The sequence below is a fragment of the Artibeus jamaicensis genome, unplaced genomic scaffold, assembly GCF_021234435.1.
Source record: "Artibeus jamaicensis isolate MK-2021 breed Jamaican fruit bat unplaced genomic scaffold, CSHL_Jam_final contig_415, whole genome shotgun sequence".
Classification (NCBI taxonomy): domain Eukaryota; kingdom Metazoa; phylum Chordata; class Mammalia; order Chiroptera; family Phyllostomidae; genus Artibeus; species Artibeus jamaicensis.
Genome location: NW_026521823.1, coordinates 37,175,189 through 37,246,178, shown reverse-complemented (window position 1 = coordinate 37,246,178; position 70,990 = coordinate 37,175,189). Strand labels below are relative to the sequence as shown.

Genomic DNA, 70,990 nt, shown 5'->3' with positions numbered 1-70,990 from the left:
TAAACTGGAAAGACTGGGATGGTTGGTCACCCTGAGGGAGAGTGAATTCCCAAACAAGTAGCCATATTCTGACTAAAGGAATTCTGGGATGGGAAGGGCTATTTGTCTGTAGGTCAGAATACAGTACCTGCCCAGTCAGTGACTTTGCCTGTTATGTCTCCTTCCTTTACACGTGGTATCTGGGCCTGTGATGGAAGGGAATAAAAAGGAGCAATCCCTTCTTCTCCCATATATTCTCAGGGTCCCTGCCTCTTTCCTATGGCCAGATCAGTTACTAGCAGGCAGACACAGCCAATCAAGTTCTCGGTCAATGACAATTACATCTACCTTAACAGTCAGATTGGCATTTCTGAGAGGCTTTCAGATTGTTCCCCCAGTCCAGTGGGGAAAGGATCATCTGGGAACTTGTTAGACACGCAAATCATCAGACCTTGCCCATGTCCTTGACAGACTGATTCAGAAACCCGAGGGGGGCCGCCCAGCTTGGTTCTAGTAAGTCTTCTGGGGTATTTGGGGCCACCTTGCTCTGCAGACTTATCTAAAAAAATCAGACAGTCTTGGTGTATACTGATGTACCTGTCACAGGGGAAAATGAAGTTAGAGTGCAGGACATGAGTTTAAAGAACTTCTATTACAAACAGAACAAAGGCTAAATAAACATCCAAAAGAATTCAATCAGATGCCACCTTCTCCCCTCCTGTGTCCCTTTGAACACCCTCATCCTCCTCACTCCCACCCTTTCCTCCCACTAGGATGGGAGAATCTGACCCTGGGGGGAGAGAAGGCCCCTTCAGCGCTGACCCCATTAGGTCAGCAACAGGTCTCCTGAAGGCCTGCTGGTCTCTGCCCTTCTGGGTACACCCCACTCAGGGTTGCCCAGCAGCCTGGCTTCCTGGCCTTCAGGAACATGATGGATTAGCTCAGAACCATTGCGGGGGTGAGGGCTACTGAGCTCAGGTGCTGCAGAAATGGCAGGTGGTTGGAGCTGACTTGACAGCAATTAAATGTACAAATCTTTGATTAGGCTCCCGGGAACGGAGTCATTAGCAACCCAGAACGGACCAGCTTGCTTTTCCACTGCCTCATTAGCCGCTCTGCCGATGTTATTTTAAAAAGCCGAGGGGAGAAGAAAAAAAAACCCTCTCCAACGTGGAATTAGGTGAGTTGAGTGACAAAGCAGGGAGGGAGGGGAAGAGGCCAGTGTAAGCATTCCTAGCTGAGCAAACAGGTCCCCTGCTTTTCTGCGCCGCAGTTGCTGACGGGAACGTGCGTGGTTGCTGGGCCGTGAAATAGCCCCTTACCTACCTGATTACCGTACTCTGTCCCAAAGGGCTCTGTTTCTTTTTTTAATCTGATTTTTCAAAGTCCTCGGTTGACTCATCCTGGGCACAGCCTCCACGTGGTGGGAGCCCTCCTCCGGGGCTCAGAGCCCAGGTGCACCAGGTCTGACGCAGGGGTGGGTCTTGGGTCCGCAGCCACCCTGTGGGGCCACAGAGCCTTCTCCGTGGCCAGATTCTGCTCCTGCTGCACGCCCCTGCCTCCTTCTGTGATCCGGGTTGACTCTAACTTCCCCCGCATTACTAGAAAGCTAGGGGCTGGCTAAAACCAACCTTGCATATTAAATAACCTTCCCAATCAGAAGCTTCAGAACAAAAGAGGAATCATCCCCGAACCTTAAGGTAAAATCTTGTGTAACCGTGTGTTTGATACAAGCCTAACTCATTTCACAATCTATATTTGCATTGTTCTCAATCCGCCAATCACCGCGTTACTATTTCCAAAGCATGCTCCACCAATACTTGCTGGCCAGCTGTTAAAAACCTCATGTTATTTGCTGTGGGAAAACTATGGGTAACATGGTGGCCCATCTTTGACTCCAGAATCTTCTAGAAAGAAGCATCCTATACATTTCCTGTCATTTTTTTCATTTATTTATTCAGCAATCATGCTTAGTTTAAACATTGCTCTTGTCAAGAAAAATTCGAAGGGCAATAAAATACAGTACAGTCGACCCTTCAACAAAGTGAGGCTGGACTGCATGGGACCACTTACAGATGATTTTTCTTTCAGTAAATATACCAGTAAGATGTTTGGAGATGTCCTTACTACAGTGAATCTATCATATCACATTGGTTGCATAAGGCAAGCATAAAGCAATAATAATATTGTTGCTTCCTCATTATCACTGCATGAATTGTTAAAGCTATAAACAAATGTGAATTGTTTCATATTATCTCCTCATTTTTTATGTCTAGTGTTACTAAGTGTACAATATCTACACTGTTTGGTATCATATAAGGCAGTGTAGATGTAGGTACTGACAGACGGTTTCATCTTGCAAACAGACTCTATAAGCTTGTGTAGTATCATAAATGCATTTTCTCTTCCTTATGATTTCCTAATAAAGTTTTTTCTCTACCTTACTTTGTTCTGAGAATACAGGATACAATACATATAACATTATAAAATTTGTGTTACTTGACAGTTTATATTATCTGTAAACCTCCCTGCCAGCAATGGGTTATGAGTAGTTAAGTTTTGGGGGTGTCAGAAGTTACATGAGAATTTCTGACTGTTCAGTGGGTCGGAAGCTCTAATCACTGTGTTTTCCAAATGCTTCTCAGATTGCTTACTGCCTGATAAGCATTTTACACGTTTTAGCTCGTTCAGTCCTCACAGCGGCTCTGTGAGGTCAGCACTATTATTTCCGGCATCTTGGAGGGGAAGTGACTGGCCCAAGGTCGTGCTGCTGGTAAACGACAAAGCTGGTATTTAAACCCAGGCAGTTTGGCTGCTTGACCTCTATGCTATCAGTTTCCCTGCCTTGCTTACAGCTTAATAGAAAAGATAAACATCAGAAACAACCATTTTCAATACAATGGGATAAGCACATCTGTGTTAAATATAGAAAAAGTATATAAATGTATATAAAAAGGGAGGGGGAAAGAATTCACAGCAGAAATAGTGCTTGATCTAGGTTTTAAATTAAAAAGAGAAAAGCCACAGCTCTCAAGAAGTTATCATCTAATTTTGACACCATTCATTAGGTAGAAGAAAAAGGGACTTTATGAAAAGTAGCCTCACAGCGTGATCTGAATGTAGTCACGCTCCAGGCCTGTAACTTCTTCAGTGAAAGGGTTATCTTTGCCCCGAGCAAGCCCTGTCTACTGGTTTTACTCATCTAGGGGACACACCTTTGAAATAGGCGTAACCACCCTGAAGAGAGAACATAATCACTATCCTGTCATCTAATCCACCCCTTGCTTTCTCCACCTTCATGGAATCTTCCTTCTGTTCCCTCCCAAATTTCAAATGCCTGACAGATGCATTCAAACTTTCTCTAGGTACATCCATGCTGTCACAAAGGGTAAAATTTTCTCCTTTTTTAAAAATAATCTTTTTACCTCTCTTGCTGTACTCGTATGGGTATATTTTTTGGAGAAGGGTGGGAAACCAGGTTCACTTTTCCCCACGTGTTTCAGATGCTCGTTTGTTAAGTGACTTCCCAGTCTTTCTTCTGTCATTTCTGTCTGGAGCTGGATGGTCTCCCATCAGCCGGTCTTGGGGAATGTCCCCTCCTTCTTTGTTAACAGTAAATAGTGACCATGCTACCCCAGGTTGCCAGGGAAATGCCTGACACTATGAAAGGCCATCCAATGATTATGGAGCTTCCAAAATGTTAAGCTGATCACGACCCCAGGACAAGGTCAAGGAGACATTGAAAGTCAAGTGTGATTGTGAATTGGAGCAAATATAAAAATGCAACCTCATCTGTTAAATAATGATTGTAAGACATGCACGATTTCTTCTGAGAATATTTCTTTCCCCTGAGATTCACTGGGATGAGCAAGGAGACAGAGTCATCGTTTGCTTCCTGAGCTTGTTTCTGGGGAGGTTCTTAGACACTCCCGACGCGCCTGCACCCCCAGCTGCCTTGCGTCCCTTCCTGGACTTGTGCTATGCTTAAGCGGCAAAGCTTCAACCCTGCATGAATACTGCAGTCTGCCTTTCCCTTCCGATACTCCACTCCTCAAACATCTTCCAGTGGTTTCACTGGGTGCTGACATGAATCCGTGGTCTTCCTCAGCTGGTTTTCAGAACTGCAGCTTGTCTTTGCTCAGCCCCCCTTAGGTAGCATTTTCACTGCTTCACAACCCTCCAGAAAGGTTTAACGTTTTCCTCTACCCCTCACTGTGTGGCCTCCATTTCTACACGTTTTAAAAACCTGGGACTATTCGGTGCAAGCTTTCAGCTTGTTTCCACCTACAAAAACTTTCATGCGCTCACCTGCTTGCCTACAGTCTCACAAAAGATGGAAAAGATGAGCTTTTTGTTTGCTTCTTTTGCTGTTCTAGACCAAGCTGTTCCTCTTGAACTCTTGGTATCTAGTCCACATGTCTCCTTTTTGGACTTGGACCCATCAAATATCTGCTTTCTCTCCTGCTGTTACAACTTCTTCCTCTCCATAAGTTCTTTCTTATAAGACAGAAACTTTTTCTAAATCTTTCCCACTCAAAGAAGAAGGAATGAAGTTTCCTCTCTGTTGTCCCTTCCTACACATGACTACTTCACTTTGTTTCTTAATGAAATATTCACAGCCAACATGTTCTGTCCCTATTTCCCATTTGCCACTCTTCCCCCCCCCTTGCCCTCCCACTTGCCAAGCCAACTGGCCTTTACTCTGTCCCACCTGGTGGACCACCACATTGCATGAAAGACGGTTGATCTCTCCCTTCTTCAAGTCACATTTTGGGGCTTCCCTAATGTTCTCCCTTCTGCCTGGAATGTCCTCTCCCTCCGCGCCTTGCCTTTTTACCTGCCATCTCCCGCTTGTCCTTAATCACTTGGCTTAGAAAACAGTAGCTGTAGGAAAGCCACCCCCCAACTCTGGTGCTGGATCAGGTTCCTGACTCTGTACCCCCCTCACCCACACATTCGGCAATCTTTGCATTTATACATTGTGCTGGGATTATCTCCTAATTATGTGTCTCCCCCACCAGAATGTGTCTGATCTACCTGTGCCCCCCCCAGGGCCTCGTGCGGCGCCTGCCACACACCAGTCCGTGGTAAAGGTGTAAGGGGTGAAAGCCGGCCCATTGGGGGTCTCTTCCTCACTCTGAAAAACAAAGTGACATATTCAAGCGGCAAAAGAATTCTGACTAATCATCTCTGAGAGCCATGGTCTGAAGGACTCGTCCCTGGAGCATCACTGTGCTGAACCATTCATGGTCCTGCACCGTAAATGCCCTGAGCACCCTCCACTTCTGCCCTGCAAGTGACTGTTGGAACACGGAATCAGAGGCAACGGAGAGCAGTCCCATGACCAGTGGGAAACTCAATATACGTCTATGTTGTTACAAAAAAATTCGTTATTTCATGCAATGAACTCCCCAGCCCGTGGTCCAGGCCCTTTCCGTGGTCCCCCTTTCCAGCCTTCCATGCAGGTCATCACTTCCCAGGACTCCAGCTTCCAGCACGGCCCGGCCTCTGGCCTGTTCCCCTCCACACTGTCATTTGCACTGTCTTGCGTGTCTTCTCCACGTTTGCGATTCCTGCCAAAGCTGTGAAAGCAGCTCAGGTTGTACTTTTTATTTAATCTTCTGCCTCCCTTCGGCCGAAGTGAACTTCTAATAGTTCATCTTTATATAATCCATTTGGAAAGTTACTGTACACCAAGTAAATGCTGCACTGTCATGAAACATCCTTCTTCGTGGCCTGAACTGACCTTCAGATCAGTCATTTGTCTCCAGGTTTGTGCGTATCTGTGTCTTGTCTTTCTCCAAGGAAAATGTAGGTTCTCTGCAAGCAGGAGCATGTTCTACACCTCTGTCCCGTAGCACAGTGCTCAATAAACAGGGGACTAATGGTTTTCCTCTCCTTAAACCCCCGATTCTTCCCAACTCTCCCACTCCAACGGTCTCCTCTGATTCCAGCCTCAAAGAGGGCACTTCTTTCACTTCTGACCTTACCCCAGACCCAGGCTGTTGCCAAATCTACCTGCTCCTTTCCTCTTACATCTGACTGACCTACTTCATCTGCAGCCTTGCAACCCTGCACCAGCCCTTTTGCATGAATCCAGTGCTACACGGAGTGTATCAAACAGGAGCATCCAGACGGCTTCCCCTTTACATTCTCCAGTCCCCAAACCGCCTGTGTGATGCCATGTGGCTGCTGGTTAAGCAAAGACCCGAGTCTTGTGTCCCTTGTATTCTCCTGGCAGCGCTACAAGGGGAGGAGGTATCAGCCAACTCATTTACCAAATGCCCATGACTCTGAGATCATCGGAAAAACCCCAAAGCAACGGGAGATGTAAATAGTACCTGCCTTGACTAAAACCCTAGTGTAATTTTTGATCTAGAAGCAAATCACATGGAACAATTCAAGCACCCTCACAAGGTGTGATAAAACCAGCTTGTTTGTGGTTTAATTTTCCACCCAATATGCTGTTCCCTTTTATGGGCCATATAACTTTGCGGAGCAGTTATGGCTAACAAGCAGGAGGCAGGCAGCTGGGAGTTGGTTTCAAAAGACTTCCACACGGATGGGTCCCCTGTGTGGAGAAGTCGGGAGATATGAGATTCATGTAGAAGGGGTAGCTGGGGAAGCGTCTTGGATGAGGAGCTGGTGACGAAACTGGCATTTGAATACACTTATTTGACAACTGTCTGATATGCGATAAATGAATGTGATCATTTGGGAGCTGGTCATTTTAACTCGTTTAGATTTCTCAGCACTCCCCTGATACAATTCTCATCCACTTTATACAAATGAGGAAATGGAAGCTGAGGGGGGTTGAGTTTCTAGCCGAAGGTCGGAAACAAGCCCCAGCACCAGGATTTGGACGCTGGTGGCCTGACTCAACCCCGTGGCGCTCCTCCCTGGTACTGACTGACTACTTGTAGGTTCTTTCCAGGTTCTGAGTACTGTCTTCAGAGTTTTGTAGACCCCTAAGCAACAGCCCCATGAAACAAGAACTAGTTTCGTCCCCAGTATACAGACAAGGAGACAAGCCCAGGCAGATTACGTGACTTACCCACGGCCACCTGGCTCAGAGGGAAAGCAGGCCTTCTTCTGGTCCTGGAGCAACACCCCTGAGCACTGTGTTGTAAGACCCCACTCACCTGCCCCAGGTGACAAAGGAAGGGCCACCTCTCAGGGCCACCGCAAATAATGGGTATAAGGCATCGGCACAGAGCTGGCCCCAGGGTGTGCCCCACCCCACACCGGCACCCTCATTTCCTCTGAAGACTGTCTGTCTCACCACCTTTTCTCTCGCTCCCTCTTCTTTGCCGAAAGGCATCCTGGTACCTTCGCTCAGGCCACGCTCCTGGGGCGGGCTGGTTGGCAGCCCTCCGGCTTCCTGTGGCCGGTTTTGTCTCCACACCCGTGAAAGCCGAACTGTTAAACCATCACGTGGTTCCGGCGTGTGGTTCTGTTAGAAAGGGACTCGGCAGGGCTGAAGTCCTGGTGTGTCCTGTCCCTTTGTCGGCATGGCTCAGCAGCCAGCCCTGCCTGGGCTAGTGCTCCCCCCCATTCTCCCTTATAGTCTGTTCACGTCACCCCGTTTTTTTGGCCTGGCACCTCCAACTGTTTTCTTGTCAGCCCGTGTGTCTTCAGTTAATAATACGGAATTGATTTGGCAGCTTCACAAACATGGAGAGTCTGAATTCGGTGTCAGAACTTGGAGGGGGTGGGAAGCTGGAGGGGGGGTGGGGGGGCCCCAGATGCCTTGCTTCTGCATGTGGCCCAGGGAAAGCTTCACAGAAAAGTAGTTGGGAGAAGGGTGAGCAACGTTTGGCCTAAATGCTCAAAGCCTGTCCCCCTGTTCTTCGGGGTGAACATCGCAGAATTTGCAAATGATAATCCCAGGTGATTGGCACTTGATGTAAGAAAGAAGACTAGGCCATCATAACACTGTAAAGGAACAGAAGATGGGAACCGTGGTGCTTTCAGATCACGCATTTGGTCAGGAAAAGAATTGAAGGAGGCACACGCAGAGTGTCCAGTGTGCCCCTGGAGGCTGGTCCCCTGGGCTCCTGCCCCACCTCTATCCCCAACCCTGAGCTATGTGCCCTGGGGCAAGAAATTAACGTCTCTATTTTCTGGCACCCACCTCTGCAAAATGGGCCAGCCTGTGGGAGGGGAGCAGGGCTGGGGGGGTAACACCAGTTATTAAAGCACCAAGCCTGCCTGCCGCAGAGTCGCTCTCAGGAAGGGTCAGTGGTCACTGTTACCCATGAAGGACCCGGTAGGTAGCCCCACAGGTGTCGTGAAGAAGGAATTGGTGCAAGTTTCCGCAGAGAATATAAGCTTCGCTCCCTAGGTTCTTACGCACTGCCTGGTGGTTAACCTGCGTTTACCTGGGAACCCTCAAGAACTGCTGTGAGAACAGTTTGCAATACTAGTCTTTAAGCGTTTTTGTAATAAAATGTCATGAACATGCTAGGATTTTTGTTACGGGTTAGTATTTGTTTGAAATGTGTTATCTTCTTTTTAGAAATGACTTTTTAACTCATGTATTAAAGTTGATAAACTAGGAAGAGCGGAAGAGAACAGGATAGAGAGGACAGTGCCCCAGGGAGCCCTGCCTTGCGGAACCTTTTTAGAGCTAGGCCAGCCTGGGCTCAGGTCCGCGTCTGTGCGCAGTTCGCTCGCTCTCGCGTATGGTTTCTTCTTTCCATGGAGCAGCGTGAACACAGCCTGCTGCCGGGATCACATAGCCTTCCACCAGATGCCACCTGTTGTCCCCGCAACGAGCCACACGGCAGGCCCCCATAAACGTTCCAGTGTCCTTTCCTGCAATTGTGAAGTAGAGATAAAGGGACCAAGCTGGGTGGGAGCAGGGGTCAGGGGTCCGGAGAGTGAGTTCTGTGGATTCGATGACAAGCTGGTTTGGACTCCCTGTTGAATTGCCTTCGAAGCAGAATTGTAAGAGGCCTCAGCGGTCTGGGCTGCTTTCTTCGGGCCCTTTCTAACCGGAGGACTGCAGAGGGGAGAACGAGACTGATTTATTCCCAGGAACGAACCAATGACAGGTTTTACGTAGAATGACTTGGGAGAAAATTCACATTTCAACTTCTGAAAAGCCTTAAATTGAGGGAACAAAATGCCCACTGCGGAGTTTCAGCAGGTCGTGTGGAGGGGAGATTCCATTTTTGCTTTTATTGGTGTGTGAGGGAAGCAGAGGAAAGGCTTTTTTTGCCGCTTTTGAAACGTGCCACATTCATAGAAACTTTATTCCAGCAAAACGTGCTGAGTGAAGGAAGGAGAAAATGACCAGGTCCCTTTGGGCGCTACTCAGTCTCAGATGTTGACTCGTGTGGACAGTGGGGCGCTGGGAAAGGTCCCAGACCCTCAAGGAACAGCGCGGAGCCTCCACCCGATCTCCAGGCCCAGGTGCTGTGTCGGGAAGGACGGTGCCATCGGGGGCCCAAGGACAAGCGTGAGGAGGAAGGAGAGGGTCTAAATGAGCCAGGTCACCCAGGAGCTCTCAGGTACCTTCTCTCACCTCGCCCTCACAGCGGTAAGCGGAAGATGCTATCAGCCGAGTGCACAGGTAGAGAAGGCTCCAAGTAGGCCCGGCAACAGGCCCAGTGTTACGTAGATGCAGATCAGCTGAGCCAGGATCTGAAGTCCAGATGACCGGCTCCATGAGAACCAAATCCACCACATAGGACGCAATAAGCCTGCTGGTGCCCAGTGGGACCCCCGCCCTGTGACCACAGGCATCCCCTGTTGCAGCTCCGCTGGCTCTGTGCTCTCCCTGGTCCCTGTGTCTGGGGAGCTGAGAGCGCGGGGCCAGCACGGCTACTCCTGTGGCCATGCTTCCTTTATAATCCTGCGTCCAGATGGCTTGGCTTCCACTGCCTCCGCAGGCCCGTCTCCGTGGGAGGCCACGTTCCGGCCTGGCCCCACCCGAGTTCTGCAGGAAGGCGAGGTTTCCTGTCCTTCCTGCCCGCTCTCTCTGCCCACCCACCCCCCCAGTGGAGCCTGGGGCCCAGCTCGTCTGCTCTCCCCTCCTCTCCTGCTGTGCCTGCTGGTTTGTGTTCCATATCCCTCTGGAGAGCTTGCTTTGCTCTCTGGGTAAAAACACAGAAGATGGCTTCTTGCAGGCACTTGTAGGCCACTGTTCCTGGGTGATTGTGGAGGAAAAGGAGTAGGAGGAGAATGATGATGACGATGAAGAAGAAGAAGAAGAAGAAGAAGAAGAAGAGGTAAGCCCAAACCAATCAGTCCACCACAACCCTTGGGAAAATGTACCAATGAGCAACTATTTTTTTTGTCGGGGCTTTGAGATAACATCCCGCTGTCGTTTGTCCTGAGATGTAGATAATCTAAATCAAATGTGATTGGGACAGGAGGGAAGTGCCACTTCCCCATCGGGGTTGGGAGGGTCAGGAAGCAGCAATACCACCTGAACTTTCTTTTTCTCCCCAGGGGACGTGGCAGCTGCCTCAGCAGTTTGACAGCCTCCAACTGCACTGTGGGGACAGGCTCCTGAGACCACACCAAGTGTATGCTAATGAAGCGACTCACGGCCGGCCACTAGATCATTCCAGAATGAGGGCTGGCCGTGCCAGAAAAACCAGCCATGTCACTTGAGAGTTGGAGCTTTTAGCCATGTGGTCTCCTCCCAAAGACCTCCTCCCTTGAAGGTCTCCGGACCTTCAAGAAGAAGCAGGAGGCTGGAGACTGAGCTCAGGCCCGTGGCCCGTGATTCAGTCACTCAAACCTACGTAATGGAACCCCGAGAAAAGCTCTGGAACCCCAGGCTCCAGTGAACATCTTAGCTGATGAGTACATCAACGTGCAGGGAAGACAATGCACCTGGTGCCTGAGGAGAGGAAATGGAAGCTCCGTGTGTGGGATCCTGCCAGCCCGCTCCCCACAGGTCTCTTCCTGTGGCTGGTCCTGATTTCCTTTTTTTTTAAAAAATTTTATTTATTTATTTTTAGAGAGAGGGGAAGAGAGGAAGAAAGGGAGAGAGACATCAGTATGAGAGAGAAATGGCGATTGGTTGCCTCTTGCACACCCCCGACTAGGGGGTACTGAAGCCACAAACCAGGCAAGAGCCCTGACCAGAAATCTAGCTGGTGACCCTTCCTTCTGTGGGACAACACCCAACCCACTGAGCCACACCAGTCAGGGCCTGGCTTGCACTTGTTATAGGAAAACTGTAAGTTCATGTTTTCCTGAGTTCTGTGAGCCATTCTAGTGAATTATAAACTTTGAGGGCATTGTGGGAATCTCCAAATGTGCAGACATTGTTGAAAAGTATGGGTGGCCGGGGACCCCAGGACACGTGGCTGGTGTTGCCTTCGGGGGCGGGCATGCCCTTTGCCGGTGAGGTCTCTGCTAACTTTGAGTGATCGGCATCAGATGGGTGACAGAGCACGTTTTTGAAGGAACTGATGAGTCTCCTACAGCCCCGTGAGGGAGGGACAGCGAACTGCAGTCCCTGTCCTGGTCGCCTTTGGAGACAAGAGGATGCCATGAGTCAGCACTGCTGTCAGCTCTCCCGCTGGGTGAAGCGACAGACTCCAATTCCTGCTGCAGAGCCCATTCTCACAGAAAGCCTGAGAGTGTCTTTACAGGCTGCCACCGAACTGACACATTTGGAGTCGAATCAGCAATTTCGGCTGATGCGACATGCTAGTGCTGGGGAGTGAAAGGACTGATGAATAATCCAGCTCATTTGTCGTTTTTAAAGTAGAGCTAATTTCACAGAGTTCAGACGCAGCCCGATTATTTTGTTAGGAGACGGGAATTGGCTTGGCCCTCTGCAATTCAATCAGCTGCCTGGCAGTCTACGTGCCAACAGTTCGAGCCTCTCCACTTTCTCTCTGTGATTTTAACTGTAGCATTGGAATAAAAGGACAGTCGGCCCATCTGCTCTCTTGGATTTTTCAGGCTTAATTTTAAGAGATAATTTTTTGTTTAATGTGTTTGCTTGTTTTCCTTCCCAAACTAAAGAAATCCAACTATTATTTTTCATACCTTTTATTTCTTTTCTTCCACCTTGCATCCCGAGTCTCCTCCAGTATCTTTTACTTTTCCTTTCCCCCCTTTTTCACTAAAAAAATCTGGAAAGAAAACTAAGTGTAGTATGGATTTAGCCGACCAGCGTTCAGACAAGCATGGCCGTGAGCAGAGCATGGCCTGTGTGCAGACAGATGTGTGAGGCGAGAGTTGCTTTGCTCAAACTTGCCAGAGACTTTCAGATGCTCCATTCTTTTATGAACAGTGAGACAAAGAGACATTTTTACTTCATGGTTAAGATAGACATGCTGGGTGGGGGGAGAAATGGTGCCCCGATCACTTTCAGGTCAGATTTCTGCGCACTGTTTTAAAGAGCCAATGAGATAACAAACTTACTTGCATAACCAAAAATGTTTGTGTACTCACTCCAAACAGGCAAACGGGGCCCTTGTCTTCATAGAACTTACAGTCGACAGGAAGTCAGCATCTCATCATGTCACCAAAACACAGAGACACGTTTAGAAGTGTGCACGGCTGCTTTGAAGAAACAGCATCTGGTACCACGAGAATAATAATAAAGAGAAGTCACCTGCCCCGGAGGTGGGTGGGTGGCCAGGAAAGGCTCCCACGGAGAGACCTTCGCGCTGAGATCTGAAGGTGCAATGGGGAGAGAGGGCTCGGGCAGAGGGAGTGGAGTGTGTAAAGTTTCCGGGCTGGAAAGGAACACGGCGTCGCAAAGAGCACAAAGGAAACCGTTTGTGTGGGATGGTGTCTGAGCAGTGGGAACTGACCAGCTCAGCAGGCAGCAAAATGCCCCCTTTCCACGCCGAAACCCGTGGGGAAATCCAGCCAGAGGAGAAACGGCAACCCACAGGGACTTGAACTTGTTCATGCAGGCCAGCATTCAAGAAACAACAAGGAAGAGGAAAGAGTTACAAAACAAAGAGAGGGGCTCTGGTAAGAGAAGGAAAGGATTTCTGGAAAGGCTGGCCACGGAGACCCACAGCACCAACTGTGCCGTGACGCCGACTAGGGTGAGACTTGAACAGTCCGGGATCTAAAGACAGGGTCCCCACCGGTCATCTCCTTGAAACCATCTCCAGGGACTGGGTGGGGTGAGGCCTGAGGTCACTGAAGAAACTGCAGCAGCTGTTCTGCAGAGAAGAGAGATAAGGCGCTAACTGGAGGGACAAGCAAAGTCAGAGGCCTTGCTTTTAGATTCTTGTAAAGTGCTTAGCAGTTTGGGGCCCACTCAAATATTCAATTAGATAACTTCTTTTCTTCTTTTTTTTTCCTTTTCTTTTGTTTTCCCCCCTCCCCTCCCCCCTCCCCTCCCCCTCCCCCTCCCCTCCCCCCTCCCCTCCCCTCCCCTCCCCATCCCTTCCCTTCCCTTTAAAATTTCCTGACAGGTAGGAACAGAAGAAAGCTCTGTCCAAAGGCATCTTGGTTTCTTGCTGCCAGGAGAGCCAAACAGCAGCTCTAGCCTTTGACCGATCTGCTAGGTCGCTCATTCAGCAAAACTGGGCTCAGTTTCTAACCCTTGACGCCCCTCCACACTGCCGACACTGACCTCAAGGGGTACTTCCTGAGCTGTGATGTGCTAGCACAGGATATGTGCCGAAGGCCTAACAAGGAATCACACACAGCGTTTGAATTTAAGGAGCTCACACCAGGCCAGGAAACAGACCTGAAAACAAATATTTACAAAATAATGCTGTAAGTGTATAATAAAAATATAACTAGCCCTTGAGCGAGGGTGACTCCCAGACTGGAGAGCAGACGGCGGGTGGGGATATCTGCACCCGGTTAGGGGATCTGTTGCCGCCTGAGTCTTTTGCAATTTTCCCAGCACCTGGAAGCTCTTCCTTGGGGTGTCCCCAGACGGTTTGGTGATAGTGCCACCAGTTTCCTCCTTGCTCCTAGGGGGCAGGCGACTCCTGGGTCTGAATCATGAAGCAGTTGTCAACACCCCAAGGTCCCAGGTTCAGAGCTTACAAGGATCCACCTCCTCTTCTGCCCTCAGACGTGCTCTTGTTTACTGCGGTATGTCACATGCCATCCCGACACGGCGATGCTCTGAAGTTGTCCGAGTGCCATGGTTTCTGGCCATCAGAATCCCCTGGAAATCCTCTTCAAATCCAGATTCCTGGCCCCCACTCCCAGAGTCAGCGGTTCAGGAGAACAGAAGGATTTGCTTCCCTGCATGTTCCCAGCGATGCTGATGCTGCTGGTCTGGGGACCCCACTTGGAGAAGCTCAGTCCTGGGCCCACTGGAAGGCCGTGCACAATCCGTACAGGTGCCCGTTTGTGTGGTTTTGTCCTAGTGTGAACGTCATTATTTTCATCAGAATCTCCAAGTGAGTTAAACCACAAACAAACAAAAGCCAGTCACTTGAAGAACAGTTACCAAGGCACAATGTCCAAGGGAGTGCTGACCTCAAAGACCAGAGAACTCCCTGTGGCGTGGAAGGCAGAAACTCGCTGGACAGGACAAGGCGACTTCCACAGGAGGTGCTTGGGGTTGCTGGTTAGAGCTGGGTGATGGTCGATGGGCACAAACAAAAAGATTTGAATAGGAATTAATATTCTCACCCAATAGAAATTTCTCTTTAATTATAGATAATTGTGCTGGATTGCAACAAGATGATTGGAAGCATTACGCTAGTTCGGGAGTAATAAAGCATGAATCGCTGATGCAATCTCTAGAAATGTCACATCGATCAATCAACACTGGAACAACAATAGACAAAGGCCAGAATCTGGCATTATCAGTTGATGGTATCATAGTTAAAACTGGCCTTTAACTTACTCTTGAAGAGCCCCTACAGGGCGATGAGAGGCTCCATGCAGAGCCAAAGGAAGGCCTGCGTCCTTGCAGGCTGCCCTCCCCACCCCTGCTCTCAGAACCCTTCGCTCCTTAGAGGCAGCGGAACACAGTCGACACAGCACAGGCTTGTGTCCACTCAGACCTTGGCCCAAGCCCCAGCTTTGACCTTTGCTAGTTACAGGCCTTGAGCAAGTTTCTTCTGCCTCTTTGAGCCTCAGCTGCCTCATCTGTAAAATGGGAATGAGATGTCAAGCACCCCATGCTTTTCTGATGATTAAGTGATGTGGTCCATCAAATCTCTGACACAGTGAAAATTTGGCGTGTGGTCATATAGATCACGTCTTGCCCCGATGTTGCTGGTAGAGTCGCAGTTGGCTGTTAGGCTTAGAAACGAGCACCTGGCCTTCCAGGGAGCCCGTCCAGACTCGGGTTTGTTTTCTAGGACAGAGTTGTCTGCCTAGTTTTCGTATGACTAACATTTCTTGAGGGTTGTGGCTTAGTTTAAGAACGGCTCTCCAGCTTGCAGACCAAGTAAGACGCTTTAGTCACGGCTGGAAGAAAGTGCTGGGCATGCTGACTAAACGTCTGCCGCGTGTATATTCTCTCTCCTGAAGCTACAAGACCACAGACTGAAGAAGACAAGGAGGGGGATGGGGAAATGGAGGGAAGGGGGAGATGACAAAAGTCTCCCACATAGCGACTGCTAATTTCTAGAGCAGAAAAGGTGATGACTAGCTCAAAGCAAAAATATTTCATGAGGAAGGAGGAAGAAACAGTATTAAGGACCATTTTTGTGTGTTATTATACAATACCTTTTTATAGGAAAAAAAAACAGAAAAATACTACCCAAATTTATAGAGCCAGAGATTGGCGGGGTTGGGATTAAAATGTTCAGACCTGTCTTACTCTAAATGTCACATGCTTTTAGTTAAGCCATGCTGTCTTTACCAGAATACCTGACTGCTACTTCATAGCCTTGCTGTTTTAAGCAGAAGAAAATGTAGATAGATGGTGGCTCTATGGGGGAGAAACACCATAATGTACCCACAGTAGTTACAAGTAGGTCAAGAAAAAAGCACATCTCCACACATAACCAGAATGAAAATTAATGCTCAAACACACAAAATCGCTTGACAAAATAGAAGCTCAACCTCAGACTGCGAGACCTTTTCCTCGCCTGGAACACGGAGAGCCAGTCAAAGGGCAGAGGCAGTGAGCCCATGGGCCTGCTGAGGGCAGCAGAGAGTTGGAACTTGAGCACTTTTTCTGGGCTGACATGGAGGCCAACAAATAAAGTCGCCTGGTGAGATTGCATTGACTTTTGAGAGCGGGGCTCTGTGTGAAAGGTAGACAGAGGTTAGGGTGGATCTGAAGGCAGGTCTTGGCCCTTTTGTCCAGCCACGCATTTGCGTGTGGGCCAAGGTGGCAAAAGGGTCTCAACCAGAGAACAAACTGCCATACCTGTGAGTTAGGGGAACCAGAAGAGCTGATGGAGGTAGAGCCTCAGTGTTGCACCCTGTCGGGGTGAACATGCTCGGCCCTGCTGGCTCTGAGCTGGGCAGACAGGCGTGGCTTCGTGGCAAGAACATGGGCGGACAGTCTTCCTTTGTTACTTGCCTGGCCCCAGAAAGCACATGAGTGTTGGACTATTGGTTTTCAATGGGAGATGACTTTTGAACCTGACAACACCCACTGCAGATGTCATAGACATTTGTGGAATTCAGAGCCTACACAATGGAATGGGCCAATGGAGGAAATGGGACACATAGTTCCATTTCTGGTTCCTAGAGCCAAGAATGAATAGTGTCCACGTTCTCATTTAGACCTTAAATTTAAGGAGCACCCATCATGGGTCAGATCCTGTGCTAATGGATACAAAGCTACATACGGCATGGTCTCCCAAAGACTGTGTAGTAGTGTCACTGGGGAGATGGGACCGGTACATAAGAGGGTCTATAATACTGTGTTGGCATCCATCGAAGGCCAAGGGAGAGTGTAAACAATGAGGGGTAGAGGTGTTTCGAAGTTCACGGTGGCCTGAGATGGTTTCAGTTGGCTTCCCGGGGATGGTAGAACATTAACTGGATCTCGGATAGAGGCTAGGCTCAGACAGTGGAACAGCAGAGAGGACGACATTCCAAGATCGGAAAGTTGCGTGAACTAGAGAGAGACGGTGCAAAGTTACAGGGCAAGGCTCAGGGTGATGAGTAGGTCAGTCTGACCAAGGTGGTGAATTCATGTGGGAAAAATACACCAAGGAATTTAAAGAATAATCTCACATTCAGATTTATGAAACCATATACGTATGGGCCCCTCTCTTTAATTTGGTAAAATATGGTCATCATCTGTCCCACCCATTAATTCTTGAAGCCAACAAAGTAAGTCCTGTTTATGATCCTGTCACTGTGTCCCCAACCTTCGTGTTTGCCACTTGGTAGGCTAAATGAATCGATACAATCTGTTCTCTATACTTTGAGAGATGTACTCCTAATGAATAGTTGGCTATCGAAAATCTCATTAGGGCCTTAAGGGCTAAATTTTGAGATCTTCAATTACAAAACTATATTTTTCCTTTTGAAATGTAAAACAGATTATAAGAGCATAGCTTAAAAAAGCCAAACATCATTGAGCAAATTCACCCAATCCAGCTTAAGTGGGGCATTTCCTCTCCCCTTCCCATTACAGGGCAGATTTCTTTTTAAAAAATTTAATTTAATTTTTAAATTTTTATTGTCCACTGATAATGAGCCAAGTAAATCACAGGGCTTCTCCAAGCAGCTGTGTGGCATGGGCGTGAGCATTTTTTTTCCTTAAGGAGGTATGCCGACTGGATGGTTTTAGAAGATAAATGATTGCAACTATTAACAGCAGATGTGACCCATTGTTTTCAGCGAATCAATCCCATCATCTGTGATCCTTGTTATGAACGCTCTGCTGTAGAAGAAATGCTTGTCTTTGTGACTGAGCCCCCAGTGAAGACAGAACAAGTGAGTTTGTGCAGGCGGACTGTCGGGGACCACACTCAAGGCGATTCTCAGCATCTAGGCAATGGAGCCCCTGCATCAACATCAGAGTGCTGAGTTTAAATGCTTGCTTCTTAAAGATAAGACTTGGAACCCTGCATTTTAACAGGCTCCTGGGCAATTCTCACAGCTCTAAATGCTGTACCACCTGCTGTGGAGCAGGACAGGAGAAGACTTGGGGAGACAAGGAAGCCAAGCTGAAAAGAGTCTATAGTGGACACTGATCGTAGGACTGGGAGAGGCCAGGAGACAGAGCCTCGGCTAGTTTCTAGAGGCTCCTGCAGACAGAAGGGACCTGAAAGTAAGCTAGCTGTGAAGAGGTGATGTGCACAACAAGGGGTTGATAAGAAATAGAGAACAGAGTTAGGTCGGATGGTCAGACTTGCCTCCTAGGAACCAAACGACCGCAGCACAGAGGACAACTGCTCCCAGAACAACATGGCTGCCTTCTGTCTGCTGTGGCTCTTTGCAACCTTCCAGCCACACACCAGCACCAGCTGCTGGGGTGTACGAAGCTCCTGGAAGCAAGGAAAAACCCCATGAGGGCAGGCCATAGCAGCCAAGGACCGGATCCTTCGGGAAGAATGCATGGCTTTAATAAGTTGTTTCTGGACCTCCATCTCTAGGTAACGAGGATCACAGCACATTAGGTTTTTAAGATAAGGGCTGATGTATCCAACAGGGCCCTTGAGACAATGCATTCAAGGAACATGTGCCAACTGGATTGGAGAGGGCAGAAATCATAGGCAGGGCATCCTGTTAGGAGACCACTACTAGGGTCTACCTACTATAGTCTGCCCGTTCTTTCATCAGTTTTCCCATTTCCTGCCAGCTCAGATTGTTCCCAGCTCTCTAAAGGTGTGGAGACTGTGTCTTATCAGTCTCCGTGTTTGCTCCTCGGTACAAACAGAATCAGGCAATCTCAGTCTATCATCTCCTAGTAATGAAAATACATTTTATTTTTAATTCAAGGCATAAATTTAATTTATCATCTTTTTAATGTTTTTATTCAATGAAAGAAATATTTATCGGACACATATTTTGGGCTAAACACTAGACTAAACCCCAGGAATAGAATGATGAGCAAAAGAGACACGTGGTACCTGCCACGCTGGGGAACATGGTCCACAGGGAGAAAGACCCAAAAGGCAGCATATGAAAAGTGTGTTTCATGCAGAACAGTAATACCAGCAAAAGAGCAGAGGGCACAGAGAACTGTGTCCCCCATGTAGGTAAAGGAAGGGTCACGTGAGGTGGAGCAGTGGGTGTGGGTGAAGAACACGGCCCGAATGCCCCAGAAGGAGTTGGACGTTTAACCAACAGGTGGTAGGGAGCCCTTAAAAGCTTTCCAGCTGGGGAGCTGATCGTCCTGATAGGGACTTTAGAAAACCGAAGAGGCCAAAAGGGCCACGTAGAAGATAAAATCAACCCAGTTTGTCACTGGCTGAAAGAGAAAGAGATTAAAGCTAGGGGGTAGGGTTGAAAGTCTCTCTGTCCTGATGATCACATGGATAAGAGAAAGTCATTAATTAACAATGCCACAAGAGGAAGAGTGTATGTAAAGCAGGCTGACCTTCGGTTCTAACTCATCCCTAACACTACAGTTAAACATCCCGTTAAACTCACTGACTTGGCCTCAGCCTTCAGCTGCTCTGAGCTCCCCAGGGGACTACCATTAGTTAACCTCATTAAAGACAAACTCATTACCTCCTAATCCAACTGATATTTGTTGGATGGCTGCTTTGTTAAAGTCATTTCAGGGAGAAGTGGATGAAATGCTGAATTAAGATGCACCTCCTACCTTTATCAAGCTTACAAGATACGAGTCATCCATCTGTCCCTGAACCAGATCATGTGCTTGTGACCATAGACAGTCAGGGAGCATCGGGGAGTCTCCCCCACTGGCCACAATGGCACCAGCGGAGGTTCTTACACTGAGCACATCAAAAGCTAGAAAGTGGATGGACTGGGCCTGAGAATGCCAAACGCTAGCAGCAAATAATGGGATAGAAAAAAAAACCACCCAACTCTTCCCTTCTTCTTCCTATAGAAGCTGAAGGCTTGCACGGGAGAGAGAGGGGATGATCTTAGAGAAAGGGGTTCACCGTCCTCCCAGGTTTTGGCACCTGAATAAACCTCTTTCCTTTTGCACCAGCCCCTGACTCATGAATTCGGCTTTCTTTGCAGTAGGCAGTCAACCTGCATTTTCAGTTTTTGGCAACTCAGCTAGGATGGGGTGAGGGCCCAGACTGGCATCCCTGCTGCCTGTGGCAGGCCGACCCCAGGAATGGGTCTGTGGGGCCTTCCCAGTGGCTGCCAAGACCTTTCCTTGGGGAATCTCCCTGCTCTTCTCCAAGAGTCAGCCACCTGAAGCACCAGGCTGGGGAAAAGAAACTAGTTTGGGGGAAGCAGACAGACTCCAAGGCTAGGTCCGTCAGACTGGCATGCACACTGGGGGGCTTGTATCCCTGCCACTTGGGCTTCCTGCCCCCATCTGGTTAGGACCATTTGCAGTACCAGTTGGTGGGCCATCCCAGGCCATCTGAGCTGCCTGAGCTTCATGTCACTTCAGCTTCATGCCAGGTGGGACCAGACGGGACCACTGGCGGTGTCAGCTGCCAGGAGATAAGACAGTAGGACTTGCCTGTGAGCACACATTTGAATTATGGATCCAGATTTTGTTCGTGTGTTCCCACTTTGTCTAGAGTCACACTTTTTCTGGGCTTGTACTTCTCTGCCATCAGGGGTGGTTCTGTTTCAACTCCTAAAGGGAGCCCAGCAGTTTGAATTTGAGCAGATTGGTCTGTGTACAGTTGTGGTCCAATGACTAAGAAGGAAATGGGTGTCTATTGTAACACTGCTTGGCCTGAGTCTACTTTGGGTTACGAGGAAAATGGTCCCTAAATAGTTCCCTAAATGACTACACCATCATAGAGTTGAAATTGTTTTGCTGATGGTCAGGGAAATGAAACGAAATCCCTTATCTCCAGGAGTTTCTATCTTTAAACAATAAGGGTTTGTCAAGGAAAGGGAAGACAATGAAGATACAGAGAAGGGAATTAGTTTTAAACTCCCACCCCCCGATACTGAGACACAGGACAAAAAGGAAAGTGAGGGGATGAGTCTCCTTCATGCTTTGAACCCGGGGGACCAGGATTAGGAGCAGAAAGATTGGCTTCACCGCCATCCCTGCTGCTAGATACCCCAAAATGGGGCTCAGAGAGGTGACAGCCCCACTCCTGTGTGATGAAGGGAGGGTCTTCCCCTCAGAGACCTGGCAGGGCATCCAGTTTGGCCAGGGGACACCCTTATCTGGAGAGGGGTAGTTCCCTACTTTACAGGCAAAACAAAACAGGAAGGGCAGCCCGCTGGCCATTACCAGGCCTGCACCCTGTTTTCCACTTGAGATTTACGGAACTGGAAAAATTCCAACCCCTCACACAGGGAGAATCCTCAGAAAATGGCGGATCTTGCCACCTCCATTTTTGCCATTCACCATTCACACTGGGAAGACCTCAGGCTCTCGTTAACATCCTGCTAACAGCAGAAGAAAGGCAGCTCGTTATACATAAGACTAATGAAGAGGCTCATTGCCTCCACCAGGAGTACCCCAATAGGACCCCCAACCAGCTGGGGGGCCACTCTCCTGATACAGCCCCCCTGAGACCTGAATAGCAGGGACCTAGTTTTCCTAGAACGTTACAAAAGGTGCATATTGGAGGGGCTTAGGAGAGGGCTGAGTAAACAAAAGAGCCTGAGGATGCTATGTACCACTCAACAGAATGCAGAATCTAGACCTTTAGAAGGGGTCTATCAGGCCTACCTAAGGCACGCTGATGCTTACCCACAAGCAACAGAAAAATGTCTGGATGGTAGACATGACTTTTGTTGGGCAAAGTGCCCCAGACATCAGAGGGAAGCTCCAGCGTTGAGAGGGGGCACTGGCAATCAATCCCTTCCAGCCGGGAGACCCAGCCTGTAAAGTTTACCATGCCCAGGACACAAGGAAATTAAAGCAGGCCACGGTTTTCTTAGAGTGTGGGGAGACCAGAAGGAGAGGCAGGGCCCAAAAGGAAAGGGGAAAGACCCACTAGGCACCAATCAACGAGCTTATTGCAGGGTGGAATAAGCAGGAAGGACTGCCCGGAACTCAAAAAGAAAAATAAAAAGGATAGAAACCCTCACTGGAAATGTTAGGAGGGAATGATGAACGTGATGACAAATGAGGAGGCCCAGGAGCTTCCCTAGACACCTGCTGACCTACTACTACTTTCCCACAGGAGGCCCGAGTACAAGGACGGTGGGGGTGAGCTCACTGACTTCCTTGTAGATGCAGGATGTATGTGCTCAGGGCTAAATAAAAAACTAACCAAGGAAAGTTCAGCTGCGGTGTCAGTTACCGAAGCGAGCAGACAGTGACAAAAACAGGTGTTCCCTCGACCTCTAGAATGCTAGCTTCAGAATCAAAACCTTACGCATAATTTTCTCTACACGTCAGACTCCCCCCTTCTATTGTCGGGCTGAGATTTACTTGGTCAGTTGCCTGCACAAATAACCTTTCCCCCTGGGAAGCAGCAGTTATGTTTAGGAGTCCCACCAGGACGTGCTCTCCAGCCCAGGTATTTCCGACTTTTCTGGAAGGACCCAGAGGTAAACTCTTCTCACCTGAGTTCTACGAACAAGTTGAATGAGCTATTTGGGCTGACAGAACCCCAGGTAGGGTGGCTAACATGCAACCTATCAAAATTAACCTAAAAGAAAAGGTGCAGATCTCATGGAAGAAACCATGATCCCTTAAAAAGGAAGCTTTCAAGGGAATTCAGCCAGTATTGCCAAACTTCTTAAAATCAGGATTAATTTGGCCACACCAGTATCCCTCTAACCCTACCATACTGCCAGTCGAACAGCCTCACTCTGATGAATATCAATTTATACAGGACCTTAGAGCCATAAGTGACGCTGTTCAGGACATTCATCCTATGGTTCCCAACCCTTACACTTTGTTGACCATGGTGCCCAGGGATAGCGAATGGTTTTTAGTCCTAGAATTGAGGGATTCTTATTTCTGCGTCCTAATAGATGAATAGGCTCAACTATTATTTCCCTTTGAATAGCAGGACCCAATAACTAAAGCCACACTCCAATACTGTTGGACTGTGTTTCCACAAGGATTTAAGAATACCCTGACCACATCTGGGGAAATATCAGCAACAGATTTTAGGGACATTCCATTGAAATGGAGAATTCTTCTACAATATGTAGACGGCTTACGAGTAGTTAGCAATACGTACAAAGACGGTTCGCTTAACACCATCACGATCCTGAATCACTTGGCAAAATGAAGATATAAACGATCGCCTTGCAGGGCCCAGATTTGCAAACAGGAGGAAGCATATCTGGGATTCCAGCTGCAACAGGACACTAGGACCTTGATGGCTAATTGGAAACAAGCCATTGCTACAAGCAAAATCCCAGAGAATTGGAGGCGGCTTTGTGGATTCTTAGAAATTACAGGGCTTTGCTGAAACTGGATTCCAAACTTTGGCCTTCTTGCAAAACCATTGTGTAATTCTTTGAAAGGACTAGACTCTGAACCCCTTTCATGGACAAGAGCCTGCGTGACAGCGTTTGACACCTGTGAAGAAAAGCTAGTTTGGGGCCTGCACTAGCGTTTCCCTATTTGTGGAAACCCTTCAAAGTATGCATTTATGAAAGGCAGAAATTAGACTGGGGGTACTAGCCCAGACCCTGGCAAGTAGCTCTCAACCCATAGCCTGCCCTCAAAGAAACTGGATCACATGAAGCAAGGATGGCTGCTATGTGTCTGGGCAATAGCAGCTACCTGTGACATCTTACAGGAAGCAGAGAAATTCACCTTTTTTGAGGGGCCCTTAGTTACAAAGGGCCATTCAGATGAGTAACCAAGCCTGCAGATATGCCCCCAAAACAATCCTAAGAGAAATGGTCTCTCAACAGAAAAGGGGGTACAACATAAAGGGATATGCCCTTTTGAAGACTGGCAAATTGACTTAACATGGATACCTAAAAACCACAGAAAACTTTAAATTTTTATTAGGTTTTGTAGACACCTTTCCTGGATGGGTATAAGCATACCCCACTAGAACTGAAAAGACAACAGGTAGCAAAACTTCCACTCAAAAAATAACCCCTAGGTTTGGACTTCCTTACAGCATTCAAAGCAACAGTGGGCCATCGTTCACTTCAGAGATCTCCGAGACGATAGGACAGGAGCTACAGATTCATTGGAAACCACACACATCTTGGACATCCTGATCTACGGGGAAGACTGAGAACACGAAACACATAGTAAGGAAGGCCCTGGCAAAAATATGCCAGGAAACACACTTGAAATGGGACCAGGTGCTCCCCATTTTCTTGCTCCTGAGTAGGATAGCACCCTGATGCAGTCTTCAATTCAGCCCTTTTGAAATAGCTTCTGGGAGACCCTTCCAAGTTGTTGTGTTAGGAACACCTCCTTTAGATTTAGAAAATGAGTCAAAAAGATCAGACAACATGTACAACATTTAGGACAAACGCTAAAAACTTTGCACAAGTTTGCTCATTGCGGGTCTGTCTACCGGTCTGATGAGACTTTACACCCATGCCAGCTGGGAGACCGAGTCTCACTGATGACCTGGCAGACTCAAGGTCCTGCACTTAGCCAAGCAATGGCCCAGTCCCTACGCTGTCATGCCCACCACCCTTTCTCAGGGGAATCAAGCCTTAGATCCACCACCACAGATAAAGCCAGTACCAGCTGAGGGGGACTTGGATCTTGCTGCTTCTGTCAGTACTGCAAAAGAGACTGGACTTGAGCTCCTGAAAGACATTTAAAATTTCTCTTTTGGAAAGGGACAGTGCCTCTCAGAGCTCAGTGACAATGCTAATTTTTATTTTATTTTGCATTTCCCAGACAGTAGCTTCCTCGGTAAATTTACCCCCATGGCGGGTATGCCATCCAAAGCCCCACTCAGGATTAGATTGTAGGGATCCCTTAGTCTCTCCAGTTTCTGATCTCACTCCAATTCCCCTTGCACTATGAGACCTCCCCTCACTGAATACTTGATTGCTTGTCTACGTAGTAGGTCTAACATTGGAGGCCCATCTGCAATACCTCCGCTTGAAATTTGAAGTGGCGGAAATCTCAAGCTTCACTTGTCCAGCAGTGCCCTACTCCAGACCCCGCGTGTGCTGCCTTTCAAAGACAGCAAACCCTCTCCCTCCCGGAAGGCTTCCCTCCACGCTCAACCCCCTTCTTCCTTTAGGAGACAGCGAGATTCTCCAGACCAGGGGCATAGGCAACTTGTGTTGCTTAACAGCAGGAAGAAATTATGAAAGACAAGACCTCCATTCATTTACCCTTGAGAGATTACGAGGGTAGGATTTTTACCACTGACAGTGAGTCAGAGCACCAGGGAGTCTCTCCCATTAGTCAAGGTGGTCAGGGGAGTTTCCTTTTTATTTTTTATCCTCACCTGAGGACATTTTCCCCACTGTTTTTAGAGAGAGAGAGGAAGGGAGAGAGAAGCACGGATGGGTTGCCTCCATCCATGCACAGAGTGGGGATCAGTGCCCAGACCAAGGACTGTGCATCCAGACTGGGGGTCACATTGGACTGGGGATTGAACCTGCAACCTAGGTATGTGCCCTGACCAGGAATCAAACTGCATCCTTTCGGTTACAGTACGACACTCCAAACAACGGAGCCACCCCAGACAGGGTGTGGTGGGGGAAAGTTTCTTACACTGAGCATATCAAAATCTGGAAAGATGAATGGACGGGGCCCGAGCCCGCCAAAAGCTTGCAGCATAAGATAAATTGGATAGAAGAAAAAAAACAGCCGGTAAGAACCACAGCTTAACCAGGAAGGGAGGGGGATGGTATTTGAGATGGGAGTCCAGTCCACCATTTCCCCAGGTCACAGCACCTGAATACACCTCTCTCCTTTTGCACCAGCACCTGCCTCACGAGTTCAGCTTCGTGGAGGCAGGCAGCCGGACCTGCATTTCCAGTTACGTGCTGGGCACCTGGTATGCCAGGTGAGTAACTTTCAGTGCCAATAAATCCGCATACAGAAATAAATTCTGTGTTGACGCTGCTCTAACACTAGCATGGACTCCTCATGGAGGTGATTCTATTTTTCTCATTTATTATTTTTAGACAGGGGAAATTTATTTTAAACATAAACATTTAATCATCTCTGTTTCATGTGTAGAGATCACACGCAAATATTTCACTTGAGAAACAATTCTGTTGTTCCAAAGTGAAAAGGTAGCAGGTAGCTTGATAGATTAAAAACTACTGGACTGAAATGTGGAGGCTCCCCGCTCCCCTGGTCATTGGCATGTCACCTGCAGTAATGACAGAGCCACTGCACAATCTCCATACGATTTGATGTCCCCAGCTCAGCTTTGGGCAAGTTTGTCTAGACCAAATATGAGTGTCCACAGGATGCAAAAAAAAAAAAACCAAAACAAACCCAAAACAGCTGCTTAGTTCAATTTAAAAAATTCAATCACCCAGATTTTTTTTTTCCTCTGAGACACCAGCCAAGTGTGTGGACTGATTTTTTTTTCCAGAGAATTTATTGGTTCACAGCACATAGACAAGAACTCTATGTCCAAAGAACTCAGAGTTTCAAAGCAAGGTGATGATGCAATGAGACGTTTTGACCCGATTCCATCCTGGAGTTGATGGAACCACCCAAACCGAGAGGAGTGGCTGCTTCTGGTTTGAACCAGTTCTAGAGACAACCGAGTGTGTTGCACACACCACAGTCCTGAGAATGTGGAAGCTGGTGTTTTTGCCCTTTCTCTGTTACTAACTAGCTGCCAGACCTGGGCTCGTTCATACAGATTTCTTCATCTACTAGTGAACGATTTGAGCCAATGATTTCAGAGGTTCCACCCAGCTTCTAAACGTTGACGATCCCAAGAATGTCTCTTAAAGAACAGTTCTCCGGCTTTGGCATTCTGGGTAAACATGATCTGATCATGCTGAAATTTCCTGTTCTTGGTAATTACAGTTAATGAGCAGAAAGCTGTGGCATGAAAAAATTCATCAGAGTGCAATGAGGATTATAAAAGCTAGCCAGATGGTGAAGGAACGAACTGAGGGAAGAAACTTCCTTTTGATTTCCAAAGTCCCGTTTCAAGTGTCTGCAGGCTTCTCTTTCTTGGGTGATGACCAGCAAGTCATTAGGCGCTTCTGCAAGCAGAGCCGAGCCTAGGCTTGGCCTGGCTTTGAAAGACTCCAGTCTGGTCTGAGGTTTCATCTGGAGCCTGGTCAGAAACATGCTGTCCACGGTGGTGCGATTTACCTCTTTCTGTGTTTGAGGACAAAGACTCTTCTGATGAACGGAGTTGCAAGAAGGCTCCCCAAACCAGACAGGGCACGTCAGCTCCAGAGCGCCTCCTGTGTGCTGTAAAGCAAAGCAGGAGGAATTTTAAGGGGGGGGGGGGTGAAGCAAAGCGAGCATGACTTCCTGAAGACCTCCTGCTGTTTGATGGTGCCTCGCCCTGGCTAAGACACAGGAGAGTTTTATTAAGCTATTCCCTTCACATCTGCAGATCGTAGGAGTGGTCTTCTGCTTAGAAACTTCACGTTAGAATGTACTTTGTAACCAGATCTAGCATTTTGAAATCCTGGTAGAGTCTGGTGTCTGCCCCTTCTGGTGTTTAGCCTTAAATCCCAGGTTCTGTCCTCTCTCGTTTAATGAGCCAGATTCTGGCTAATGGCTCATGCGGAACTATTTTAAACTTCGCAGTAAATTCTGAGTAGAAATAGAGCCTTCAAGGTGAATTTGCTTGTGTGAAGAGTGGCATCTCCTGTCCTCCAACCTTGGGTATTTACGATTTTGTTTTACAAACTGGATTCATTCATTCTTCACCCCTGCACGTGGCCCCCTTAACAAAGGAGGAGGTTTCACATCATGAACAGAGACCCCTCAAACATACCTCCATTTTCACCAAGGGTTTGGGCCAAACAACTCTGTAGGAAAAGGCCCAATAAAGCACGTGAGTGCTGAATCTAACTCCAACAAATGATTAACTAAAATGTAAGGAGAAAAACAATAACAGGAAGCAACAATGGCAAGAATGCAGATGAGTCATCTGTCAACCCCTCCCCAAGGGCTGCCCACGGTGTTTTACGAGTTAAGGACAAGGTGACCTCCACGGCCACAGGCTGCTACTTCTTCAGACAGCTTCCTTTCCCAGGCACCGCCTCCCACGGTGTGCGCACGCTCGGTGAGGGGGCTTCCAGCAAGGTGGGTCCGAATGTCAGGGCTGCTGCCCCAGTGGGGTTGAGACGAACTGAACTTGTTCTAAGGGGCAATAAAAAGTCAACGATCTCAAAACTTTAAAACAGAAATGTGTCTGTATACTCCCTGATCACCTTTATACCTGTTTACTCCTGGCATTCTGCTTCTGTCACTCTTCCCTGCTCTCTCTTCCCCAGTGACACTCAGTAGCACCTGACATGCACAGATATGTATGGTGTCTGTCCACCACCCCCTAGAATGTAAACTTCTTTGAGAAGAATAACAGGGATTTTTTTCACGTTTACAACATATGAGTCGCTGCTTAGCACACAGAAGGTCTCAATGAACGAATGAATCTAATCGAACACCTATATAAGGTCATTCATGATGTGAATTAGTAAATAAAGGGATAATTAACTCTTTAAAAAGAAGGAAAGAGGCAGATTTATTGACCATCTGTAAAGGACATCAATAAATGTGAACTAACAGTATCTTCATTGTTTCTGTCATTGCTTAAACACCCGTCCAGGGTTTTAGGTGACATCCGACACCCTGGAGCTTCCCCACGGGTGTGGGACAAGCCCTGACTCTGTCCTACCCAGAGTCTCACACATCCTTTGTTTAGACAGGAGAGCAAATGCCTGCTGACTGTTCAGGAAAGTAAAGGCAGTGACCAGGAAACAGAGGCTTAATTTACAGCAGCATCCAGTTTGTAGGCAGCAAAAAAAAAAAAAGGTGGGAATGGATTAATCAATTGGTTTAGAGAACATTTTGAGATTTTAGTTTCTTTAAATAAAACACATTACATATCTACCTGATTTGAGATGGTTCACTAGGCACTCCTTTAAAGAAAAAAAAGGCAGGTTTCAAAAACATTTGAAAGCTTTTTGGTGTTCAGCTTAGTATTGATACCTTACAGAGTTCCTTGATTCAGCTAGGTTCCTATATTTAATAAAGACAAAACAGTGATCATTAAATAAGTGAAACTAGTCAACAAGACAAACAAGAAAGCCAAACAGAAGCAGAGACAGGGAAATAAACAACAAACTGACGGTGACCAGAAGGGAGGGGGGAGGGGTGAACGAAGGAACACGGATAAAGGACCCACGGACAGAAACAAGGGGGTGGGGTGTGCGTTGAATGTGGAAGGTGGGGTGGGCAGGGCAGGGTGAGTAATAGAAGAACGTGGGGACAACTGTAATTGAACAACAATAAAAAATGCAAAATGAGTGAAGGGCCAGCCACGCTGGCCCAGTCTAACACGTTGTGGTCATAGTTCTGGTTTTCTCACTAAGGCCGATGGTCAGAACTAGTAAGATTGTCCCAGAGGCCTAAGTAGTCTAGATAGGGCAGGAGTATTCAAAGGAACTTGCAAAAGTCCATAAATATAATAGAACCATTAGAATAAAGATAAAATAGTAAGTAAGCTGTGGAAGGAAAGACAGAGGCAGGAGGAGTAGAGTTAGAGGAAAATCTAGGTAACTCTAATTGAGCTTCCTGCTAATCACATAAAGACTTACACCAAAAACTTCATCACAGCATTATTTTATAATAAAGAAAATTTGGAAACAGCCACATAAATAATGAAGGGGAGACAATTAAGAGAATTACAGCTATGTCAGTCAGCTATTGCTGCATAATAGACACACCCCAAACTCTCTGACTTAAAACAAGCATTTAATTGACCTTAAAACAACAAGTGCTGGTCTCAGCCGGACTCCTCCTTGCAACTGCGCTCAGCTGACTGGTCAACCCGGAGTGGATTGGTCCGTGAAAGGTTAGCTGTGATGGTTGGGTTGACTGGTCCGCACCCCCTCCTCCCCCCTGCACATGCTTTCTCGGTCTCTAACAGGCTAGTTTAGGATTTTTCTCATGATGGAGGTCTACCGCAGAGTTCCAAGAAGACAGGCAGAAGCACGCAAGTCGTCTTGAGGCAACAGCTTAGAAGCTGCACGTGATCCCCTCTGCTACATTCTCTCGTCCAAAGCCGGTTACAAGATCAGCCCGGACTCTGAGAGTGAGAAATGAAACTTCACCCCCTGATGGGAGGAGCCACAGCCTGGCACTGCAAAGGACCCGGAGACTGGGGGAGGCGAAGAACTTGGGCCCTCTTGCGGCCGACCACGGTGGGCTGTTCCTGTTTCCGACTATTATCCAGTCATTGAAGAGGCAGCCTATGCAACCAGTGGACAAACAGAACAAAAGGAAAAACCACGCTTTAACTTTCATTAACATAGATACATACCAAAGGTTAGAGGAGAGAACACAGGTAGAATAGTTGCATTAAAGTGGTGGGATTTGTGTTTTTAACTGTTTGAGGGAAAAGCTATTCTGAGAGCCCTCGTGGAGACCCCGGACCTCACATCTCCTCCGCCTACAGCACAAGCTACACTGAACTCCTTCCGTCGGACTTGGCCGAAGTACCCAGTGAAGGAACAAGAGTGTCATGGAGAGGAAGAGCAAATGACCTATTTTTTTCCCTTGGAGACAAAATAATTCAACCCCCAAATTTCATGTCAGACCGTTCGGCTGACCGAGGAATTTAATGTGGTGCTGTGCTCACTATTTCTAGGGGAATGGAGTTAGCGAGAGTTTTGGGGGCACAAAGCGGAAAGTCTGCCTGTCCAGGTGTTCAGCGCAGGGGTGAAACCTCTCACTGCATGACTCAGCCAGGGCAGATGGTCTTGGAATCTCCTTCTGCCTGCAGATACCTGCTCTTGCCTTCAGTTCAGTAACCGAGTCCTCAAGTGAATGACTTAACTCAAAGTAATGCTGTCCTGACTTTACCTCGGAGATGCTGATTTCATGGCCTTTGACCCTTTCCAAGGTCAGCCACTGACCGGTACAGTGAACTCCACCTCAGGGGCTGATGTGAGCCACCGCTGGTATTGTCTTCACTGGGTTTGCTTAAGTGATGCTGTGATTCTAATACGAACCTTCTCTGGAGTACGTTTCTTTAGGATTGCTTTAAACAGGACCCACCGCGGGCCCGAGAGGCAAATACGCTGTAGCGTATCACGGGGAAAGTCAAATGCTAGTGTCCACCAGTGGTGAGGCCTCCTCACACGTGGCTGAAAGGCACAGTTCTTACAGGACAGCGGAGGCAACCAGGATGAAAGAAATTCAGAGCGGGAAGGCAACCCAGCCTCCGAGGACAGTCAGTCCGGGCAGCATGCTGTTTGCATATGTTTCTGCCCTAAAAGTAGTGGCACCCAGGTGGTTCCAAACCTCATCTCCATGGTGCCAGTGCCCCCGAGAGCCTGTGGAACTAGGCTGGGCGAGGGGAGTGTCTCTGTGTGGAGAGAGTCCACCCTGCCTCCCACTTACTTCCAGGAAGATGATTTCTGAAAGCGGTCAGTCCTTCACCCAGCCCCCAGCCCCTCACCCCCAGATTCTTGGTGTAGCCCTCTAGCCCAGCCTGGATCCTGTGACCCTGTGTGTCCCCAATCCCTCTCCTCTGTGTTTCCAGTAAAGCAGGTTCTCAGAGCCTTTTGCCCAGGGACGCATAATTTATTTATATCTCAACAACGTGTGAATCCGGTTCAAGGGATTTGCAATGTTCACAAGGATTGGATCTTAAAGAACCGAGACTCTTAAAGGTTAGACTTCCTGTGTGAACTGGGCGGGGGAGGGGCAGGCAGACTAATGGCTGGAGGGCCTGGCAGGCAACTTGGAGAGCGCAGCAGACCAGGGGCAGTGGTGACGTCCTCAGGGTGCCTGGTTAATGTGAGGGTCCCATGCAGGTTCACAGGGGACAGCACTCAACTGAGACACTCTAGAGTCGGGGGAAGAAGGCTGGTGTCCTTTCTACATCGTGGCCAGAACCAGGTCTTGCTTCTTGGGGACATTCTGGTCATACATTTCTCTCCGTGATTTTTTTCAGTAGAAGCTGGAGATATGGGTTTTCTGTGGAATCTTCTGGTTGTTACATGCTGGGAACTAACTTCAAATTTAAAAATTCTTCTGGGGGAGGGGGAACAAGTAATGCCTTCTATGGGCCGAATCTGGGCCTTGAATGCCCCTTCGTGACCTCTGCTGAGGGTGACAGTTGGAGAAAAGCAGGACAAGGTGCCACAGAGCAGATGCTCCCCAAATCACGAAGTGGGAAAGGAGGCATTGGGGTGTTGGGGGTTTGACCGAAGCTGATCGGCATCTCCCAGGATGAAGCAAAATGAAGAATGTTCCTCAAAGAAAGATACGACTTTTTAAATGCAAGCAATGTTTTTATTATATATTAAATAATACCAGATATTAGGGGATGCTGTTTACTATCTCAGGTAATGTGTGAATATTCTTTTGTTTCAAAATTAAATATGGTCTTTTATATTTTTTTATTTAATTGTTGTTCAAGTACAGTTTTCTGTCTCTTACTCCCATCCCAGCCCACCCAGAGATATGATTTTTAAAAGCTGTGTGGCGCCGCCACTCAGCCATCCACGTGTGGCCACCCACGTGAGACCACATGGGCCATGAGCGAAGGGGTTGGGACCCCCGAGGCTGAAAACCGCAGATGTGGGGTCACCGCCAAGCTCGTGCTTCCCTATGACCAGCCCTCAGACTGTTTCCTGGGTGTGGGGCAGGAAATGTCCTGACAGAGATGCTCTTAACAACCTCAGTGGTCATCTGTTCAACCCTGATGTTTCACCCAAATCCACTGAGCCCCGAGAACACACTTCTTGCTCTGGATCTCACGCGGCTGTTTTATGGCCGAGCTGAGGGCTCCCCCGACCCAGGCCCCGGCTGCTGTATGTAGAGCTCGTCTTGAAAATCTTCCCCGTCCCTCACTTTGTCATCACCCCAAGGAGGAGGTGTTACCACGGGCCCTGGGGACCTGAAAAAAATCAAATACAGCTTCATTTTGGTATCTTCCTAAGACTTTTCATATCAAATATTTTGCAAGGCAGGGAAAAAAATCCTTCTCAAATCCTGAACCCCTGTTTAGGGCTCAGAAAAGATAGACATCAAATCATCTGACGCTTTGTTCAATTACGACGAAGAGCTTAGTAAATGTACACGCCCGGCACTCTGCAGGGATGTCCGGTCCGCAGCCCAGGGTTGCTGTGAATGCGACCCAACCCCAAACTGTAAATTTACTTAAAACATTATGAGACTTTTTTGATCCTGTGATCAAAAAAGTTATGATCCTGTGTCGCAGTGAATTTAACATGTGGCCCAAGACAACTTTTCTTCCAGTGTGGCCCAGAGACACCAAAAGGCCGGAACCTCCTGCCTAGAATGTCACTTCATTTGATCTGCATTGCTCCCACCTTTGACAGTTGGTGGGAGGGAGGGTTGGGGAGGCTAAGGCATGTGTCCAAGTGATGGAGCCAGGATTCAAACCCACACGGTCTGATCCGAGCCCTAAGGTGATAAGTATGGTCCTACAGCCGCACTTCATCCCCGACTCACATCCCAAGAGAGAGCAAACACTTCATAGCTCCGTGTTTTCACCATCCTGGCATCTGGGGGAGGCCCCGGTCTCATGCAAAACACCGCCCTGAGCCCCTCTGTCATTCTGTTTCTTTTCAGGCTTCAAAAGTGTGGTCTTCCGTCAAGATGCCAATTAGGGCAGGAAGAGATGGTCCTCTCTCAGTAGTTAACCATTCAACATTTACGGAAGAAAATCCTGGAAGGTTTATTTTAAATATGGAAGTGTCAGCCCGAAGGCAAAACTGTAAGAAGAACTCTTGAGGGGGACCGGGGGCAGCCCTAGAGGAGCACTTTCTGCACTTTAAGCAGATGTCATGGAATGTGCATGGTGGGGCGGCGGGGTCTCTGGGTCCCGGAAGAACACACGTAAACAGAGGCGGTCACTGGAGTCATCATTTTGACACCTGAAAGGGTGACAAGAAACCTTTAACCGGCCGATAATCAGCGGAGCGCACGGTCATTGTGTGTAATTCAACCGGACGACAGGCTCTCACATTAGTGGGCTGGCCGGCCCCTTAGATGCATGTAATTGTTCCACATACTTAGCACGGAGGTGGATAGAATTCAAAACAGCTTCCTCATCTCTGACATGCATCCAAATTTTTAATAGCAGCTAAGTACCTCACTAAACAATTGAACAAAATAATGCATTTAAGCCCTAGAAAACCTCTTTGGGCCTCTTTTTATGTCCACATTTTACTGATGGAAAATTGGTTGTAATTCAAATTTTTAGACTTGGGCACCTGTTGTGCAGTACATTTTTTTTCTTCTCTTTGTAAAACTGGAGCATGCTAAACTGTTGGAGGAGTTCAGCAATTTTGATCCTTCTGAAACTAGCTGTCAGATTTAATCTGTGCTAAAGAGGGAGAAGGCAAATGTATTCTGAAGCTTGTTATGTGGTTTACGGATTATTTTCACAATTTCTTTTCCATCAAGTAGGGAATATATTAGGCTCTCAGAAAGCACGTAATGAAATGACCAATTAATTTTAGCAGAGTGATCCTGGTGGCCCTGACAGGACAGAAATGATTAGACCCTCTTCCACCCGCGTCCCAAGGTCAAGTCACCAAATACGACTGATTACATTTTCTAATAGCTTCTCTATGCCCATTAAGGAACTCTCAACGCTTCAGACTCTCCACGGATTGCAACATTCAAAATTCGCTCGGATGGCCCCTGACAAGCAGAAATGTATTCTCTATTCTTTAACCACATAAACAATAGCTAACCGCTCGTAATTGACTTTAAATTGATTGCAGGTGGCTTCAGAGAAAAGCAATTTCTACACCAGTTAACCTCTTAATTAAAGTGTATTAAGAATACCATCAGGTGTAGAAATTTCTGCTACAGCAGAAAATTATAACCTCGTTGACATTCGTGTATCAAAGAATTGCTGTCCGGTCCCCCAGGGACCAGGTTACCTATTGCAGTTCTTGCCCCGCCAGGTCGACTCAGACCTGGCTCGCTGTGGAACCGCAGTCCTCCCAGTGGGTGGGGTGGGGGGAGCGCGGGAGGGGGATGGGAAATAGATATTGTTCAGGGCATGCATGATGCTGTCCTTGTACTTATGGCTGCAGGAAGTTACTTTTCTCAGGGGATGAAACCTTTTTGTAAAAACCATAGACTACCTTAAATGCTCTGAGACATGAGAAAGAGCAGAGCCACGTTTCAGAGAGGGGCTCTTCCGTGCATTTCAGGGAGACGCTGTCCATCCCGGTCCACGAAGTCCTCGCTATGCAACAGCGGTTCTCAGATCAGCATCAGTTGGAGATGGTTAAAAATGCAGATTCTCGGGCCTCTTGGGCCCCCCACCCAGACCTACTGAAACAGACACACCGTTTGAGCAAGATCCCCTGGGAGTGCTCTGAGGCCATTATGGTTTAAGGACTGTTGCTCCAAGACAATGTTAGTTTGCGTTTCCCATCATCTCGGGAATGTATATGACCTTGGAAACATTACCACTGCGTCGGTTGGGTGGAAACAAACAAAAAACAATGAAACTGATTGCTCAACCTTCTGCAAACCAAACAATTTCCTCTGCGTTTTCCACTTCTCACCTCCCTTCTTTCAATACTCTCCCGGCCTGGCTGTGAATTCAGTCCCGCTGGGACAGGGGACACCCGGGTTCCTGACTTGGGCCGGTTTCAGAATTAAGCTGTGTGGCTCCCAGGACTGGGGTAATCGGACACTGGTTGTGTGCCCTCTTGGCACTGAAGCTCTTGGCTCATGCTCTTTCTTGAATTGGCCCCACACCTGGAGATTTTTTTTTAAATCCTCACCCAAGGATATGCTTATTGATTTTAGAGAAAAAGAAAAACATCAGTGTGCTAGAGAAACATTGATTAGTTCCCTTCCTTGGGCACATTGACCAGGGATTGAACCCACAACCTTATGGTGTATAGGATAAGGCTCCAACCAACTGAGCCACCTGGCCAGGGCCACATCCTCAGGCTTTGTTGCTGTCTTTTGAACTCGCATTTTTTATTTTGCCCACCTGGCCCTCAGTTATCTGCTTCCTGCACTTACCTGTCCAAACTTAGGGTTGTGGCACTGGCCTCTCGCCTACCCCATAGGTGGCAGCCTGTAGCCTCCTTTACTGTAGCTTGAGGTAGTTAAAAGGAAGCTGCAGAAAAACGCAGCTGTACTCTGCACCCAGGTGCCACTGGAACAGTTGGTCTAGAGCCGGGAATCTCAGCTTTGGCTCCACATCAGAATGCCCTGAGGAGATTCAAATTGTCTGATGCCCTGGGTCCCAGCCAAGATCAGCTCCAGTTGGGATCTCTGGTCCTGAGCGTGAGTAGTTAGCTACGCAAAGCTCCCAGATGATTCTGACAGGCAGCCACGGTGAGTGTGAGTGGGGAGCGACTCCCCCGCCCCCCGGCCATACTCAGCCGCACCCTGTCCTCCGTGCTTCACAACTGACTTCCCCTTCGATGCTGCCCCATCTCTCTCCCCACCAGCACAGCATTTAGGCAGCAGTGAGTGACGAACGTCGGGCTTCTGTGTGTGTTAGCGGGAGAAAGGATAGGACAAAGGGGAGGGAGAAAGAACCTGCATGCGTTGTCAGTCCTGTTTCTAAGATGTTTCCCCGAAGGGGTAGTGAGGCAGCCGCCCAACTTCCTCCCGGGTAAGGTGTACAACTAGTGCAGACAAACCACAGAAAGTGGGACAGTGTGACCCAGTAACCCTAAGCACGACTCAGACTAGAAGAAAGGCAGACACGGCATGCGGGAGGGGACTCAATGTAGATACAGCGGATGTTTTTCCATTTGCAAATATCCAAAACAGACACATGCTCCTCGTTGTGTGCCCCAGTGGCAGCTCATTTGCACCTGTCCTGAGCACCCTAAGTGTTGGAGGGAAAGCGGAGAGGGCCCCGGTGCTCTGTCCACGTCCAAGAGTAACAGGTGTTAGAGAGGACAGCAGCGGTGCCACCCCACTGCCCACCACGTCAGGGCCCCTGGGCTGGGCTCGCCCCGGGTGGGTCTGCCTGCCAGGTCGGGACACCTGCTGTAGTGAGCCGGAAGCCGGGGCTCTCCAGACAGGCTTCTACTGCTCATCTGTTCGGTTCTTTGTGGTCAGGAGCCCCTTACAATGGCCACAGTGAGCTCGTTCTAAATGTCTCCCCGGGTGGGCACCGGAACTGCTCCTGAGGACTTGGCAGACATGCAAATGCCCCGGGAGAGGGCCCCACCCGGGAGCCACTGAAGCAGAAACCCTGTAGGTGGGGCCGGCAAGCGGTGCCCAGGAAGTCCCGCAGGCAGGCCTTGGCATCTCACACTCAGGTCTGAGAGCCGGTCTTGGACTTCGCACTCCCTTGCAGAGGGCTGTGTGTGTCCTCGGGCATCTTCTTCTCCTGGTGTGGGAAGGGGACCTGGCGTGGGAAGGGGTCAGTGACACTGCCTGAGCAGAGGCGGCTGGCAGTTCTCTTCCTGACGTCTGAGGCCTCTGCTCTCCAGGCTCCTGCCTATGGTTCGGACGCCTGACCATCCGGCTTCCTACGGGTAACCTTTGCCTGGTGAACCTGAAGGAGCTGCCGGCTCCTTCCTGCCTGGGTTGCCCTGCCAGGTTCTAGTCCTCCCCACTCTGCTTCCTTCTTTCTTGAGAGCAGAGGCCCAGCCTCACCCTCGAGGCGTCCGGGGCTCTGGTGACTCAGCTGTGACTGCCCTTTGTGCCTGTGGGCACCTGCCTGGCCTGTTCCATTCGGGTAGCTTCCGATACGCTGATACTGGCAGACACTTTTGAATGAAAGAATTGAGTATTCTTTGGTTCCCCGAATCCTTCCACCTGTATTATCACATCATTATAGCTCATTGTTAGGCTTGAATAAAAAACTCAGGTATTATTTCTATTTAACAGTCGACAATACTGAGACCAACCCAGGTCCGGTTAATAGAGCAGCAGAACAAAGACAGGAATTCGGAGCTCTTAAGTCCTGACTCAGTGCGCTTTCCACACTCTTACCCTCTCTCCCCACTGGCATTTCCCTCTCCCCGCCCCCGACCCCCAGTAGCTCACCGGGAACATTGTGTGCAAGGCCAGATTTGTAATCCGCAGTCACCTACGACAAGCACTGGTTTAAACTGGACGAACTGTGAAGAATGTACTTCAATTTGTCATGCAGGTGCACACCAAAAGATTCAGCAGCAGATGAGAGGAGGATGCTGAGGCCATGCAGCGGGGTCCCCTGCAGCCACCGTGATTGGTTCCTGGCATCAAATAAGACTCTGGTGACTGGCAGAAGTGATGGATGGGTCAGTGGCTTTTGCAGGGGTTGAGAAATCGAGAGCTTTTCAACCTGAACCTCTTACTAGTTCACATTTGCCTCTCATTTCTTAGCAGGATCAAGAATAAATCTGGACATGTGAGAGCTGATGGGTTCTCTTTAGGGTCTTCGGCTGGAGGCTCTCGTCCCTGAAGGCAGGTGCTTTGTCTCGGGAGGAAGCACCTGTCTCCTAGCCTGGGCCTGCCCAGAGGGTGTGGGTGGCGGGGCTGGGCTGGCAGCTCCCAGTGTGCGCTGGGGGTGGGGAGTTGGGTGGGCCCCTTACCTACCCCTGGTTCTGGCCCTGTGTCTCAGCCTCTCAGGGCAAGCCTGTGACCTGGTACTTGGATTTCGATGTTAACCTCAAGTGCCTGTCCCCTCAGCCACCGTGACAGAGGCCTTGACCACTGAGCACCCACCCCTCACTGCCCCTGGGCCTCGGCTTGCTACCCATGTGGACCTCCAAATTCTAACCTCACCCAACCTATGGGAGGCCAGACCAGGGCCATGCCTTCTGGTTTGGCTGAATAACTTGGACTCTGGTTGTGGGTTTGCCTGTGAGACTCATATAAACCCCCCTCCATGTGTCATGTCGCCAGCTGGCGCTCTTGTTCCCTGTGCTTTCTAGATGATCCCCCTTGTCCCCAAGGTCAGCCCACTGTCAGTACAAGTCCTTCCTGGTCATTTCTGACCTGTGGCTCCTGTGAGTGGCCCCCACTCTCTCCAGCTCAGCAGATGGCTCAGTCTTCACTCAGTTCAATAAGTAGTTGTGGGAGAAAAAATGTCTGTGTGAAGAATGGAATGGATGGATGAATTGCATTTGTAGAAAGGGGACAATCAGCGTAGCCAATCGGCACTGGCTTTTAACCACTAAGCTACAAAGAACGTACCATCCCTTCCCGGGGTAGTCTGGCCCTGAATGCCGCAGGTATCTCTGTGCCTTCTCCCAGCGGGTCTGACTTCTCCGTTACTGGGAGAAGAGCCTGACTTCCCTGAGCAAATGGCAGTGGAGAACATGGCCGTGATGGGTCGAAATAGAAGGGGGACAGGAGTGGCTAAAAAATAGCTTCTCGTGAGCACTTTCTACCATTCCAGGTACTCTGCTGGATGCACGGCACCCAGAGCCCACTCAGTCCCTCCACCAGTCTTAGAAGTGTCATATCACTCCAGGGGACAGCTAAGGACACTGTGGCAAAGCCAGACTGTGCCTCCAAACCTGTGCTCCTACCCAGCTGGTGAATCTTCCTCCCTACAGGCTTGGGGCCTCTGCCTGTCAGCTAACTTCACCCTTTCATTTCAGCCCCAAGAAGCGGTGGCCTGGTGGTCCATCTGCCATCATTGTCCTGTGTGATGTGTTTTGCCAACCATCTTCTATCTGTTGCTATGTAGCATCCACAGAATGTCTGGAAACATTGAAAAACTAAGTTGACCAGCTCGTGAAGGGATTTCAGCTCACATGTCCTGAGAAGATGACCAGGCTTGGGTCTCTGTCCTGTCCTGGCCGTGTGACTGTAAAAACTACTGGCCATCTCTAGAACTGCTCGCTAGCATTCTGTGCCTCTACAGTGTTGTCCACAAATAAAATGAGCTCTCGACATAGGAGCCCCCTGTAAACGGGAGGGCACCACCCAAAATAAAAATTATCATGATGTCAGAAAAGCGGTGAACTCTTTTTTTCCACTGAACTCACTAGCTCCCTGTGAGTCGGGGATGGAGACAAGATCTTTTCTGGCTGGGCTGCTTCCAGCAACAATACTTTCTACAAACACCCATGATGGTCCTAACATGAGCCAAGAACTTTTATAGGTATTTTCTCTTTTCAGAGACCAGAGACAAGACATTTATGACCAAGTTACTGCTGTATCTTCTCACATTTGGGCAGGGATTACATCTGCTGTGGATTAAACACCCAGAGCTTGACAGGACCAGGTCAGTCACTGGGATTCAGACGCCACAGTTTGATGTTAAAAGCTCTACATTTTCCTGATCTTGCCCTGGCCTCTTGCCGCCGGTGAATCTGTGTGGCCTCTGAGACAAGGTCAAGCAGCTCGTTCAAGGAGGCAATTTTGCCCCGTGCATTCCCCACCAAGAGAGCAGAGCTGAATCACAGCGGGTACCTCCCAGCTCCTAAGGCACGCCCTGCTGAGCATGCGTCGGGCCCGGGCAGACTTCTAGACAGTCTCATTACCGGCTTTCTCCTTTTTCCCTCATAGCTTTACTGGCTGGGTGTGTTTAGGCCTTAGCTTTGTTGTTGTTAACTCTGTGCCTACTTTTTGATGCTTCTTTCTACGTGTCCTAGTAAGAAAGAGGTGACCAGGATTCTCCCCCAGGCCTCTGAGTCTGGGTCTGTTCGTCTCCTCTGTGGTCATGGGCCTCGGCAGCAGCATTGTGAACACCTTCAGGGTCGGTCTCTGCCTCTCGGGCCAGTGGCTGTGGCTTTGCCTTGTACCAGAGGAGAAGCAGAGAACAAGCCCCTTCCATGGGAAACCCCTTCAAACATAGCCCAGACTGGAAATGAGGCAGGACACATGGTGGCCCAGACTGCAGGCCTCCACAGCCCAAATGACGTGGCTTCCAATCCCAGATCTTTTACTTGTAGCTGCATGTGCTTTGGGCAGCTACTGTCCCATTCCTGATTTTCTCCCATGGAGCATGGGAGGGAGAGGTCCAACTCTGCAGGGAGGGTAGGCGTTGAAATGAAGAGAGGAGGGCCTGGCACAGTGTCTGCGGGACATCAGTGCTGGGGGATGTTTGCTATCGTTGAGTATTTTCTGCCTCAGACAAAGTCGGAATGGCATCTCGTCTGTCATTCAAGCAGCGCACGTTTATGGTCCCCCCCTCCACACACACCACTGTGGTTTGGAAGATGGCCTCATTGGGCCTCCTTGATCATTTTGGAGGTCCCTTGTTATAGGGGGAAGGATTTAAGTGCAAGAGGGAATGAAGAAGGAGCGAAGCCTGCATCCTTAGGCAAGAGAACCCCAAGGACCTGGACAAATGACCTGCACAGAGCTTGGCTCTGCAGGGGACAGAGGGAGGAGCGGACGGGGAGAGAGAGGTCACCCGGCCACCATGGCTCTGCTGCGTGAACTGTTGACGGAGAGGCTGCCTCTAGAAAGTTCACTGAATCTTGCAAAACCATGACTACCATAGTAGGAAAGTTTGCCAAATTATGCAATTTGTAGCAAAATGCTCCTTTCCACCCCCATAGTGATGTTCAGCTTCTGGCTATGCCAAAGTACTTGCTGGCAAGAAAATCTTTTTTTTTTTAATTTTATTTTTTGACATATGGCAAAAGGCAGGGAAGTCAAGAAAGAACCCTAGAGAATTATTTTCTAAACTTTTATTAAAAGGATGCTCTGGATTTGGCAAAGTGGCATGAATCCAAACACACGAGTCAAAATGAAACTCGTTGTAAACCTTCTCACTGGGAGAAATTACTTCTTGTGAAAGTTTTGGATAAGTAATCTAATGTACAGATACATGCTTATAAGCACACAATAAAGATGTACAGGGACATTTAGTGCAGCATTTTTTAGTAATTTTGAAAAACAACTGGAAGGTCCAAAACAGAGAGTAGCTTAGAGTATATGGATTAACAGACACCAGAGAACCACTCAATTAAAGGTCTACATCCATGTTGATATGACGTGATGTGCGATGATGCCGTGAACTGAACGAGCAAGCAGTCCATTAGACAGTGTATGTGTTATTTGGTTTCTTAAAACATATGAGGATATACAACGCTATATACAGATGGTATGTTATAGGATTGTACACTTGAAACCAATATAATTTTGCGAACCAATGTCACCCCGATAATTTCTCTTTAAGAGTGGGAAAAATGTATAAAAAGGCCTAGAAGGAGACTCCAGATCACACACTTGCCCGTGGGGAGGAGACCGGGTCGAGGCTGGGTGTCGAGAGCTCTGACTGTTTGCTGCCTAAGCTTCTCTACTCGGTATTTTAATGCCCCGTAAACATTCACCCTTGTGTTCACTCACTCCTTGCTTTTCCTCTTGCCAGTAGTGGCTTCATCTCTCAGGACTGAGTGTACGTCTCAGCTTCTCTGGCCACCTCCCTCCCTTCTCGGCTTTTCTTTCTTCCTTAGCACGTCATCATCTCCTAACACGCTATGCGAGTGTGTTTTATTTAGGAGTCTTCTTTACGTTCTGTCTTTCCCCCATAACAACAGAACAGACCTGGCGTCATTTCTGTTCACTGCTCTGCTCCCACAACCTGGAATAGCATCTGGCCCTTTGTTGGGAATCATGTACCTGTCAATTACCTACATGAGTGAACATTCGTGCAGGACTTTGGTAATAAACTGTTAAGTGTGTGTATGTGTTCACATGCGTGTACTGTATACATAGGTGTATGTTTATGTTTATGTCTGCTTGTGTATACGTGTATATAAAAATGCAACACTTGTTCAAACTGTGACAACTGCCAAAGACAGGCATGAAGAGTGGAGGTGTGAAGGCCCGGGGAGACCCTGCCGCACAGGGCACTCCTCCGGCCTCCTGTGAATTCCTTACCCCTCTATTCGGAGCTAGTTTTCCTCCACTTCCTTCATTGGTACCCCAGTGTCTTGCACATATGAGGCACTTAATAAATATTAAATAAAGGAATGATGTAATCACAGACTTTTAAGATTCTTAATGAGGAGGGGGAAAAAAACCCTTCCATGAATTTCAAGTAGGAATAAAACAGAGAAGAAAGCAGAAAATGCAAGAAGTGTTCATTGACACATCAGCTTGAAAAAGCCAGGAAAGTGAACATCTGAATGCTTCATGGTAAAATGCGAGCAAAGGCAGTCTTCCAGTAGGGGCAGCGTTACGTCCTCAGGAGGCTGGTGTGTTCTAAGCAGCTCCTTCACACCCCCTCCACCTGTGCCCAGGGCCTCGCTACAGGACAGTGCGATTTTTCAGCCCTTCCCAAGAATACTTCAACCAGAAGCACTTCAGATGAAAGCACAGAAGAGTCAGCAAATCCTCGCCATGTGCCGCCTCTGGGCAGAAATAAGAACATCTGTTCTCAGCATGAACCCTATTAGCTTCATCATTCAGCTTTCAACGAAAAGAAGAAAGTACTCAGGAGTCATCGGCGGCAAGGCAGCAGCCCGTGGAATATCTTTTAAAGAGACTTCTTGCCTTGGCCGGTGTGGCTCCATTGGTTGGAGGGCCGTCCTAAAAACTGAAAGGTTGCAGGTTTGATTCCTGGTCAGGGCATATACCTAGATTGTGGGTTCCATCCCCAGGTTGGGCACATACAATCCCGGGTCCAGGTGTGTACCGAAGGCAACCAATTGCTGTGGACCACACATCAATGTTTCTCTCTCTCCTTCCCCTCTCTCTAAAAGCAATAAAAAAAGAAAACGTCTTCGGTGAGGATAAAAAATAAAATAAAAATAAAAATAAAAATAAAAGGAATTCGTACCATATTGTTAAAATTTTATGAAAGGTATATGCAGAGGGGTATGTTTTAATACTCTAAAAGACAGCGTGTACAGGGGAGGGTTCATGCTCAGTGGACGCCCCTAAAACTGAAGAGCCGCTGTGGGTATTTACTCAAAGACCCTCTTCTCTGAAGAGGCCCTCCTGACACATGAACTTCTGTGTAACCTCGAGCAAGGCGCCCGACTTCTCTGAGCCTCTGATGCAGGGCCGCGGCTGTTCTCGGTGGGTGCTTCTCCACCAGGAAGGAACAGGCACCCAGAGTCTGGCGGATCACGGCCACCGGAGTGCACGGCGTGCAACCACCTCGACTCCTGCAGTCAGAAGAAAATGCCGCCGTGCCGGTCTCTGTGTCGAGGGGTGGCCCCAGCCACAGCTCAGCCTCAGCCACAGGCAGTGGATGCGGGTCCAGCTTTCGGCTCTGTGTGTCCCAGGACCGGACTCTCCCTGGCTGCCTCTGCAGTGACATGGAAAGAAGACGCCACCCCCTGCTTGCTCAGACTGGGGGAGCGGCTCCGCTGCGACTCTCTCCAGGGGCATCCAACCTGTGGCCCACAGGCCGCGTGCAGCCCGGGGTGGCTGTGAAAGCAGCCAACACAAAATGACAAACTTACTCGCTGGCTGGTGTGGTCTAGTAGATTGAGTGCCCGTCTGCAAACCAAATATTCGCGGGATTGATTCTCAGTCAGGGCACGTGCCTGGGATGTGGGCAGGTGCTTGGTGCGGGGTGTGCAAGAGGCAACCACACATGAATATTTCTCTCCTTCTCTTTCTCCCTCCCTGCCCCCCTCTTTAAAAATTAATAAATAAAATCTTTTAAAAATTGTAAATTTGCCCTGGCTGGTGTGGCTCAGTGGATTGACTGAGTGCTGCTCTGTGAACCAAAGGGTTGCTAGTTCAATTCCCAGTCAAGGCACATGCCTGGGTTGCAGGCCAGGTCCCCAGTGGGGGGAGCTTGAGAGGCAACCACACGCTGATGTTTCTCTCCTTCTCTTTCTTCCTCCTTTCCCCTCTCTAAAAATAAACAAATAAAATCTTTTTAAAAAATCATAAATTTGCTTAAAATATTATGAGATTATTTTGTGATTACATGCCCTGATGTATTTAATGGGTGGCCCAAGACAACTCTTCTTCTTCCAGTGTGGCACAGAGATGCCAGAAAGCTGGAAGACCGACAACTCACATATGTGACATATGACATATTTATGTCAAAATATGGGTTTTTTATGACAAAAACCCATACTTCAGATGGGTTTTTGCCTTGTGTAACTCTGACTTACGTAATTACAGTATTTGCATGAAAAGAGCCCTTACCCCTTCTCCATCTTCCCTCCCCCACACCCAACCTCCTCGGCTGTTCTCGCGCTTGAGTCCTGCCGCTCTCTGTACTGATCCAGTAACCATGCTTGTCCTTGTCCTTTGCTCTTCCCTAGACAGTTCCTCAGGGGCATGGACTGTCCTTTTCCCAGCTCAGTGGCATTTTTAGTGTCTGGGAGGCTGCTCCCCACAGGTCCACAGCCCCGCTTGCTGAGTGGAATTCTTGCCTTAACCCTGGCAACTTGAAAAATGAATTATTGATTCCATGGGCTGAGATCTTTGAAGATTTTCAGTCTCAGAGTCACCATCCAGTCAGAGAAGTTCAAAGAGTGGACTCACCGACTGGTTTATTCAGCTCTCAGAAGTCATTTATACTTCAGTCAAGAGTGACCCGAGGACACGCTGTTCCCGGGGGCACTTGTGCCTCTTCACAGATGGTTACTGGAGGAAAGGACTGTCCCCTGCTCTGTATGTCAGGACCCATGAACACCATGAGCAGAACCCTGCCCTGCCCACGGGCCCATGATGCACTGGATTCTTGCTCTGTACAGCAAGGGACTGGAGGGCATTGGAGCAGCAAAGCTGGCCTGCACCCCAGGCCCCGTGCGGTGCAGCTTGGGGCCCATTCTGGGGCCTCAGCCTGCTCTGTGCACTGAGAGGTCTGGGCTACTGGTCTATCCAGAGGCCAAAACCTGCAAGGACAACACCACGTTTCTAGGGCGGCTCCACTCCCTACGCTCCCTGCCACCTTCCGGAGTCTCTTCTTTCCTTCTGGAACCAGCTATAATTTACTCCCAGGGTTTTAAGGTGGGCTCTGTGCTACCTGGATGTTAAGTAATGTCATTCATTTCAATTTACAACGATACAAAGTCCTAACACCTGCGCACATGTAAGGGAATCCGGTGTGCAGTACATTCATTGAGAAAAGCCACATTATGTACAGATGTCCTAAAAGAACCTTCCACTGCGCAGACCTACGAGGTCATAGCCTGTACTGAGCCTCCATAGAAGACCTGCATGGGAAGGCTATTGTGCCAAACCAGCCAGAAGAGAGGGAGATGGAGAGAGCCACGGGTCAGAGCCCACGGAGGCAGGCATGGAAAACTCCAGAGCACCCACTTCTGCACTCTGACAGCTTCAGGGACAGGCAGCCCCCGGTAGACAGAGGAGCCCTCGGTCACTGTTGCTAAATACAGAGGATACAGCCTTCCTCCGCGCCAGGCCGTATAAAACTAATTCTTTATGAGTTTTCCTGAGATCCCCATAAAAAAATCATCAAGTGACACTTCCAAAATGAAAACTTGCAGACCTTCCAAGCAAACTAGAAGCTGGCCTCATAGCTTCTCAGACAAAGGCATTTGAGCAAAGCCAAGAGCTGGGGACTTGCACAGCTACCGATTGGACCCTGGTGCTGGAAGTGTGCCCCTCGCCCGCTGCGCTGGGAGGGACCCGGTGCCCAGAAGGGGCAGTGCTGCCCCAGCCCGACCGCTCAGGAAGTGTGCTCTCATCTACGCACCCCTGTGTAATTTCAGGAAAGCTGGTTCTGTCCACTGCGGATTTTTTGACACTTAACTCAGGAAAAATGAGTTGTCCAACAGTGATTTCATGCCCAACAAACCTGGCATCTGCGCTCTTAGCCATTTCTTCCCCTTCTTGCAGAGAAAAGGGATCCAGGCGTTTTCCAAGGGAAAACAAACTCCCAAAGCTGAAAGATTGAAGTTTTGAAGTTTGTTTAATGTGGAACCTAAGGAGGGGGCTCTCAAGTTGGCAAAAACGCTTCCCTCCCACATGGCTGTTAAATCAGCAGCAGCTCCAAGGGCTGTGACTCAGAGATGGAGGGCCCGAGCCGTGTCCCATAAACACAGTGTTTCCAGGCCCGTGTTCCCGATTCCTTGTAGCGCAGGGCAACTCAGGGTCGGGGCAAATAAGGTGAGGACGCCATTCCAGTTCCAGTTCTGAAGCTGGGTGTTTTTTCTTTTCCTTTCTGTTAAAGTTTAGGTAGAAGCCAAAAGGACTGTTTTCACTATTGTCTCAACCTCAACTGCTGACAACCAAGAAGTAGGAACACTTGGCAGGATTTCAAATGCCGTTGTTCTGTGTTGCTTTGACATGGGTCTCTTTTTCTGCCTTGCAGTGGGCCAGAAAGCTGGGAACACTTTGTCTGTGCCCCCTCCCAGGGCTTCAGGAGCCTCCCCGGTGGCCCTCCAGGCAGCCTCCCAGGGCAGGGTTATGCCAAGACGGACACAGGGTCTCGATGTGGGGGAGCACTGGGAGCCCAGGAAGAGAGCCCAGGAACAGGTGGCTGCCTTCCTTGGGGACAGGCCCACAGCACACCTGCCTGCCATGGGGCCTGTGACCAGAACAGGTGACTGAGACTGCCATGAGTGCCCAGGACGCTTGCAAACCCTGTGTGAGTGCACAGGCATGAAGCAGACCTGGGAAGGGTTCTCTCCCTCTCCTCTCCCTTCTCCTCTCCAATACCCACATTTCTCCCAATGTCTAGGATTGACATGGTTTGCTTCTACCTGCGTTCTCTCATTTGGTCAGTGTCACCTCCTCTTCCCGTGCCTCCCTGGCCTGTGTCCCCCATGACCCAGAGCTTCCCCAGTTCTCTTCTTCTATCAAAGCCCCCAGCTGTGTGTGGCATTTCCTTTGGGTTCCGTTATCATTCAATGGGAGCCAAGTTATCTGATAACATAAGTACAGCTGGCCTGCCAAGTCTCCCGGGGAACGTAGGCATTCATCCGTTTCTGGAGAAGTGTTAACCCAAGATACGATTTGAAGCATGAAAGACCAGGGCTTGGTATTGCAGGGCGCACGCACGATTTAGAAGTAAATAGTGATTTCGCCAGCTTACGTGACAGGGAAGGGAGAGGTCGCGCTGGCCTCAAGCACAAGTGGAGAGGGACTCTGCCAGGACTGTCATCGCAGCTCTCGTCTGTCTGTCCCTGGGCCCAGTTCTTAGCAGCCTCTCCACTCAGCAGGGTCCACACCCCTGGAGGGTCTGGGGCCACATATCTTTACAGTTCTATGAAGATTAATGATTTCTTTCTTACAGTCCCAGGAGAAGACTCTGATTGGCTCAACTTGAATCACATGCCTACTTCTGAGCCAATCACTGTGGCCAGGGGATTCAGCTAGTGAAAGAAGAGAGTAGGACAAACAGGGATGTCTGTGAAGTGACTGCCCCCAGCCCACAGCCCACAGCCACGCCGGACACCCAGAACCAACCACGGCACTCCTTCCCACTGAGCCCTGGTCATCTTCCCAATCCTCAAGGTGCTCTCCAACCATTGCTACTGACGGGTCCAAGTCGTGGCCTGTATTAAAACCCCTTGGTCACTCCACAGTTAGGTAACTTCTAAGGTGCTTCCCAGCCTTGGCATTTAATATTCTAAGGCGTCGATATAAAGCAGTTACTTAAGGCCAAAGAAGACTCGGTGCGTGCAGGGAGCTGACTCACTCACTCTTTAGAAGCTGTCCTCATTTTAAAACTAATCTGCTGGACCCCTGGAGCCCCTCCCCTTTTTCACCAGGCGGACTCTGGGTTGAGTCAGAGGCTCCATCGCATCTTTGGAGAGTGACCCTTAATCCTTCCCACACTATTTGTCCCTTCCTCCGGGGCAAGGCCCCTTCAGTGCTATCTGCATTTTAAATCACTCTGTCACCAGAGCCGCCGGTATCTGGTCCCTTCGGTCAGTTCCATCTCCCCGGCCTTCCTTTCTGCCTACGCAGGTTCGTTTCTTAGCAGATTGTCGTCAGCATCTGTTTGTGATACAGTCTTTCCCATAAGTCAGTGGGGCAACTGCTCACCTTGCTGTCTGCTGAGCGTCCAGGCACCAAGCAATAGACAAGAGGCACATGTAACTATGCTGTTCACCCAGCTTTTATTGAATGCAGCTTCACACAAAGTAGAACATCAACATACATTAATATCCTACTCACGCTCTGACAATATAAGAGAAATATCACATATACACACAGCAATCAATGGGAGGTAACAAACCTGAGCCCCAGAGTCTCAGTCTGCAGGTCCGGGAGACAGCAGGGTGGCCAAGGGAGTCCTCAGCATCTTGGTAGGAGCCAGGTGGGCAGCAGGGCAGGTGAAGTCCTCAGTCCAGCAGGGCAGAGCCTCTGGCTGCCGGTGCCGAGAGATCAGCGTGGCATGGAGCAGCCCTCTGGGGGTGGGGCTCGGCGGTCTCAGCAGTGGTCTGGAGCCTGCCTCAGTTGTACCTTGAAAGTGGTGCCTCCACCCTTCTGGGCCTTTTTGACAAATGTGGGGGTTTGCTGAGGAGCCCATCTGTGGGGGTCCCGCTCTGCAGACACGGCTACTCTGACCACCTGTGCAGATATCCTGGTTGTGTCTCCTTGTCAGACGTGTCTGCTCGGACTGAGGCAATTTTCCTCTCGAACCAAACTGTCATGGCTGACGGACTGTCATTCTAGTTGATGTAAGTGACTCCACTTTGTCTTACATACTTCATGCTGTCTCCATTGGACCAGTGACATTCTGTTGGTCCCGCTCTCCACATGGTTATGAAACAGGAGCTCTGTGGGAGAACGGGGCAGCACCCTCTTGTCCTGCTGCCACCCAGGACTGTGGTTTCTGTAAATTCTCTTGTGAAACAACAGGCTGGACTTGTCTGCTTTGTCCTTTGGCCTCCCAGCAACTCCTGCATTTGAGGCCATGTTGCAAACTCAGTCTTTTCAAAAAACACCTGGACTCCCCATTTCCAGTTGCATGAGGACAAAACTACATGGAGAGAACAGCACCCAGGACTGGCCCGACCTGCACTGCTTAACCCCAGCGCTGTGCATCAGAAGTCCTGAAATGCCACCCAGTGCTTTGCAAAAGCTTAACGACTATCCTTGCTGCCCAGGTCATTGCCCTGCTCCTCCATAGATTAACAATCTGGGTCAGGGCAGGAGAGGATGCTGAGGGTAAACTGGAAAGGTTGCAGGTCAGTTCACTAGACGCTCTGCAATGGAGAGGAGCAAACAGGAGATCACTCCCCCCCCCCCCCCGTGGAGGGCCCTGGCCCTCAGCATTTCCACCGCAGGACTAAACCGGATGCCTTGTGCTCCTTTGTGTCGTCCGGATTCCCTGCTCCTTGACAGGATGATGGTTCTATTATGCCGCACCCTGTTGTGTTTCTGTAATGGCTTAATTACTGTCTCTGGGCTTCTGACTGAGCACTGGGGAGAGGGAAGACTCTGACCTGTCAGCGGCAGTAACGTGCCCCCAGATTTAGTTGTGCCTACATTGCTCAGGTTCACATCGAAATTCAAAGTGTTGCCAAATATATGTTACAGGTAAAGAATGTATTTTAAATTCCTTTGGAAGATGAATTAAGCTTCAGTCAAAACACATCCCAGAGAGAGGAGCTGCGATGTTCTGATGCGTGGGGCCGTGCGGCAATCCACCCAGCAGGTTCTCCCTCCACACGGTGGGAGACCGCTCTGGCCCATTCCTCGAGACTTCTGGAAGAAGATGTTTCTCTTGATGCCTAGTCTGGCCAAGCAGAACCTTAGAGTCTCGTTACTAAGCCACATCTGTCAGTATTTAAGATGTAGACAAAACTGGATCTGGTTCACTTGGATGGCCATGGTACACTGCCGTCTAAGAAGCCAACGCCAAGTGACTGCCAGCATTTCCGAGTGCTCGTGGGGAGGCGGGAAGGAGGGAAGGCACCCGTCACATCTGCCTGTAGTGCTGAACATCAGAGGAATCTGCCGTTTTATTAGCTTTTCTTTGAACTTTATTACAAGTTTATATTAATATTCATAATAACAAGTACAGATTGAACGCTTCCAATCGGCCAGTGAGGGGCATCGTATTCTGACTCTGCCACTTTTATAGCACTATTTTCATTTAAAAATATTTTATGTTTGAACATTTTTCCAGCTTCTCCTTATGTGCATGGAGAAGCAGACCGCCTCACCCCTCCCAAAGCCTCAACCAGCCCAGGTACAACCCTCGAAGCTCAGACCTTCCCCAGCTGGAAGGAATGGAAGGGGGTCAGGAAGGGGCGCACTATTCACTCTTGAATAAAATGGACTTCTGTATTTGATCAAACCATTCTGATGAATCAAATTGTCTGCATAAAGAAAGTTGTCCTTTTGTGCACATCACTGTGGAGGGCCATCACCGGACCCCCAGCACAAGCCAGGACGTGGGAATAATTGCCCTGATTATTCTTGGAAAGAAAAACGAGTTACTTCGCTTCTCTGCATCTGTTGAATGAGAGTCACCTGGGCTCAGTTCTGTGGCACTCGTCTCCTCAGTCCTTTACTTCCTGTTCCAGGTACAGACACCAACTAGACAGCCCAGCGTTTGCGTGAGACCGGCCTTCGAAAGGTGAGAGAAAGGCGACAATGGAGTGGAGCTGCAGTGAGAGAAGAGGGAAGTCAGGGGCTTAGCAGGGTGAAGAGTCGACCCGAGCCGTGTGTCTGCATTCACTCCCTGCCCCCGCCCGAGAGCCAGAACAAGACCGAAGGCCTGTGATCTTGTCGGGAAGGGGGTGCAAAATTTAAGGGGGTGGGGAACAAAACTCGGCCATCAAGGCAAACACCACTTTTAGCAATGCTTTCTAAAAATTAAGATGAATGCAAAGAATAAAATCCATGACAAACAGAATATTAAACTTTTAAATACAGACTGACCAGCCTTGCACGTACACAGCTGGGCCGCATCCTCCAAATTACGACCCTCGCCCTGGGTCCCCTGGTCTGTCCCCAACAGTCTAAACATGCTCCCTCCATAAAATAATAGGCTCTCAAAGGTCATCTTTGTGGAGATCCCAGGGAATGTCGCCTGCGGACATAAACCCCTGTCTGTATCCCTGGCTCTGTGCTGGAGGGAGGGGCTCCGATACACTCCCCGCCCAGCTGGTGGGCAGAGGCCGTGGAGACAGGCAGAAAGCCTCCGGGAGAGGGATTTGAGGAGACCGGGGCATTGGTAGATCCAAAGACCTAAGCACAGAATCTGCAGCCTGACCCACAAAGCAGAGTGAACTGGCACTGAATCGAAACTCCTGAACCAGCCACTGGCATAATGGAGAACTTTACTGAAGTCTTCCAGACTCTTAGGAATACGTGAACCTCTTGTTAGGCTCAGTCCACGTTTGAAGCTATCTAGATATTTGGGATTTTACCAAACTCCGGTGTCCCAGACAATACGACTGACAAACCTATCTTAGGGAAAAAGCAGTAAGAGAAGGAAAGAGAAAGAAGTAAGGGAAAACTGGTACAGGTGGACTAGAGATGGGACAGAAGGTAAGTATCCGGTAGCATCAGCAATAGCTTGGAAATTAGGTAACTAACATGCCCTTTGGCCTTAAACTATTAAGTTAGTGTAGCATAGATCACTATCAATAATATTCAAAGTCAATCATTAGGTGAAAACGCCTATCTCAGGACAGCAAGATTTGATTGCAACTCTGTTATTTTTAAAAAAAGTTGATGAGTGGTGACATTTCTCTTATCGACCACACTCTTCTGGGCTCAGGTGAGATTTTCCCAGCGAGGCCTCAGCTTTGGACGTCGGTGCCCTTCCCCACGTTTTCCCATCACAGGCAGATCCTGATGGAGTCCATTTAGCGAGAACTCCCCGCCGTCAATATCCTGAGTGCCCTTGGTATCTAATCAGTTGCCTCCTCTTCCGCTACCTCCCCCGTGATGTCTGATCACCTGGCCTGCCTTCTGCAAGAATCGTGTTGGGTCACAACAGCCAGAATCGTCCTCTATTCCTGATGCTTCCTCCTAGTAATTTTATGTCCACCAACACCCCCTGCTCCTCGGCTGTAAATGCCGACTCACCCGAGCTGTGTGAGGAGTTGAGTTTATTCTCTCTTCCCGCTGGTCCCCGAGCCATTGTGATGACCCCCTTTCCCACCATCTTTAATAAGTGTCATTGACAAACTCGTCTTTCACACGAATCCGGGCTGGTCCTCATGGAAGAGAGAATGTTGGTTCTCTATAGCCGACCACACAGTGAACTGGTAGGAAGCACTCGTGAATTCGAAAGACAGTTGTGAGCAAACAAAAATTTGTTTCGTTTAGGTGATGAAATCATGACTCAATTACATCTTGAATTTCTATTTTTATAGCAATGTTATTTTTGGAAAAAATGCAAATATATCAGCCGTAAGAAGGCTGAGTTCCCCATGGAACCCTTGCTGGTTGCTGTGGCTGCGTCCGTCATAAACCAACCCAAAACTCAACGGTGTAAGACAGCCACCATTTTACTGTGGATTCCGTGGGTCAGGACGTGGGACTGGGCACAGAAGTGACAGCTTGATCCTGCGCCAGTGTGTCCGGGCCCTTGGCGAGAAAGACCTGAGGGTCGGGCTCACTGGGCTGCTGGGAACTGGAGTCGCGGAGGGGCTCCTTCTCCTGTGAACCTGCCCAGGAGGAGGGCGAGGCCCCGGCTGCAGGCAGAATGCTTCTCTTTCGTTTTAAGCATCATTCCCTCCTGCTAGGGTGAGTCACCGTGGCCTCCCTCCCCCCCCGCCCGAGAGGCCCATCCACTTGGGGACACAAGATTCGGGTCAGCCCCCGGACCCCCGAGTCAATCTGCCACCATCAATGCTTCTCTGACTGGGGACACAGGTGACCTGCCACCACCATAACCCTCGACAGCCCTGAGCACCACTACTACACAAATGATTGTTTTTCTCCTTTTGAGGCACAAGTCTACACGGAGGACAGGAAGCCGTGAAACAGAACTGAAAATTAAAGAGAGAGGAGGGAAGGAGGCCCAGAGGGAGTCAAAAAAAGACATCAAAGAGCAAAGGAGACTCTGCGTAAGTTACCATGGCGACGGGCTGTCCACCAGGTTCCTTCCCCAGAAGCTGAGCCGCTTTTTCCCCAGGGCCCAAGTCTCTCCCAGCCCAAGCTGGGTCGGAGGCACAGACACTGCTCCACATTGTCCAGCTTTTTGCCTCCTTGTCACATGCTCGAGTTCACGCCAGCAAGCGCCCGGCCCCCAGTGAGCCCTGAGACTTGAGTGCCTTGCCCACGTCTACAGGGCAAAGTCCCCGCAGGGTCCTGGGGCCTCGGAACGGTAGGTTGAACAGTAGTTTATGGTAAATTGCAGCTCAGAGATCCTAGCCTTTTCCCGCAAGAGCTTATTCATTTAACTTATACCAGGCTGCCTACGTGCAGCTAAGGCAGTTTCCTGAGTGCTCTGCAGACATTAGCTCTGCTGATCCTCATAGCCAGGCGGTGAGGGAGGTGCTGTTAATCACCTGGATCTCACCGACAAGGAAACGGAGATAGGTCAGATAATTCACTACCCACACGCACCCAGCCGGTAAGTGGGGAGGCTGATTCAAACCCCAGCCAGCCAGCCAGCCAGCTCCGAATGCCCTGCTGGCAGCCACAGGGCTGTGTGTGAGGCTGGATGGCTGGGCCGGGGAGTTGCAAGGCAAAGAGGGAGGGAGGGAGGGGAGAAGCGGGGAGGGAGGCACCCAGCACACCACACTCCTACACAGCAGGACGGGGTTAGAGTCACTTGGGGGGCTTTGGGGGCTCTTCTCTCCCTCCCTGAAGCCCATGGTCCTGTCCCGGCCCAACCAGCTGCCTTCCTGGGTGCCTGCTCGTAAGTGTGGGGCAGAGGGCCCTGGTCACGGCGGCAATTTGCACACCTCGTTGGGGGCCTGAGAACCGTCTCTGCTGGGTCTTAAGACTCAGTGTTTGTTCATAGAGGACTATGACTTCAACGGCAGGGGGTGGGGGGTCACGGGGAGCTAAAATACAGAATGTCCAGTGAAATTTGAACTTCAGGTTAACTACAGATAATGTTTTAGTACAAGTTATGACCCATGCACTGTTTGAGGCATACTTACACTAAAAACATTGTCCGTTTTTTAATGTTTTAACTGGGCATTCAGTATTTTTGCCTTCTAAACCTGGCAACCTGAAATTTGGGCTTCTGCAAATCTCTAAAATGCTGGGTGGGGACCCTGCTGAGAAGGCAGGTGGGGGGGAGCCCTCTGGGGAAATGGGAGAGCGGACTCCCAGGCAGAAGAGGCAGTTTCCCGCGGCTGTGGCAGGGGAGCAGGGGGAAAGCAGCATCGACTCCCACACCGCACCGTGCTGTCCCCCAGGCTTGCACCCCAGTTCTTGCAGAAAGCCCTTTTGCCCTTTTGAGAAACTTCAAACCTCCAGAAGCGTTGCAATAACAGTACAAGGAAGTCTCGTTTTTGTCATGTCTGCTTGTTTCTCAACGTGTTTGTGCACATGGTGCCCATCAGCACACACACGTGTGTGTGCATTCCTTTGATGAACCATTTGAGTGTCTGCGGCAGCTGTTGGAACACTTCATCCTGAATTACTTCAGCGTGTGTGTCTTCGGGTTAGGGGCAGCCTTCCCCGCAGCCACAGCCCCACGACCACATCAGGACATGGAGCATCGGTGCCATACTGTGAGCTAAGTCAATGTGAGAGATGCCCAGACTTGTAGAGAATATTTATAGGGGCTTATGTAAGCCAAACTGGTGGTGGGCTGGGAAGCGAGATCTGGAATGCTCTGCAGAAAGACCATTCTGCAGTTCCTCTTACACACCTGGGACGAAGGAGGGAATGGACAGGAAGGCGGGAGAAAGCGAGGCGGGCAAATCTCTATGACTGGACTCCGGGGTAGTTACAAGACTCTGCTCCCTGGAGGGTGGTCATACCTCCCCAGGGCCAAAAGAAGAGGCTACTCTGGCGTTTCAAAGGTATGGTTTACCTAGAGGCACAAAAACAAGGGCAGGGCTTGCTCAAGGCAAAGGTGAAACTTTTACTAAAGAAGTTGTAGGCCTGGGGCGTGACTGCTGACCATGACCTGCCCAGTGAGGAATTCAGGACCAGATCACCTGTGAGGTTACTTCCTGATGCTTGACATTATCAGATTCATTCCAGAATCCCATTTTGATTCACATCTGATCCAAAGTCCACATTCAGATTCCTTCAGTTGTTCCAACAAAATACACATATAACTGTACCAACATTTACAATGCACACAAATACATCCATAAGCACATATTATTGGGACGACTGGCGGTATTTGACCTACCCAGAGCCACCTGCTACTCTGCGGTGTGGCCAGCATTTGAACTTGACCATAACCCCAAAGTCCATCTCTCCCCTTGACACTGTGCTCCGCTCTGTCTTCAGGAAATGATGTGGGGAGAGTGACACGGGGTTGGAACCTGGGAATGACCCAGAAGGTGAGACACAGTTCCCAGGACACGCATGGGGTGTTCAGTCGGGTCAGATGGGGGGCAGGGTAGGGTTATGGAGAGAAGTGAAGTCTTGGAGCCACGTAGATTTGGGTTCAAATTTGGGCTCTTCTGCGTCCCAGCTGTGTTCCCGCTACCTCCCAGAATCTTTTCTTTCTCACCTATAACATGAGAGCAATGGTAGGGACCTTACCAAGCTACTGCAGCTCTCTATTAAATCGTCACATTAAATCCTTAGCATAGCTAATAGTAGGCAGGGGAGCAGTGCCCAAATGCTGCCAACGAGAGGTTGCCCATCGGGAGAGCAACTGGACGCCCTGATTTCAACATCCACGTGGGTGGGTTCCACCACACAAGCAGGGGAGCAGCTGTAGGGAACCAGGGGGCTTAGCCTACGTTGCAGGGAACCAGGAAGCTGAGCGCCCCTTCCTGGCTGGAGCTCCCTTCACAGGGAGCCTACAGAAAAGCTGAGGCGTAACTCCTGCCTCCGGGGCAACCGGAGGGGAGTCATGCCTCAGCTGAGAGGGGCAGTTGGAGGGCAGGGCTGCAGCTCCGTGTTCTCAGACTGATCCACTCTCTCCCGAGTGTCGGGAAGCCCGGTGACTGGGGCAGGTGGGAGCGGGCTTCTGGTGCCTAAAGTGGAATAGAAGCAGGCTATCCTGGGCGGAATGGTGTGCCCCCCAAACTCATGGTGAAACCCCGACATCCAGTACCTCAGAATGTGACTGTGTTTGGAGACACAATGCTTACAGTGGTGATTATGTTAAAATGAGATCTTTAGGATGGATCTTAATCCTTTCTGAATGGTATCCTTATAAGGAGAAAAGATTAGAACACAGGCCAGACCTGCCCATAGACAAAAAAAAGACCATTAGGAAGATGAAGGGAGAAGACAGTCTTGGACAAGCCAAGGGAGGGATCTTCAGAAGAAAACAAGCCTGCCAACACCTTGATCTTGGTCTTCTAACCTCCCGAGTTATGAGAAATCGGTACTCTGATATGGCAGCCATAGCAAACTAATGCACAGGAGAACCGCATGGCCAGAGGCAGCAGGGGCCTAGTGCAGCAATGGCAGCCAGACAGAGAGGATGAGACGTGGCCTTCGGCACAGAGCAGGCAGGGCTTCCCCCTGCAGAGGTGGAGCCGATGGCGGCAGGTCCCCAAGTCGGGACTCAAGAATCCTGGGTTGCTGACACCCTCCACCGGCCCTGACCCCCACTGGGCAGAGGCAGGAGACGGGCCAGCTTGCAGACTGTGTGCAATCAAGTCGTTAGCCTGACTAATGGCTTATCTGTGAAATGAGAGCGCGTGGATGGACTGCTTTTTAAGGTCTCTGCCTCATCTAAAAGTCTAGGATTCCTGCAGAGGTGGGAGGGGATCCATGGGTTGGAAAAGAGAGCTGGACCGATCAGCTGACAAAGGCAGCCAGTGGTTTGAATGCCCCTCATCTCTGAGGAGAACCTGGGACCAGCTGCGAAGAGCCCCTGGGCTGCAGCGCCGGAGCCCGCTCGGCAGGTGGTGGGAACCGGCGTTTTCTGTCTCCATAGAGGGGGTTGCTGGACAAGTCCGGGTGGCACCCGGCTAACCCTTGTCCTGGAAGCTGGGCCTGCTGATTGTGTGACATTGGCAGCAGGGACTGACTTCTTCTTTGTTACCCAGAGCTGCAAGGCCTCCGGGGGTGCAGAGAGTCTGGCTCTCCAGGGACACTGCCAGGCCACACAGGAAGCCAGAAGGCTCAGAAGCTGCTGGGAGACCAGGGCGGCTGGCAGCTAACTCCAGCCACACGCCTCAGTTCCCAGCGCCCCTTGAGGGGGCAGCAAAGTTATGTGGTCCCAGCCTCCGGCTCTCGCCCAGTAGCACAGGATGGAGGACAGCGCCTCCCTCCCCCCACTACCCAGCAGCAGAGCCCCTCCCTGGCCTCTCTTCGACCTGCCCCCATCCTGAACGACAGGCTCCCAGCGCCAAGGCCAGTAAATGTGGAACAGTTGTTCCACCATCCTCTTAAAACTAACTAAGAAGCCAGTGGCCAAGCTTAAAAAGATGCTGCAGTCCCACGCCTAGGAGAACATCTTTCCGGACTCTGCTCAGCTCTTCAGCATTTGCTTTTCTCCGTCCTCCGATCATCTCTGTGTCAGGGGCTGTGACCCAGGCAGCATTATCCTTCTGCACGGTGGTCCCATGACACCAGGCATGACAGCGCTTGAGTGAGAGGCAGATGGCACCTCCAAACCCCTGCGTCTCGGTTCTGACGCCCAGGGATATGCGTTTGGCCCATATCCTCCAGAAATTTGTATTCTATCATTTTATTATGTGATGATTTTTACTCTTAACATCCACTGCCTTTTCTTACACTTTACAAAATTATAAAATACATCCTATTATTTTTGTTAGTTCAAAACATTTTACCTCTTTCGGGTCACACATCAAACTTAAATGCTTAAATCGTTAAGAAATGGTTTTCCACTGTTGACTTGGGCACTCGACACGCATCTGGATGAGAGGCTCGGGCCCGCTTAGAATAGAGAAATAAATGCCTCTGAGAAGGGACAGCGTATGGACTTGCTCGGGAGTGAATGGCAAAGATCTGCCTTTCACACTCACAGTATTTCTGCAGACTTATGGCAAACCACACCCGGGGACTGTTATTCAAAAAGGCGGCCACACGGGACACACACCCTGGAGGCGCACGCCGACAGACAGCTGCTCTCCGAGGGCGCAAGAGCTGCCACGTCCTGGGGACGTCACCGCTGCTGTTTGAAGGGCGACCTGAAGTTTTCAGATGGTTGCCAGTCTCTGAGAGGGAATTTAGCCAAGTGAGCGTGGTGAAAACCAGGGGCCTCAGCCCCTCCGTTTAACCCCCTGGCCATCAGAGTTCCAGGCTGTGGGTAAAAAGATCTGCGGTTGAGAGCCCCAAATTGCCCTTCCGCTCCCTCTTCCTGCCTTCGCACAACCTGCCTTTGCCAGGGAAGTCAAGAGTGGGTGTCCCAGGTGAGTAATTTTAGCATCTTTCCCAGCTCCTCATTTTTTCCTTTTTTGTGTCCTGATTAGGTCTCAGGTGAGTATATTTGCCTGTGGCACTGCCAAAGTGTCTGCAAAGCAAGTGTGGGAAGAAGGAGGGCACGAGAGGGCCTTTTCTGCACAGACCACAGTGACAAGCCTCTTCCGTCTCTCTGGAAGTGCCCAGGGGTCAGGAAATGCAGCGTAGCTCAGTGCAGCGCAGGGCCTTGCCCAGGCATCAGACGTCTGTGGACCAACCTCTGTGCGTGCTCAGCAAAAAGGGGGAAGCAGGAAGTGCACTGTGCAGGAGACCATCATCACACACTCGGCATTACTGTGTGCACAGTAAACGTTTACACATGAGGACTGCTGTCCAGGTTCCTGTGCACAAACCACCTGGGCCACCGCTGATGTTCAGACGCCATCCGGGGCTTTCCGCAGAAAGAGCGCTCAACCTTTGCCTCGCACAGTAGTGACCTCAGAGCCTCGTGTCCAAAATGCCACCCGGCCAGGGCAGCCCCTTCTCCACCGGGCAGCACCTGTTTCTAAATCATTCGCCTTCACCAACTAACCAAAACACTTCTAATTTTTATCCCGTTTTTAATTTTTTCTCTCTCGTGCATTTTGAAGGATTTTTAGAAATAAATGGTTCTATCTAGTCTTTGCCGGTGCTTGGGACCCGTGGTCACCCAATTCACCGTTAAACACCAGCAAGAATGGAGCAGGCTCAGCTTCCCTCCTCGTGGACAATGAGGAGGAGAAGGAAACCTGAAAGGTACCAGGCACTAGATTCGGTGTTTTAAATGCATTTCTCATTAATTTCCTGAAATGGGCTGGTGATACGGGCTTTATCACTGTCGTTTGATAGATGAAGAAGCTAAAAAGTTCAGAGAGATTTAAGTTACTCGCTCAAGGCCACAACATGAATAAGACTTAGAATGGGGATTTAAATCTGGTTCCGAAGGCCTTCCAAGTCCCCCTAAGTCCCTGCTTATTAATCCTTTCGTACACTTACACTTTCTTACGGCCAAGACATTTCTCTCTGCCAGGCTTAGCTGTTTTATCCTTGCTCTGTGGAGTCAGGTAAATCATTGTCGTTCCCGTGTTTGTTTTCTCATCTTGGAAATAGGGCCAGTAACATTTATCTTACCTCCCTTGAAGTTCAGGGTCAATGTCAAACTACTTCAGAAAGTTTATAGCCTACGCACGTGCCACTGGCGATTATAGTTGTTATTGCTAATCTGAGGCATTGTTCACTTCAAAAGACCCCTCCTAAGGATTTGAGGTGCCTTGTATGGGCAAAGAAATGGATTTGTTATTAAAGATATGTAACGCTCCCTTAAAAGTACTTTATCGGTTAGGGTGTTTTCAACTGCTAGTAATAGAACTGACTCAACCAGAGTGTTGTTCACATGGTAAGAAGTTCAAAGGTAGGTCAGCACCAAGGTAAGTTCATGCATGGGCTCCTTGACGTCACCTGTGTGCCAAGTTCCTCCTGTCGTTCCGCTCTGTCCCCCTCAATGGGTTGGCTGTGTTCAAGCTAGCTCACTTCACAGCAAGATGGCAGACTCTGGCACCACAGGCAAACCCTGATGTCCAGCAGAGGAAGCCAAGCGTACCTGCATCTTCGCGGTGGTCTTATTTTATAAGCAAAACTGTCTTCTCCAGTTTTGTCTACCCCATCTGGGTAGCGGGAGATTGAGCTCTCGCTACCCAGATGGGCGTTGAGGTTAATGGTATAAGAACAGGTCATCGCTGTTCAGAAGTAATTATCAGGTTGTACACCCGCAGTTGCTGAGTCTCGGGAATATTTTTAGCCTTGGAGTCCACTGGCTTTTCCTGTCTTTCTCTCCCTGTGTTTATCCCCAAATTAACACTAATTAACATTGGGCCCCAAGCACACTATGCTTTCACCCTATAATTATGACAAGTTTCCTAATAATATATTTTTTAAAGTTTGACCTTCATCTATCTCTGAGTCAAGATCAGCATATGTGGCAGTGAGTTAATGAGGCTCTGGGGCCCGTGGATACTTAAAGAGCCCCCCACCTCCACCCCTGCCGCCGCCACCCCAATCCCACGGAGGCTGCCAATGCCCACACTTGCAACAACATCCTCCTGATGGAGTTGACGGGACTATATTTAGGTTTTGTGTTATGGGGAAATTATATGGCACAAAAGCAATAATACGTTCATTATTGCCACCTGGAGACCACCAAAACGATTATAAGCAGACAGACCAGCTGGGTAGCTCATCATTTTTTACACATTTTAAAAACCACACTAAAACCTCAGGCTGGATGCCATTCCCTGGCTCTCTGATGCAAACTTCTTGAGGCCAAGGTTAAAAGAGTCTCAAAACCCTGGTGAAAAAAACTCATTTTCCTCACTCCCTGACCAAGGGAGAAACTCGGAGACACCGTGACACCTCTGCCAGGGGGTGGACCCCGCTCCTCCTTGCAGCAAAGACAGAACCAGTAACGGAACTGGCTCCACAGGTGTGCAAGGGGCAGAGACAGCAAGGTCGTTTCTTTGCCATCAGAGACCGGAACTCAGGGAGCCGGTGTGCAAGCGTCAGCACCTTTGAGGAGTGCCTCGCCTCTGGGCTCCTTTTCTATTATTCATTTAATTTGTTTAAAAAAAAACGTGCAGATTGCTAATAAATCTATTTGCAGACTTACTTCCCTCTCTCATGCGTTTGACTTTTCCCCAATTTTACTGAGATATAATGGGCATATGCCATTGTATCAGTTTTAGGTGGACAATGAAACAATTCGAAACGTGTATATATCGCTGAATGGTTCCCACACCAAGTCTAGCTAACATCATCCACCTTGCATGATGACAAACATTCCTTTCTACTCATGAGAACTTTAGGGTCTATTCTCTTAGCAACATCCCAGTAAACAATCCAGTATTGTTAACTACACCCACCCGGACTCATTACATCCCTGGGACTGACTTATCTTACAAATGGAAGTTCGTACCTTTTGATCACCTTCGCTCATTTCTGCCTTCCTCTGGGTCCCTTTTTGGACATCGGGAAATGACCTGTAAATTGCAAACTGAGTCCTTTTATTTATTTTTAAGATTTGATTTATTTCTTCTCAGAGAGAGGGGGAGAGGAGGGAGAAAGAGAGGGAGAGAAACATCAATGTGTGGTTGCCTCTGACACACACCCTCTTCTGGGGACCTGGCCTGCAACCCAGGCATGTGCCCTGACAGGGAATTGGACCAGCGACCTTTCAGTTCACAGGCTGGTGCTCAGTCCACTGAGCCACACCAGCCAGGGCTAAACTGTGTCTTTTTAAAGAACGTTCTCCATTCCTGGCTGGTGTAGCTCAGAGGATTGAGTGTAGACCTGCGAACCAAAGGGTTGTCAATTTGATTCCCAGTCAGAGCACATGCCTGGGTTGTGGGCCAGGTTCCCAGTTGGGGGAGTGTGAGAGGCAACCACACATTGATGTTTCTCTCCTCTTTCTCCTTCCTGTCCCCTCTGTCTAAAAAGAAATAAATAAAATCTTGAAAAAAGTTCTCCACATTTACAATCTCACGTAAAGGCTCACGCTCTGTGAAATAGACAGGACAGACATTTTTTATTGTTTTAAAATTGATAAAACTGAGGCTCAAAGAGGTGAGGTGACTCGCCTGACACCAATGTGAGGGGGCCATATATATCAGTTAGTCCAGGACAGTCCTATTGCTACTTGGTGTTCCATAGAAACTATGAAAGGGCCTCCTTGGGCCCTCAAAAGTGTCCTACTTTGTTTTTGGGTTTTTTTTTATAGTATTCTTTTTTTTTATGCAGAAACTTCTTTTTATTTCTGGTTTTTAAGTGGTTCTTATTTTATTTTATTTTATTGATTTTATTGATCATGTCATTACAGTTGTTCTATTCCCCCTTCATTCCCCTCCATCCTGCACCCCCCACCCCCACCATTCCCCCCCTTTAGTTTATGACCATGCGTCTCAAGTTCTTTAGATTCTATATTTCCCATACTATTCTTACCCTCCCCCAATCTATTTTCTATCTACCGTCTATGCTACTTATTTTCTGTACCTTTTCCCCCCTTCTCCTCCTCCCACTCCCCTGTTGCTAACCCTCCTTGGGATCTTCATTTCTATGTTTCCACTCCTGATCTAGCTGTCCTTTTAGTTTGCTTTTGTTTTAGGTGTGGTTATTAATAACGGTCAAATTTAAGGAATTCATCATCACCAAGCCCTTATTATATGAAATGTTAAAGGGACTTATCTAAGAAAAAGAAGGTAAAAGTGTCCCACTTTGAATGATAAAGTTTATTGTCACCCTAACCATAGGTCAAGGTCAGAACACAGTCTTCTAACTCTTGCAGCCACACCTCTAACTAACATGGCTACTGAAAAACCAGGCAGTCAGCCAACAAAATGCAATGATCACAAATGGCACATCAAGCAAAACCCACCTGGGCAGGAAAACCCCTTCCTGGTGATCAAGGTGGCTGCAGAGAGGGTGGACTGTTTCCCCTGACTCAGTGTGGCTGACTCCACAGGGCACCAGCCCCCCGGACTGGCCCGAAGAGCCAAATGTCAAAAGCTCTTTAGAAATACCCAGCATGGATCTACCCAGAATGAGCACTCCCCCCTGCCACTCCCCTGATCCAAGGCCTGTCGTTCATCTGAGTGCTAAGTTTACCTCCTGCTCACGCCAACCTTATATTATCTCACAGTAGAACATGAAAATCGGAAGCTGGTGTTCTGATCCTGGTGTGAGTGAAAAATTATATGTGTATTAAACACAAACATAAGAGAAAACCCTTGTTAACCACAGAGTTCAAGGGTAGAAGCACTAAGGAGATGAAAGTCATCTTTTGAGTCCCTTATTTTAAGGCGTAACTTGCCCACACTTAGAGACACTCCCTCTACCTTCTACTTTTTTTTTCCTATTAAAGAAAGAAAGAAAGAAAGAACTAACCAAACGCAAATGTGTGGAAATGCCCCTAGTTCTCAGGAGACAAAGAGCCGGAAAAATCCAATCTTTTGTCTTAAAGATTTGATTGTATACGCTCGGTTGTCCTTAATTTTTCTGCACTCGGTCTAATTTTTTAAAAGATATTATTTATTTATCTTTAGAGGGGAAGGGAAGGAGATAAGGAGAGAAATATCAATGTGTGGGTGCCTCTGGTGCATCCCCTGCTGGGAACTGGCTTGCAAACCAGGCATGTGCCCTGACTGGGAATAGAACCGTGATATTCTGGTTCGCAGGCCCCTGCTCAATCCACTGAGCGACACCAGCCAGAGCCTGCACTCAGTCTAATTTTGAATGGCTTTCTCTCCACCCAACTCTCCAGGAAGAATGTCATTAAAATAAACCAAGGAGGTAAGCCTCATCCTGCTCCTGGCGGGGTGGCCCTTAGCCCCCTCTGTGTGTGTGTGCACCGATGGGCCATTTTCCCGGTGAGCGTTTGGGAATGTGCTTGTGAAGAAGAAGTTGAATTATTTATGGAATGATGTGGGGCATTGTTTCCCTTTTGAAAACTACTGTCTTTCTTTCCCTCAGCAATTACCTCCTCTAGAGAGGAAACTTCTAGGGTGAGAAGCATTCAGCCAGCGCACACCTCGAGTGGCCTTTTCCCCAAGCCCGGCCCCTCCCCTTACTGATCCAATGGCCTTTGGAAACTTCTGGCAGGCTGCTGGGCAACGCCCTCCCGGGGCCTGGGCTACGCTGAGCCTGAAGCCAACAAGCCTGGGCCTGCCTCGTGCGACTCGGAGCAGAGAACAGCGAACAGCAATGACAGCTCACATTCACTCCTCTCCCTTGAAGCTGCCCAGGGCCACCTTCACAGGACAGGGCACAGCAAGTGTCCCCAGCGTCTTAGCGGAACCAAGGCAAGATGTCACATGGTCTCCCTCCATGCCCTCAGAAATGCCAGAGTCAGACGCTCTGCCATGGCAGTGGAGAAAAACAAAGCCAGGACACCCTGTGCCAGGAATTCCCTGAGAATAATTAGCTCACAGGTCAGGCAGAGATGCCAACCAGATGGCTCCAGGGCAGGTGGTGCTGAACCCTAAGGTTCTGTCTCCCCGTCTGCTGTTGCAGCTGAGCCGAGCAAACACACCCTCACCCAGTCACTCTCCTTCGTCCCTATTTTATCCCTTATTATCTCAGTCACCAGCCGAAGGAGGCCCCGCAAATGGAGAAGGGGTTAGAACCTCAGTGGTCAACATCATACTTAATGATAACAATTATATAATTACATGTCTCTCATATAATCATCTGTAATTACCCAATAATTACCATTAAACAGAGCAGTGGTGGCCACTGAGGTCCCAAAACCCGTAATTATTCTTCTAGCTGATAACGAAGCAGAAGCCTCTTCTCTAACATGGTTTTGGGTGTCACACTTTTCTGGTTTGAGTTCCTACGTGTCTCTGTCCCTATTTACATTTCCATTCTTGAGCTAATGGCCGACAGAAAAATGGAAGCTTTAGAACGGAGGTCCCAGGACTCAGGCTTTCTAAGCGTGTGCCATGCAGATCTTCTGGGTATTTATTTTCGCTTGCATCTCCCAGGCTGGAGAGCAGCCAGGGAAGCTCCTTCCTGGGGAAATCTCACATCCCAATGGGTGGGATGGGACCATGCCCCACCTGCTTCCCACCTGGCTCCGAGATGCCCAGGAAACAAGCCGTGGGTGACTCTTGGGCAGAATGAAAACAAGGGCCTCGGTTAGACTGACTTTATCGTCCTGGACAATTCATTCTCCCTGGGTAGGTGCCTCCTGGTGGGGTAGGGCAAGTACTGAATTTCATCTTTTCTTTGCTGGATTCCAACTGTGAGACATCTTTTTGGGAAGTGGGTAGGTGGAGGGAATACCACAACACTAAAAGAATTTCTTTTTGAAAACATTCTGTGCTAAAATTGACACAAGGAAAATGAATTATTTGGCTAAAAACAGTATGGCAGACTTCCAAGCCCCATCTTTCTCCTTGTTTCCCAGACTGCTGGTCCATCACCAGGAAATTTATCTAGGAGTCTACGAGCTAAAACAAGAAAGATTTCCCTTTCCTGACTTGAGACTCAACCCTCTTCCTTCCTTAGTGATACCTAATTTCTAACTACAATGAGCTAGGAATTAGCCCATATCTATAGGCTAAAAGATTATAGGTAAATGAGACTGAGGAGATGAAGGCACATGAGAATAATGGGAATTTATTTCCTCCCCACTAAATGCATCATAAGATGATATTTGTACAAAGAGACACAGTTTCATCTACCAGCTACTAGTAAGCGGCTGATGCTTTTAGCAGATGATGATATTTTGAATGAACCCCTAAACCTGAGGGAACACTGCATGCAGATGGCAAAGTCTGGAATATAACATCATTTGTGAGGTCTTTGTAGCTCTTGCTTGTCACGTTGGGAAAAAGGGTTCGTAAGCACAAAACATAATTCAGGGCCATTGCCCGGGTGTGCTGTGTGCGCCAAGCTCCCCCTCTGTGCAGAGAACAGCGATGGGGCTCTTTGCTTTCACAGGTTTTGCTTGCTTGCTCATGCTGCCCCCATTCTCTGTCACAAAGTCACCCTGTGTCTTACAGGTTGGACAACGACACAGAACTTTTAATCTCAGGTGGGTGACCTGAGCAGCCCCTGCCCATCACCCTGGGCCCATGAGGCAGCTGAGTTTGGCGGATCCAACATCGAGCCCCCTTTCCACCTCGGGGCTGAGGGCTGGAGTACACTGATCCCCAGGGCAAGTGAAGGTGGTCGCTGCTCAAGACCTTTTCAGGATCTGGGTGCACATGGAAGGGAGACCGATCGTGCGGCATCACCCTAGAAGGCGCTCCGTGCACGGTCTGTCCGGCGCCGGCAGCCGGCGGCTCTCTCCACCGCAGCGACATCCACCACCTCTACCCTTCGCGCTCGGCCCTGCTTCAACATCCCCTCTCCTCGCTCTTTGTCAAGCCAGTTCCTACTCATCCTTGGGGTTTCCACTGGAAAGTCCTTGCCTCAGAGAGGCCTTCCAAGAACCCTCCCGTCTGAGAACACTCTTGAATATGTGTGGTTGTAAACAATCTGCCACAGCACTTCAACACGTTGTCGAGACGCTAAAGTAAAAAATTACAAACTGCACTGGGTGCATTTTTCCCCACTGGAGGGAAAGCATCGCGAGAGGAGAGAGCCAGTGTTTGGTTCCTTCTCATTTACTCTGTGCAGGTCGCGTAGCGATTTACAATGAATCGGGTCATAAATGCGTGGATTCAGTAAATGCAATGACCGGAACAGGTAGGGATGCATCATCCTACAAGCCGCCCTGGGAATCATTAAAGAGACACTAACGCGGTGGAGTGCACAGAGCTGGAGTTCGGGAGCTGAGCTCCAGCGTCCACCCCTCCCCCCCAGCCCCGTACAGAGCAGCCCACCCAGGCTACGTGCCACATGGCTGCTGCCACCGGAACCACTAGGGGACTTGGCCCCAGGTGGGATCCGCAGCGAAGGTCCAGGGACCCTGGCCTCCCCCCTACAGCACTCCCTTCGAATGCCTGGCCCTCGGTTCTCAGAAGCCCCCAAAGTTCTGGCCATGCTAACTCTCCAGCATCCACACTGCCTCTCCCAGGGTCCACCCCCAGAGACAGGAGAGAAAAGAGAGGAACCCTTTGTGAATCATAAATCCCTTTTTTTGGTTTAGAAACTCTGAGCAAAGAGCTTACACGTGTGTCAACTTCAAACGTTAGGGAGGCGTTTGTTCCAAAATACCCTTCCTTCCCTCCATAATGTACCGCAAGCGTGTAATTTGCTATTTTATATATAGTGTTTTTGTAACGGTGTTTTCAATCTTTACTAAAGCTTAGGGATAATTGGTTCCATGAGTTTACTACCTGCTCTATGAAGCTGTAATTTTATAAGCTTCTCTGAGACTCTCGATCTTTAAGGCTTCGAACCACTCCGTGCCTCTCTCTCTGATCAAGTTTATCAGGCCGGGAGGGTCCTACTTGTCCTGCTCTCCCTGCCTCTCCACTAGCCTTCTTGGCATTATTTCTCTGACTCACTTGTGTTCTGTGGCTTCCATATGGTCAGATCCTTTATTAACAAACTTGCTTTACAAAGAGACACTCAGAAGAGCAGGCTCCCTTCGCCAATGCTTGCGGGCCCTCCCCACTCAAAGGACTGTCTGGACCAGCTGCTTCAGGATCTAGGAAAGCTCAAAGGACTGTCTGGACCAGCTGCTTCAGGATCTAGGAAAGCAGGGTTCCGGGCCCACCCCAGGTTCGGAATCAGAGTGTGTTTTCACCAGAATAGTAGGTGACTTCAAGTTTAAGGAGCTGCTCCAGAGAAGCTGTCTCTTTGGCCACAGGAATCCTTCCCGGTGGCCCCCACCCTACCCCATCTCAGCCTCAGCTTCCTACTCCCCTCACCACGCACACACAGAGCCTTCCCTTACACAGCAGCTGGCTGGCTCCTGGGACCCAGACTTGCCCCCACTTAGACTCAAAGGAGCTCAGGGAGCCCCAGGACTGTGAGCTCCCAGGAAGTGAGGGAACTGGAAGGAGGGAGAGGAGGAATCAGCTGCCTTGTGCGTTTACTGAACACATACGTTTGTGAGCTAGCACAGGACCTAGGCCAGGGGTCCCCAACCTCTGGGCCATGGACCACAGACCTGTACCAGTCCAGGCCTGTTAGGGACCAGGCACACAGCGGGAAGTGAACCTGAATGTAGTGCGCTCAAATCATCCCCAAACCAGCACCCCATCCCTGGTCCGTGGAAAAATTGTCTTCCACAAAATTTGTCCCTGGTACCAAAAAGCATCAGGGGACTGATGCTCTAAGCAGTAGAGGTCAGGGACACTGCTAAACATCCCACAATGCACAGGACAGCCCCCACGACCAAGTTCGATCCAGCCTCTGATGTTCATCACAGGGAAGCTGAGAACTTGGCTCCGGTTTCGAGTCTACAGGGCATTCCACTCACTAGCCTTTTTCTCACAAACTGGTATCTTCCCCTCTTCTCCCTGTCTTCCAGCTGTTGGAAGCTCTTCCAGCCCTGCCTGGCTGTTTATTTCCTTTGGCCACAGGGTCACAGCGTTTACCTCAAGACCCAAACAACTTGGCAGGTACAGGGAGAGCGTGTCAGCCACCACACCATCTCAGAGAAAAGAAAATGCGTGAGGATTCTGGCCACTGGCCCTTGGGGATCCCTTGCTCTTTCCATCTTTCTCTGTCTTAGCTGTTCTTGGGGCTTCAGCTCCCGACCTTACCCTCTGGGTCCCTAACTGGCCCTTAACTGCACACCTGCCATGGGAAACCAAGCTTTCTCTTGCTTCTGACATTGGTGGCTCTCTCCTCCCTGTCACAGTCTTTATCCGATGCCAGTCTTTTAGCCTCTGTTCTTGTTGGGCTCCTGTTATGTCTCCCACTGGACATGGGCTAGTTCAAGTTCATCCCACTTGAATGCACCTCAAGACGTTACCCACATTCAGCTCTTCCGGGAACATCTGTGATTAACTTCACAACTACTTAAAAATGCACACTGGTCGTATCAATATCTAATAATCTGGGAGGATGTGGCTCTTTTCTCACACATACCTAACCTTTAGCTTAAAAAGATGACGCCATCTATTATTTTTAAAGGGCGAACTGAAAGATACAGAAAAAGGACAATTATGAGACATTTCTGCATAACTAAGAGGCATAAAAGTACACTTGAAGTGATGTGTATAAAAACTAACAAAATGCACAGAGGAGTTTCTGACTGCAGATGGTTTTACCAAGCAAGAGGGCACTGTATTTGGACCATGAAGCTCCGGGACTCACTCCTCACTCTTTCTTCTGCTTGGAAATTGAAGTCCTGGGGTGTTCAGAGCAGGTCCCTCCTAACCGCTTGTGAGATATTGTGTAGGGCAGAGCCCGACATGCCCAGCACGCAGAGCTGCCCACGCACATGCCCACTTCTTCTAGTAGCTGAGTTGCGGGTGCTGCTCTCTGTTTTCTGGTTTCGTTTCTATTTTCTTCCCATTTGCAGGGCTTGTAAACACCTGAGCAAAAGAGTCTGGTCTCACGTCACTTGGGGAAGGTGATCGAGTCTTGATCCACCTGTAGGGTCCATAAACTTCAGTTGAGATTCTTCACGGTAGTGTTGGCGATACTGTTTCGTAATAGCAGAGTGGGTACTATTACTCTCTTCCTTTCCTCTTAATTTCTTCAGGCTCCACCCTTTCTCTGCATAGCCCACAGGTCTCACACAAAGCGGACCCCATCACCAGCCCCAAGGGCAGACCCCAGTTAGTCTCTGGTAACCCAGGTGAACCCACACCTGTTGCCAGGACAGGTTCTGGAGCTCAGGCCTGCTGGCGTTGCTTTGGCACTTGTCGCTGGCGTCAGAGTAGCACAAGACCTAGATCGGCCTAATGAGACTGCAGGGAAGGATTTTTCTTCCACAAATGAAGAGAGAGTTTCTCCCTTCCCCAACCCCAGGGAAGTGAGCAAGGAAGCACAAAGCCCCAAGTTTTTCTGATTAGCCATCGTACAACCTTGAGGAAAAAGTTTAAGAAGGAAACCGATGCCAAGGGCGTAGAGCAGAAAGACACCAATAACTGGATCCTGATGACACGGGGCCATCGAACTAAACGTCCCTGAAGTGCACGTGACCTTCTCGCTGGGAGAGACGATACGCCCCCTGATGCTGTGTGACAGGCTTTCTCTTTGAGCCCAGAGCATCTT

General features: G+C 49.2%; 4 long non-coding RNA genes across 5 annotated transcripts in view; 1 reads left to right on the top strand and 3 right to left on the bottom strand.

Annotated features, from left to right (window-relative positions):
• LOC119037463 (uncharacterized) overlaps positions 1-755 on the bottom strand; it is a 6,959-nt gene extending 6,204 nt beyond the window's left edge. The window contains exon 1 of the long non-coding RNA XR_005080202.2: positions 1-755. This exon is cut by the window's left edge and continues 5,014 nt beyond it. This is a non-coding gene — a long non-coding RNA (uncharacterized LOC119037463).
• A 25,658-nt stretch (positions 756-26,413) lies between these two features.
• LOC128627489 (uncharacterized) lies at positions 26,414-31,379 on the bottom strand. Of its 2 annotated transcripts, none has more exons than XR_008391675.1 (3): positions 28,926-31,379; positions 28,002-28,174; positions 26,414-27,271 (listed from the first exon to the last, which is right to left on the bottom strand). It is a non-coding gene; the product is annotated as an uncharacterized LOC128627489 (long non-coding RNA). The 2 variants fall into 2 exon arrangements; XR_008391674.1 differs by having other exon boundaries at positions 28,021-28,174.
• Positions 31,380-31,531: 152 nt separating this feature from the next.
• Positions 31,532-54,108, bottom strand: LOC119037473 (uncharacterized). Its single transcript, XR_005080208.2, has 6 exons — positions 52,895-54,108; positions 51,329-51,462; positions 49,083-50,055; positions 38,060-38,250; positions 35,170-37,397; positions 31,532-33,945 (listed from the first exon to the last, which is right to left on the bottom strand). It is a non-coding gene; the product is annotated as an uncharacterized LOC119037473 (long non-coding RNA).
• Positions 36,254-38,458, top strand: LOC128627490 (uncharacterized). The gene is made up of 3 exons (XR_008391676.1): positions 36,254-36,334; positions 38,166-38,295; positions 38,381-38,458. It is a non-coding gene; the product is annotated as an uncharacterized LOC128627490 (long non-coding RNA).
• Positions 54,109-70,990: the final 16,882 nt, after the last annotated feature.